The sequence below is a fragment of the Stegodyphus dumicola genome, chromosome X1, assembly GCF_044657685.1.
Source record: "Stegodyphus dumicola isolate Sdum_Otavi_A_Nest chromosome X1, ASM4465768v1".
NCBI classification, from domain to species: Eukaryota; Metazoa; Arthropoda; class Arachnida; order Araneae; family Eresidae; genus Stegodyphus; species Stegodyphus dumicola.
In genome coordinates this window covers 124,156,539-124,228,627 of record NC_140780.1, presented here as the reverse complement: position 1 = coordinate 124,228,627, position 72,089 = coordinate 124,156,539, and the positions used below count along the sequence as shown (strand labels likewise).

General features: G+C 34.6%; 1 protein-coding gene across 1 annotated transcript; it reads left to right on the top strand.

Annotated features, from left to right (window-relative positions):
* Positions 1-18,269: 18,269 nt before the first annotated feature.
* Positions 18,270-55,048, top strand: LOC118200211 (uncharacterized). The gene is made up of 2 exons (XM_035372148.2): positions 18,270-18,426; positions 48,848-55,048. Exons 1-2 carry the CDS (start codon positions 18,279-18,281, stop codon positions 50,455-50,457), a joined length of 1,758 nt encoding a protein of 585 aa, XP_035228039.2. The 5' UTR covers positions 18,270-18,278; the 3' UTR covers positions 50,458-55,048.
* The last annotated feature ends 17,041 nt before the right edge of the window (positions 55,049-72,089 follow it).

Here is a 72,089-nt window from a genome sequence, read left to right as displayed (position 1 = left end):
TTTTTTCAGAAATTATTATAACTGTTATCAATTTAACGAAAATCACCGCATGAAATAGCGATAGTAAAGTATTGTTTCCAGCATGAATAACTTTATGCAGATTTAAATACTTCAGTAAAATTCACCTAAAATACTTCAGTAAAATTTTATATGAAGGGAGGGTACGCTTGTGTAGAAATTTTTGCCTCCTTTGTAAATAAAATGTGAAATTTATAAGATTAATTCGCTTCTCATATGCGTAGATAAAAGATAAACCGAGAAAATTCTAGAGAACAATTCCAATTCTACTTCATTTTCGTCATAACATTCCGATTCTCAACAGAAATTATCTCTTCTTTCTGTTCCTTCATATGTTTTGGACATCAGCACTATATTCCTTCAAAACAAACTATCATTTATTAGCGAAGACACCTAATTCGCATTCTTCACAAATCATTTTCAGCCTTCATACTTTTATGTATTACCAAAAGCAAAAATGTCTGGATGAAAAAAAATTGAGTTTCTAACATGAGTGGCTTTGATGGCTTACAGTTAAAGTATGGTGCATACTGTTCATCATGCTCTCTTTTCCGTTTATTGTACAGTCGAGAACAGAAAGGTAATTTTTTTCCAGCCTTTCAAAAACTAGACGAAGTAAAGGAGCTTAACTTTTGAGTTTTTTGTTCCTCTTCGATTCTGGAATACAGTACTTGTCAAGATTGACAGGGTTCCGAAAAGGCTTCAAGACCCCACTATGAATTTCCACAATGCTGCTCGAGATATTCAGGCCTTACAAGACTATCTTCTAAAAAACAGAGATTAGATATGCATGAAATCTCTTGGAGACGCCAAGAAACTGTGTAATGCTTGTGATGTCCAAGCTGAAAGACGACAGAGAAAGAAGAAAATGCCTGGAGAAATTGCAGAAGATGTAGGACTCACAGCAGAAAATAAAATGCTGCGATTGATGAAAATTATGCTGGACAAAATACACATAGAAATGGCAGACAGATTCATCAGCTTAAAGAAAGTAGACTCTAATTTTGGCTTTCTTTTAGATATAAACGGACTAATGGCTACAGGCAACGAAAGTAGCTTGAAACAGTGCTGCATTTCCATGGAAAACGCTTACGATACAGACTTGGATGGCCTGGAGATGTATACTGAAATAATGGACTGCCGAATGCTACTCAAGACAAGAGCTGATGTTAAGCTTTCGACGCCAGAGGACCTGCTTCGCTTTATTGTACAGTACGGAGATGTATTTCCTAATCTGAGAGTTGGTCTTCAGATTTTACTGACTATTTGAACCTCCATCGCCAGCTGTGAAAGATCTTTCAGTAAATTAAAACTTATCTTGTCCTACCTGAGATTATCCATGGCACAGGAAAGATTGTCTGCCTTAGCTTTGCTCAGTGTGGAACAGCAGGTTGCCCAGAGTATAAATTCTGATGAACTAATCGATAAATTTGCAGCAGCTAAAGCTAGGAAAATTACACTTTGAAATTAGTGATTATTTTTGAAGCATTATGCATGAAACTGTCATTATACATTTTCAAGTTATAATATTATTATATCCAATATGATGTTTAAGTTTTCAGAATTTATATTTGAATAATATTTTAGAATAATCATATTTTCGAACTATCATTATTGTCTGAATTATTTTACTACGTTCTAAGTTAGTGACTGTAGAGAAACTTTTAAAATATACGCTTAAAAGTACTTTAAAAATTAAAATATTTAATAATTTAAACTGTTTAAAATTAAAAATATTTCATATTTTTTCAAATTATTATTATTTTAAACAATTAAAATGTTATTATTTTTAAAGTTTTCTTTTCGTTCCCCACTGCATTTTGGCAGATGGGGGGGGGAGCGCGAAATCTTCACTTGTCTCCGGGCGCAGATAACCCTAGCTACGCCTCTGGGTGAGTAGTGTGTATATGCGTGTATATACGCATATGAGTGGTGTGGGAGTGTGAAAGATATGAATTATATTTACGTAGCACAAAAACGCTAATTTCTGGAAAATATTTCTCAAAAAATGGGTGTAAAACTTAATGAATATGTTTAGTTTGATACTATCATAATAGTACATAAGTACAAAAAGAAAATTTGAGTTTAAATATGTACAACACAAAGCTATGAAACAAAGAGAACTGAATACAAAACTTTTGATATAATAAATAATGTAATCTCCCCTAATTCACATGCTTATTTTAACACAGTTTCTTGCGCTCAGTAAGGTTCATTTCAATAAAGAATTTAGGGAAAAAGTTCCATTACTTCACCAATACGGCTTTCAAGGCCCTGAGATCTCTTTAATTAAACAGACAATGTAGTCCCCCCAATTCATATGAGCATATCTTAACACAGTTCCACACTCTCACTAAGGTGCCTTTCAATAAAGAATTTAGGAAAGAAAGTTCCATTCCTTCACTAATACGGCCTTCAAGGCATTTAGATCTCTAGAAGGAAAATTTCGTCCCACAACAGCCTTTTAAGGGGGCGCTGCAACAGCTGTGACAGGGACTCTTTGGGATTTAAATGAGAACATATGACTAGCCAGATTATCTGCTTAGTGCCTTCGTCTTCAAGAAATTCGTCAATGAGGTTTTCTTGATGGGGACTATCGTTACTATCCACAGAAGATGCACGTGTATTTCTAAAATGCCTCATACAGGGTTGTACGATTTCTAGGTAAATACAAATCTTCTGGCTAAAAGGTGCACAGAAGTATGTCGAGTAGTCATTATTCCATTATTCTTTTCAATACTATAATATCTTCACCTTCTTAATTATCATATTCCCAATGTCAGTGGGAATGTTCTTGAACACCTTCAGATATAAAAGCGTTTAGAATAGGAAATTAAACTGAATCTTTTCTTGTCACTGAAAACGAATATAGGCTCGTTGCTGAACACTGTAGATGTAATGTTTTTTGACAGGTTTCTTTATGTTCCCGTTGTGCAGTCACGATTTGTATAACACTGGCTTTCTAGCATTACAATATTGTTTCGACACTCTAGAAATAATTTTAGACTTCAAATTGTTTTCTGAGGAGGAAGATTAGCTTCATCTAACATTACCGTTTTCTACCATTTTTGTAACTGTCAGCCTCCATAGCAACCATCTTGCTATTTCCGTAATTGTCTGACATGTTTCTAAACGGTCAACAGCTCTCCACTCCATTCTTCCAAATAATACTTTACTAGAAAGAAATTTGTGACTCGATAAACAATGGAAAGAAATTTTACATAACAGCAGGTTTCTGTAAAGCTTTTCTCACGCCTTTTGATGAAGTCATACCAGTATTTGTATTTCAGGAACTTATTCATAAACTTAAATTGTGTAACAAAATTAGGTTTCCCTCTTCTTTAATTCACACACACACAAAACAAAGAAACAGAATTATTGATTATTTCACGAAATACTATTGTTTTTATGCACTCGATGGTAATTTACACATTAGTGTTTAAAATCCTGGCCGCCGACTGAATTAGCTGTTCACTTTGTGAGCTTACGGTTTTGTTTGTTCAGCCAGTGATGAAATTGGCAGACATATTAATCCTCTGACCGACAAGGGATTTCATTAAGAAAGCCCGAAATTCCCAACACGTCATGAGAAACATGAGAGGAACATCACGAGAAAGAGGTATTTTCTTGATTTTAATGCCAAAATATCCCCGGTACGGTATACCTGAACTTACGTACTTTTAATATATTGCCTAATGGTTTGGACATAATTCAAGATCCAAGCATGTACATTTTCTGAAAGATGTCACAAAAATTATTCTAGGATGCATACATATGGCTTTGACAGTCAGACGAGGAAAATGGGCTCTTTGAGAAGTATAATTATGTACCTAATTATATTATACAATTCAAGCATATACAAGGAGACTTAAAGGTATTGTATCTAATGATGTGTATTACAGTGGCACAGTAATCTAGTGCGCAATGATTATATACAATATAATGAAATTTATGTACAGTAAGATTCAATATCATTCGTAGAACAGCATAAATAGATGTAAATCTGTATATAAGTATTCACAGAACATGTATATCTATATAAATTTATATGCATAGCAGTATCACAAATTTTTTTATTTTAAGACATGATTGCATTCCTCTTCCTATATATATTTGTAAGTTTTGTATTTAACTGTCTGTAAATTCTATAAATTCTTCTGGTTTGGTGATAAGAGGTTGATATTTTTTGCATATTTATAGGAAATTTTGGGTTTTACTGGCTTGGAATTTCATTTCTTCATAGCTTTGTGAATTTATACATATATATATATATATATATAATACATACATAACATTTAATAATTTCTTAATGCGTTTTAAGTCCTTTATGTTTTCATGAATATAGCATTTAATATATATAAATATACACCAACATTTCCTGTATATACGTATACGCATATAGGAAATTTTGGAAAATGAACTAAACTCATATCAGAAAATTGAACTTGAATCCTTTTTGTTAGTGGAATGTGCTGCACATTCCATTATAAGGATATATAGAAGGAATGCTTCGAATGTTTTACAACATCATGAAAAATGCTGTAAAGTTTAACCAAAAGAGTGGAAAATAATCACTGCATTTCTATTAAAACAACGAACCTATAGTCTCAATTATCATTTGGGCCCACCAGCGGCCGAGCGGTAAAGTCGCTGAACACTGGTAGTTCGGTCCGAGGTTCGAATCCCGCGAACGGGCTGGCTGCATGGGCGTTTTCGTGGTTTTCCCCATGTGTAACGTGTACACGAGCCAGTTTCCCTTAGAAAGTCCTCCACGAAGGCATCCCTCCTCTTAGGCAGATAGCCCTAGTGTGCTTTGCCATAATTAAATACACCAATACACCAATTATCATTTGAAAAATTTAAACTAATACAGGTTGATTAATTCCGACAAAAATTCAGATTCCCGCCTGCTTAATGAGAGAGAGGCTTTCATAGAAGGTTTTCTAAAGGCAACTCGTCTGAATTGCGCTAAAATGAGGTAGAAGACTGAAGCTTCTGAGAGATTTTGCTACAAAGTTATAGTCTAAATATCAGTTAAACAGAAACCTTTAAATGGATATTGCTTATACTCTAAATATCAATTATCAGAAATCTAAACGGATATTGCTGAAATTTGGAAGTTTGATGTTGTTTATGTGGAAATTTTATGAACTGCAGTAATCTGACACAGAAATAAAAAAATTAAATGAAATAAGAATAAAATAAATAATAAAGACAGTTAGAGTAAGTAATAAAAATATGAACTACTATTAAGGTATAAATTATAATTAAGTAAATAACAGGATGACGCATGAAACTTTGTCATACATGGGATTGATCAATGAACATTTGTTGCAAAATTTCACCTTGCAACACTGAATGTTTTCTTTTTTTTTCTGAAAGTTTTCGTTAACTAGATGTTTTGTGTAGTTCTAAAATTAAAAGTATCCATTTAGTTTAAAAGTGTTGCACATAAAACTTGTAGAGTACCTTATGTTAAGTAACCAGCTATTATGATTTTGATTTTTACTACAACTTCTTCTTTCCGTATTCCTAAACAGTACGCAAATTAGCTTTCTGCATATTTAAGCTGAGGATTTTGATTGTATAGTCGAGAGAGCTTTTGGCTATTGTGTCTCGCTTTTAGTATTCCTTACCACCTTTGCTTAAAATTAATATTCTGGCTTTAACATTCTCCATAGCTGATGTGTTAAATTGCGTGCCAGCAAAACATTATCTGAGCCAGCCTATTCTGCAGGGTTACACTTGATCAGGTAATGTTATTTTAGTCTAATCATAATAAAAGCAGATTTTCAAAACACAGTACGCAAATTAGCTTTCTGCATATTTAAGCTGAGGATTTTGATTGTATAGTCGAGAGAGCTTTTGGCTATTGTGTATCGCTTTTAGTATTCCTTACCACCTTTGCTTAAAATTAATATTCTGGCTTTAACATTCTCCATAGCTGATGTGTTAAATTGCGTGCCAGCAAAACATTATCTGAGCCAGCCTATTCTGCAGGGTTACACTTGATCAGGTAATGTTATTTTAGTCTAATCATAATAAAAGCAGATTTTCAAAACACAGGTTTTAGTATAATATCCGTATTTCGCGCGCTCAAAATTTATTCCTCAGAACCTTCGCTTACCAATGAACTTAATTATTTGAGAGCAGTTGCTATTGACCGAGGATTTTCTCCCGTGATCATTGATAAAGCCGTTAAAAAATTTTCAGATTCCTATCAAAGAAGACATTCCACTGTTAGAAATAAAATTAATGAACTTGTGCTTCCATTTTATCCTACTGTTAGTTATAAAGTTGCATGGATTCTCCAGAAATTCAATTTTCAAGTCAGTTTCTCCCCCATCAATAAAATTCACTGTTCGATTTTAAAAGATTGCGTTTCTGACTTTAATTCTTGGGGAATTTATAGTATATCGTGTCAGTATGGCTTGAGATATATTGGCCAAACAAAAAGAGCGTTAAAGTTTCGTATCAAGGAAAATGAATCTTATGTCAGAAAAGGCGAAATTAACAAGTCTTCAATAGCGTATCATAATTGGAAATTTAATCATAATTTTGATTTGGGATCTGCAAAAATTATCCAAAAAGCTTCTTCCGTTGGTGAATTGGTTTTTCTTGAGGCTTTTCATATCCACAAAGATTTAGCATGTTTAGTGAATGATTTTAAGTCCAATCTAGTCCTGCCTAATGCTTTTAAAATTCTATTAACATAATTCTTGGTTATTATTTTTGCCGATAGATGACGTTGCCTCCTCGCGCATGGTACTACCGGAGGATATAAAAAGCCGTTACAGAGGTTCTAGTAATTTCGTTCTCCTGGCTACCCTCGAAATAGATTGAGTGTTTTAATAAACGTACGCAAAATGGAAAGTGATGGTTGCTTTGCATAAGCTAAGCTGAATTCTAAGAAAAGTTTAAACTCCTGATTTGGTAATAAATGCGGCTCTTAACGCTTCCTCTTATTTTACTTATATCTGCGTATCTAAAGGTGCGGTCTAGTGTTGTCATGTATCTTGGGTATTTCACTTTTTAAATGATTTGCTCAGCTAGTGGCAAAGTGTAAACTGGATATTTTGTTAGTGTTTAGTTTCCTAGAGTCAATAGCAAAACTCGATGTTTTAAAATTAGTTGGAGAAAGATTATTTTTTTCGGCACAATGCTACATTTTGGCACAAAGGCTACATTTGAGGAGGGTTTGGCTTGTCAGGGGGGGATTTCTACTTTCTATTGCGTGATTTACTATGTGTGTCAACCCTGAGGCCTCACCATACAAATCTGAAATTTTTCTTACCCCTGCTCCAGCTTCCCTCTCTCGTCCGTCTTCAATTCTTTCAAGTCCAAAGCCGGCGGCTGGACTTCTTTCTCTACCAGCTTATTCATTTCCATTTTCAACAATAATGGGCTATCTGAGACTCACTCCATATTCAAAACGGCGACTGATACGGGGAATTGAAATCGGATGATGGAAAGGCGTTCCGATGGCAGTTGATACGTCCAAGATCCCGGATACTGGACGTTCTTAAAGGACTACTTAGCAGCCCGACAGGTAGCCACTTCGGAATAATAAAGACTTTACATGGAGTTCAAGAGCGCATCTACTGGAGTAATGCAACGGCTGGCTCGCAAAAGTAGTGGCAATCTTACAATACCTGTGCACGTCGGAAAGGACCGAAGAAACGCAGCATGGGGATGCTCCAACTTTATAATGTCGAGCCGAAGGAAGGATATGAATTCTTGTCCTTGAGCAATGAATTGTGCCTTTGTATTCTGATAAGTGCGTTTTCATGTTCTTCAACACTTTTATTAAATTTAACAGTTGCATTCTGGATATTTTCTGCGATGGTACAGATTTTAAGACCTTGGTATATTATATTAAACTAGTTTGAATTTGCTTTAGAGCATATCTTGCTCTGTAAGATGTTTATTTTGAATTATTTGGATCTTCTGAAAATTGGGTTTTGCTGCATGCTTTCAGATAAGCGCTACATATGAAAAATTAACTGTCACTGCGACAGGATTTCAATCATAGATCTTTTAGTTTCTATTTTTCCATATTAATCATTTAAATGACGATATCACGTACAGGTATTTCAAATTGGGAATATTATTATTTATTAGGAATACCCGTATGAAATGCATGTATGTAGTGTTACGTGGGCGATATTGCACAATGGAATATTATTCCCTATATAGGGAACGCAGTTCCCACAGAGCCAAGCTAAAACGTTATAATTAACCGCCTTTTTGAACGCATCGTCTTTGACATCCTGGGACTTCTGCCGTAAACTGCAGATGACAACAAATACATCGTCGCTTTCGTTGACTACTTCATCAAGTTGCCTGAAGCGTAGCCTTAATCTTTAACAAGAGTCTGTCACGGTAGCAGAGGTAAATGATACAGCATTGGATAAAAGGCATCTTTACATCCGCAGTCAGAAGCATGGTGGAAAGCTTTCATTGAACCATCCTTAACAACCTCTCGCTGATGGTTTCTAGAAACCAACAATACTGGGACAAAAAAAAAAAAAAAAAAAAAAAAAACCTCTGTTTTTACTAACCTAATCGCAGTGCTGTCCACGAAACTACCGGTTAGTCCCCATCACAGATGCTCTTTGGTCGTAACCTTCGTCTGCCTCGTGATCTCTTGTTTGGTCGCTTTCCAGATGAGCCTTCATCACCTGAGGAGTACATTCAAGATCTCCAGGCACTGTTCGAAGTGATGTACAATTTCACGAGAGAGAGTCGGCTTGACAGCGGAGAATATGAAGATCCACTACGACACGAAAGCTACAGACATCGACTCAACGAAGGTGAGAAGGCGTGGGTATAAACGGAAAGGACTTTTTCCAATACTGCGCTTACCTTGGTACGGTCCTTTCCCAGTCCTAAAGAGGCTGAACGACGTCGTATTTCGGATCCGTAAGTAATCAAGTTCTAAGCCTAAAGTCGTTCATTACTATAGGCTAGCCCTACTATAACCATGGTACGAGGCGTATTCGGAAACTAAGTACCGTTTTGAAAAAAAAAAAAAAGTAAAACAATTTTTTCGAATCCAATTTTATTTTTACGTGAAAATACATGTCTTAAACTATTTTTCAACATAGTTTCCGCCAATGATCAAACACTTGTCATAGCGGGTGACCAGTTTTTGTATACCATCGTCAAAGAAACTTCCCGCCAGTTTCGATAACCACGACTCCACAGCATTTTTCGTGTCATCGTCAGATACAAAGCGCTTGCCACCAAGCTCGCGCTTCATGTGCAGGAACAAGTGACAGTCGGACGGCGCCAAGTCCGGGCTGTACGGCGGGTGATCGAACTGCTCCCAATGAAACTGTCGAATTAACGATTGAGTGACATCAGCAGTATGGGGCCGAGCATTGTCATGGAACAACACAATGCCTTTGTTAGTCTCACAATATCGTGCCGCATTAATGGTTTCACCTCTGGGAAGAAATTCAGTAAGCAAAACGCCTTTCCTATCCCAGAAGACAGTGCACATGATTTTTGTCATGACATTGTCACTTTGAACTTTTGTTTTTTCGGAGAATGAGTGTGTCTCCACTCCATCGATTGTTGTTTCGATTCTGGTGCGAAATGACACACTCAAGTTCATCACCTGTCACAATTTGGTTTAAAAAGTTTTCTTCCTCATCACTGTACCGCGTGAGAAATGTCAGGGCAACTACTAAGTCGCTTTGTTTTGTGAACATCAGTGAGCATTTTTGGAACCCATCGGGAACACAGTTTGCGATAATTCAAGCGGTCAGACACAATTTCGAACAAAGCAGTACATGAAATTTGTGGAAATGCCTCTGAAAGAGTTGTCATGCGTCTGATCTCATGAATTGCTTCATCAACTTTACTTACCAAATCATCGGTGACAACAGAAGGCCGACCACTCCGAGCCTCGGCGTAGACATTTGTTCGACCTGCATTAAACATTCTTACCCACTTTCTCACCCTTCCATCACTTATCGCGTATTCACCGTAAACTTCTGTCACTTGACGATAAATTTCAGCCGGTTTAACATTCCTCGCGTACAAAAATTTAATCACGGCACGAATCTCACAGTCGGCGGGAGAACTAATTGTCCTAAACATTCTGATTGTGCACAGCAAACTGAAAACACAACATAGAGCAACCAAAATGGCGACAATTGAAAGTCAGTGAACAAGAAAGACTAGTGCGCATGCACGGGACGCCTACCACAGCGCTGCGACGGCGCTAGAATGAAACGGTACTTGGTTTCCGAATACGCTACGTACATAGTCCTCATAGTGTATATAATGTAAATAGTATACTAAGACCATGGTCCTATCTGTATATGAATTCGTAAAAATATGCATTTATTTATTGGTTTAGCATTTGATTTGCTTTATATAATTTATTACAATTATTGTTTAAGTATTGCATTGATTTGATTTAGTTCTAAGTATGGTTGTAGCAATGTTACGAATTTTGTGCATACATGGATGATTTTATTGTATTGTACGTGAAATTATTGTAATTTTTTGTATAATGTAACATGAAAATCTAGAGATGATGCTATGCCCGAAAAGTCAGAATACAAGGGCAAGTCTATTTAACAAGGGGGCATTCCCTATTCATCATCGAATTTATAGGGCATGCAAGGCTTGGCTAGAAAGGAAAGTACCCGAAGTGGGAACTCCAGATGGCCAAGCGTTTAGAGAATAATAATGTTGACACGGCTCTCGCACCATATAAGCCATTTACGTTAGCAAGTTTCCCAAGCAGCAGCAGGGCCGCCCAGTCGGTATAGTGATCAGGGAAGCTGACTGCGATGCCGAAGGGCTTGGGTTCGAATCCCGGAGAAGGCATAGTTGTAACTGTCCGTCCCTTCATAGGAAAGGCGATAGTGGCCCAACTATTAGGTGCCTCCATAATAAAGAGACCATCACTTCCGGCCTTGTATAGATTAATAGATTGGGTTACATTTGTAATTGTTCACAATCTGCCCCTGGGAAAAAAAAAGTTTGCCAAGCAGCGGTAGGCGTAGTGGTAAGAGCTCGGGCTAGTAATTCGATGATTGTGGGTTCGACTCCCAGTGTGGAGATTCTTTTCCTCAATTTTTATAGTTTTCTTTTTCTAATTAAGCAAAGAGGTGAATAATTTATTTTATTTATTTATACGCAAAAGGCATAGAAAAGGTAAAAATTGGGATTTCGGACTTTTCAACAAGGGATTGTAATTAAATCGCATACGAAAAGACTTTGTACATGAAAATTCAAACCCTTATTCGTTGATATTCGATATTACATATGTCGGGATGATATTTATCGTAAAAACAGGGGAAACAATAACTACTTCTGCATCTAAAACACGCCTTATAGACGACACATTTATACAATGCATCGTTGTTTCAACGTCTCCATAGAAAAACATACTTGATTGACATTGATAAAGCAGTCTCTCTCAGTCCAAAGTTTAGAAGCGAAACACGCGTAACGTAACATGTTACCGAATATTGGCATGGATAATTGATGATGAATAATCGAATGTATTTTTATGCAGATTTCTCGGGAAGTTATTTCTTTTTATTGCTCGATGAGATAAGAGCAGTTTTGTATTTTTTTAGTAAAGTTTTTAACCTGACGATAAAAATATACATCGCTGGGTTGCACCAGTGGAATACATTTAGGCGGAATTACTTTGATGCTACACGTTGGCAATCCTTCTTCATCTTGGAAGAGTTCGTCGTATAATTGCGTATTTGTTTGTCCTCCCCAAGAGTCAACAAGCAGAAGAAATTTGTTTTCTTGTACGTACAGCTTCATCACATCCGTTAAAAATTTTGTGTACAACGCTGTTGTAAGTTTTCCAGATTTTGAATAAGTGATGATGACATTCTTGTATTTTGCTGCGTATTCATCCACCGTTTTTTGAATCCTCGGTCCAAAAGAGCCAGTATTATTTTGTAAGCATACATAAACTTTTCACAATAGCTTTCTGGAAAGGCTCATAGCATATTGCGCTGTATATGAGTGGGTTACTTTGTCTATATCCTTTCTTTTTACAAAAACCACTTTACCTCTAAATGTTCCAGGGTTCGGTTATACGTCGACTAGTACTGGCAACCTGGAAAGCGAATATACGTATGTAAATTTATTATACGCGCCGCTAAACAAAGTATTTCATTTCAGGCAGACAAATAAGAATTCTTGACTTACCTGTTTGATCAGTATTGATAACAAAATACTTGTCGTATTGAGGAATGAGAGTTCGAATTTGAAGTGGGAAATTATCTGCCGCAGCAAGGATTTCTTCTTGTGTAGCTGTCTCTTTTTCCGACACGAATCTTGTAATTTTCCTCTGATGAATCTTATGCCTTTGTTTAATGTCCATGACCTATGATTCGGAGGCTTTGAATTCCAACTCTGAAAACTGACTGGCAGCAGCGAGTGCCCATCGTTGCAAGTTTCTTGTGGTGATTCGCTGGTTACAACATCGCGCTTCTACGAAGCGATCACATATCCACGAATCAATTGTATTGTATTTATTCTTTCCCATTTTTAATATGTTGTTCCCAAATTTTCAAATCTCGCATATGCTTCAAGCGAGATGCTCCTTTCGTTTACAAAACTTTTTAAACTTCACGTTGGATGTGCTTTCACAAGATTGACCACCATTCTTTTGTAGTCGAGTGGAACGTAATCTGGATCCTCTTTCATTTTTTTTTTTCATCGGGTTCATATTCATCACTTGACGACGATTTGGCACCTTCCAACATTTAATATTCTTCTTCGTCATCGATTTCTTCCGGCCAGATCAACTCTTCGTCACATATAAACTAATACTCGGATAAAACTTCCAATACTTTCTCGTGTATTTTATTTCCCATTCGAATGTGTTCTTCGGCTATCACTTCAGAACTTTCTGATGAGATAAGATTTTCTTCGGCCAAAAGATGTAAACTATAATCCATCACCGTCTCCAATCGTTGCTTCGACGCTTCGCTGTGGATGCTATCGTCTGGCTCCTGTTCTTTTTCTGTCGATGTTCCAGGCATATCAATAGTTTCACTTTTGTCCGACATTTCGATTTTTCCACAATATTTTCCTCACAATTTTATTTCACAAAAATTTCGATATCTTCCAGAATATTCTCACAGTATTCTCGCACAATTCAAGTTAATTTGCCAAGACCTAGAAAACGAATAAGCTCCCTAGCGTGTTCCCTAACGGTCAGGGACACCTTTTTTCTACCTGCGCCAAGAATCGATTGTTCATGTACAGTCGCCAGGAGCGACCTTCAGGTGAAAACGAATCTTATTGTGAAACGACTATTAACGTTTATGGCACGTCCCCAATGAGGGGGAAATAGCCAATAAAAAAGACAGAAGAAAAATTCCTGTTTGAGCATGTCGGGAAAGTTCGCAACTTGGCCATCTGGAGTTCCCACTTCAGGTTCTTTCATTTCTAGCAAAGCCCTGCATGTCCTATAAATTTGAGCGAAATTGGTGATGACGAGTAGAGAATGCCCCCTTGATTGAGTGACTGGGTATCTGGTTAATTTGGCGAGAAAATTACAAAAGCCGCCAAACTTAGCGACCATTTGGCGACATTTTGGTCCTGTTCGTGTATAACTGTAATGGGTATTGTAACTGAATAACTGTAATTGATGCTATATATAGCTGTAACCGTATCCGGTCTTCATATGCCTTCCAGTAATATCGAGAAGTGGAAGGTACTAAAAATCTCTTGGCGGCCGAAAGAAAACTATAATTAAGACGGGGAAGAGCATTAGTAGAATTGGTAGTTGTTTAATTAAGCGTGAGTTCGGAGTATTGTGATATCTCTTTATGGAGTACTGCGATATCTCCGTGTGAGCTTCGTTGTTTAGATGCGCTTGGCACTGCGCTGTGTTTAACGTTCTTCTTAGTGTGAAGTATAATAAGGATTGTACTCTAGGATACTGTGAAGAGCTGCGACGAGGATTTTTGTGGAAAATCCCAGAACTGTGAAGTGGTTCTTTTGGTCAAATAAATTTTATTTAACCATCATCGGTTCTGCGTGCATTGAACCCATTACGAACTAGTACGCTCTCGCAACAGTATGTTTAAAACAATGGCTAATGAAAATTAATAAGGAAATAGAATTAATGACTATAGTTTTAGCTGGACTGCGAGCAGAATTTCATTGAATTAAATTTTTAACACTTGTTACAGATTTTGTGTAAAAAGCATCCTATTTGTAGATATTTCTGAAGAGTATTATTATACAAAATACTATATTATTTTCATTTCTGTCAGGCAACTGTAAAACGTTCTCGTTAACATTTGCGAAGCTAATTATTGTATTTCATCTCACTTCTTGTGATAACCTCTTTTCTAGCTGAAATAGTAAAAAAATTGTCCGCTTTATCTTTTTCAGGTATAATTTTCATTTGTATCATAAAATGCACTATTTTCATTAAATTTTAGAACCAATAACAAATCAAGACAAGCAAAAATTTGCATGAAGAATTTCGTTGTAATTTGGATGTATTAAGAATTGCGCTTTAAATTGATGTAAATATTCAGTACGAGAAAAAGTTTCGATCGCGAAATTGGTTCAAACCAAATTGCCAAAAATGAGGTACACTGCTGCAGACAGTAAAGTACTTCAATATAGAGTGAATCACAACAATGCTGGAATGTCAGTGAAGTTTCGTACTGTTTACAATGACGTTCATCAACTTACTAAGGAAAAACGATCATTATTTCTAGATTTAAACTCTGTGCTTGTGTCTGATAGAAACAGCTTTTTTAGAATGCACCGCTGATGTTCAGTCTGATTTGTGTCTAAAAATCTAGTCAGCTGCTTAATTCATTTGCGTAATGGTATCTTCTTTCCCCATGTCGTGTTCAGAGTGGGATAGAAGTGTAATCTTTTAATATGAATGTATCTTCTACTAAGCCTGCATAAAATTATTTTGGAATATCCAAGAATCGAACTGTAAACATTTGAATTCAGAGTTTTTCATTTATTAGCAGTTAAGGATATGTGCTTCCACCTGACGTAGTGTTACTCTAAACACAGATGACACTTATCTCGTAAAGGTCTCATGAAGCATAATTTTCAACTTTTTGGGCTCGCGCTCCCCCCCTCCATTTTAAAAGATTTTTTCTCTGCTCGCTCTATCTCTTAGCAATGATATACAAGCACTAGATATCGTTTGAATGTGATCTTTAAGCACTGACTAAAAGCGTATGAAAAATTTCGGATATTATTGCCACGATAAATACAGTGAATATGCACTAAAAGAACATGCTACTTGTGGGTACTGAATATCCTAAACACACTATTTATGAACCATGAACATGTTTGTATTTTGTATGATAATACTCTTTAGACCGATAAACCGCAACTTCCTTCTCTTAGACCGGAAGCATGAATATACATACCGCTTGGAAGAGCCGAATGCTATGAATTGGGCATAGAACTACCTGGGCTTTTATGTTTATTAATCTATTATCTGATTATTTTGCCTGTACTATCATTTATACTTTCGTCGGCTCCTACCAGGAAGTAAATTATTTAATGTATACAAGAAGAGAGTTCTCGAAGTTATAAGAGAACTTTTAGCAGCTATCGTTAGCCGCTGCTAATTCTCGTGGATCTCCTAGATTTCCTTTAAGCACGCTTTAGCTTTTGTAAGCTGTGTGTGTGCTCACGCTAGACGAGGGTCTGGACTAAAACTTACAAACTAGGGAATATCAGAATAAGTTTGACTTTGACTCTTATTTTTTACTGTCTTAAAAGTAGTGGAGGTCATTTGCTATTGCACGAGCTGCTTAAATTTGCAACACAGAAGAAATAATGAAAAAGTTTGTTTAAACCTTCTTTTGACATTATGTTACTTTACTGAGGAAAGGGTGATAAAGATTCTAGCTGTCTTTGCGAAGCCAGAATTCTGCATTTAAATAATTAGGTCTCATACAACTTTTGTAACAATGCGTGATCGTTATATTTGTATAATCAAGTGAATATTTAAATATTTGTTCAAAACAATTTTAGGCAACGAATCTTCCCACACGTGTTCCTATCGCCCACTTGTTTCCGAGTTTAGTACAATTTTTCTGCCCATCAAATCAGTAATATCCTCCTCTTCTCAGCGCTCATTGTTCGCTGACACCATCCACAAGAAACCATACATAGATTAATATTTTTACTTTAGCGACAGTGGGTGATTCTGTTCAGATTCTCTCCGTATCGAATAATGCCTGTTAATGCTTTGCGTCCAGTATCTGGAAACATCGGTAAAGAGTACGAATTTCTATTGGTCTGAGCCTACTTCAGTCGCTGTATGTCACTGCATAAAGTGAACTCTACCTAAAACATTGGCTGCTTAAAACAGACATCAAGATATGAAGCGTTACACATGTAGTAAAAGCTTATCCAATGTTTGAGGTAGCTGACTCAAATCATCAAGGTCGAGTTCTAACAGATGATTTTCTTAGTCTTAAAATTAATCATATGTGTCAGTATGACACAGAAGCCTCAACATTGGGAATTCTTTCAAAGTGCGATAAGGATTTCCTGCTCAAAATTTGATTTCGTAACCGAAGAAATACAAAAAGTCTCCTATAGAGTATAAGGTATTTTCTCCTTTCCTATACTCGAAGTGTATTCAAGAGGTCCAGGGATCGAGTCCTGGCGAGAGCACTACGAATTTTTACATCTCTTGTTTCAAAAAGCGTAATGACTCTACAGTGGCGTCCTAACTAAAAGCTGGTGGACGATAATTCGTCACTATCATGATTTGGCGATTGGGTGCCCTAATCCCCAGCCGTTCTTTAAAAGGGGGAGTATATAGGATATTTTATCCCTCCTTTCCGCATGCCTTCGGAGTGTAATTGGAAGCATACTCGTCGCGTATTCGAGAGGTCCTGGGTTCGAGTCTCGGCGAGGCCACTGCACATTTTTCACATATACTACTTCAAAAATCCTAATGACTCTATAAGAGATATGGTAAGTGGAATGATTGTAGTGCGCTTCGAGGCAGTCGATGGCCCCCAATTGCAGTTCGCTGAACTTAGCAAATGATGTATCGAGATCTATCTAGCAAAATGACTGTTTCGAGTTTTATGCATTTGTATTTAGAATATGAGAAATTCATATTCTAAATACATAGCTCTGAATACATATTGTGTGCTACTGTCAGATTACATATATTATGCAATCCAGACTACTTTTCCTGCTATATACTGTGACGAAGTTTTATTTCTGTCTATATGATTAATTTGGTGAAGCTCGGCCCTGGTTTTAGGCAAGCCATTTCACATTTCCTGTTTGCGCCTTAATTAACGAAAAGAAGTATAGTTTCATTTCCAAAATTATTTTTCAAAGTGGTTCAAAAGTCTGGGAAAAATTTTTTTGGGTAATTATTTAAGGAAGAGGTATTAATAGCAGAAGATTCTGACATTTTCTTAATACTTTTTTGGTTTTCTTTTTCGTCGATCCTTGACACAAACTTACTTATTTCGGAACCCTGAAGCAGTAAAAACTGTGTTTAAAGAGGGAATTATATTTTTAACCTTTGAATCGGGATATAATTATTACAAACATGGAATTAAAAATTAGGTTATTATTTTAAATAAAGTAACTAAATATTTACGAATAATAATCAGATTTTAGTTTTCGATTTGAAGTTTAGTTACCTTAGAGCTCAATTGTCGGAGTACTTCTTATACGATTTAAATTCCAGGTGCAGTCGGGAATTTGATTTGTAATGAAGGGAAAGGCCTTATATTATTGCTTAACTTTCATTTATTCAAAATATTGTTTTTGAAACGCAATTCTGAATTCATAAACGAACGCTAATTGCAAGCACATTACACAAAAGTAATGTCATTTAATTCTTACTAACGGTGTGAAGAAAACTATTTGTTACGCATCAGAACGGTTTATTGATGCTTGATTCTCGGAGCTTTTACTAGACGAAACATTGCGTGTGGCTATTTTTGATGGGAAGAGAAGGAAGAAGGCTGTCAGGACAGTGGAGCACAATGAATGACTGTTTGATTGAAAACTTCCCTTTCCTTTATTATCTCGAAAAATATCGCCTAGAAATCAACATTGGCAAGAAGATGTGCGGTAGGTAAGAAGGGGGTTTGAAATCACGAGGGATTTAAAATAAAGAGCCCGAGATGCGCCTGACCTTACAGAGGCCGGCACAAGTAGGCCACGCAAACCTATTGGCGGGATTGAGTCTTCCTCCTAGGGATCCGGTTCAGTGGCCTCCGTCAATTCGGATGGTTGCTTCAGTCCCGCGTGGTTTCGCTTTCGAAGAGGGTTATGGAGACTGCTTGAATCATTTCATCGACAACATCATGGTACGGTGGATTGGGATTTTCGCACTACTCGTTGTAGTTTCAGGGGACTTCCTACATTTCCCAAGAGGTAAGTAAATCTTGCCTTATTATTATTTGTAAATAGCGAACATATATTATGAGAAAACAAAAATTAGTATCTTTATTCTTTATCAGTTTATCTTTATCGGAAGCACGATAAATATTTCCCTAATTTTAATTTTACGCATAAATAAATTAAATTAATGAGTAATTAAAGTTCTTAAGGACTACATGGTGACTATATTAGCCATTTCCTAAAAGATCCTTGTTGCAAATTCACGCCCGTATACCTATAACGATGCTTAAAGAGAGATAGAGAATTTGTAAATATGTTTTAGAAAAGTTTGGAAATACGAAAAAAAAAAAAAAAAAAAAAAAAAAAAAACCACAGTACAGTTGTGAATTTTATTCTCAGAGGATGTATTTAAAGATATCAAGTGTGACTTTTATAACTAAAATAATGCTGTGACTCATATGATGAATTTAAAAGAGAAAACGTAACGCCAACTAATATTTTCTACAATAAATTTTTGCACATGTAGTAATGAATCTTGTAATTAAAAAATTCATGCTTTTTATTTCTAGAAATGGTGATGAGAAAGCCTATTTGCAAATATTCAGACGTATTGGATATGGACAGCTTAGTTTTCCCCACAGTTTTACAATAATTTGTTGTTTATTTTTAATTCTACCAAACTTTATTTACACAGGCTTGAACGCTTTTTAAGCTAAAAATTTATTCCTAAAAATAACACACATGATGAAGCACACAAATTTAAGAGCTTCATTGAAAATTCAGGACATGTATTGTTTCAAAATTTCGTTATCGCTTGATTAGTGGGAAGGAAAATGATATCCTTCTAATGATACCCCCATTTGAAAGATTTTAGAAATGAAAATTGCCATTCATTAAAAATAAATATTGTTAGGAGAAATATAAATATTGTTAGGAGAATATTGATTTACACTCTAGTCTCGTCGTCAGTATTTGATATTCCATAATCGTGACATTTGTTTCCTTGCTCACTAAGACGTTTTCCTTTTGCGTAGATCAGTATAGAATTGAGAAAAAAAAAAAAAAAAAAAAAAAAAAAAAGGTGTGTGTGTTATACAACAGAAGTAACTTTGTGGATGTATAAGTTAAATTAATTACAAATGGCAGATTTTTGAGAGCATAAATCTCAGAAATGAATTCAAACGGAGAAAATATCTCGCATGGAGTTTCAAGGTTGGATGCACTGCTATTTGATTCGCTTGAGAGATATATACAATACTTTTTATGTCTCTTCCCGAACTGAAAGATAGGAAAATTCATTTAAGAGGTAAAGTTTTTATCAAAATTGCTGAAAATAAATATAGAAATGTCGAGCAAATATGAGTTTATTTTTAAGGGATTAGCTTACATTCGTCAGACTTGTTATGGCATTAAAATGCTGTCAAAAATAAAATTTTTCTGGGAAGCATAAAGAAACAGAAGGAAATGGAGACTGTTATAGTGTGAGATCATATGAACCAGCGATGCGTCTTCTCCCTAAGGTGAAAAGCATAAATACTTTGTAGAGTTTGTATATTAATTAACCAGTTACTATGATTTAAACATTTATTATAATTTCTTCTTTTCTGTAATCAGGATGCAAATTAGTTGGTTGAGTATTTAAATCAAGAGTTTGAATGTTTTAGATATAGAGCTTTTGGCAGCAATACCTGCAGTTTTCTTTTTATTGCCTAGCTCTGCCATTGACTATCCCGGCTTAGCTATGTCCCTAGCCGACGTTGAAACGCGCGATTAAAATATTTAGCCAGCTTAAGTAGGCCACTTTGGGTAGTAATCATCTACCATAATTTAATTTGAACTTTGTTATTTTAAATAACCATAAGTGGCGGGGTTTATTTTTACGTAGAAGTCGTGCTTTCTATCATTTAAAGAATTAATAAAATGTTTACTTAAATCTTCTTAATCATTTAAGTTATAATTCAGACGGAACGACAACTCGCTTGTCAGTCTGATAGGATCAGAAGGACTTTGATTTAGTTTCCACACAATTAGAACTCCATAATTTATTAAGTTAAATAAAAACACAAATTTGAGCTTCTAGAACATTTCTGAACTACTGCGATCTTGAAACTCTATAAAAGGAAATTTTTAGCTTTTAAGTTCGTATTCTTATTTACAATTTCAGGTCCGATCAAAAGCCATTTGTTTAGATCCTAATTCATAGAAACATACCTCAGCTATGAATAAAGAGCAGTAAAAAGAGGATAATTTTGTAATTAACTTTGTATTTAATTGTCAAGTTACTGGAGCAGTAAAAGAATAGCATTTTAATTCTTCCATCCATAATGTGTAAGTAATACTATGTGTACTAATTTACACGAGAAAAGGCTTTCGGATGGAGTGTATTACTTTCTCTGCTTTTGAAAAACCTGTCTCGCATCAAATTTATTAGTGGCTAATAAGTATTTTATTGTTTAATATTTATCAATACGTAACTGAAAAATTCTTCTAGAAGAAACAAAACGTTCAAACCAGTCATTGCTTATTACATAACTTAGCATCATTTTTAACATTTTATCTCAGATAAATTTCTTTTCTTTCAGACACTTTGAATTAAAAATGTATCAATAATATATACAGGATCAGGTTTTTAATACCAGTAATATATACAGGATCAGAATTAGGTGCTAGTTTAAATAAATTGTGTTATGTATAATTAATTAAATGTCTATCATCTATAAATAATATAGCTAACTATATAATTACGACAATATTTTACGTCTCAGTAAATTATTTTAAGCTATTTACTATGCAGAGCTCTCAAAAGAATTGAAATATGGGCTTCATATCATGATTTATAAGAGGAATACTTTATTTAATTATGATGCACATTGGAATGAATGAAAGCAATGCATTCACTCACTTTTCTTTGCTACTTCTGTGATTGATTTGAAGTCAAGATTCAGACAAACGTTTAAACCAAAATAATAAAAAATGTCCTTCTTTTCACTCAATCAAAACTTCCTGAACGTTTATGCTTGTCGGCAGTTAATAATTTCACAAATGAAAAAGCACGAAAAGTTTGGAAAAAAATTATTTTCTAAAACATCTCACCCATTTTAGAGCAAATGGAGAGAAAATCTGTCTCTTTAACATTTTGACTCAGTTTGGGTACTAAAACTGAGAAACAAGTTTGACCTTAATATTTCTTCAATGACATCTTTATAAAGATTAATAGTTAGGATCGAATATCAGAGGATAATTGTGTCACATTAACTAGCGATATTTTAATTATATCTGTGAGGTCTTTAGAAATAGGCAGTCTTATAATAGGTATCAGATGTTTAATGAAAAATGTCGTCTTCGTTGAAAGCATTTAGGTGGAGTTTCAGTAATTTAGACGCTGTAAATATTTCACTTGGGAAAAACATATAGAAAAACATATTCTTTTGTTAGTGACATTGCTAATTACAATAGGTTGCATACGCAGACGACATGGAACTGGTAGGAGGAGGGAAGGTCAAATGGGTAGAGTTCATCTTTCAAAAATATCTGGTACTTAGAAGGTTAACCAAATGGGCTGACCCCGTATGTGCATTCGAATCAGGAAGTTTTCATGTATTATTTTTCATTAAAGCGACAAATTAGCTCTATAAAATAGCTAAAAGCTCTACTTAAAAAGTGGAATCGTCCGGTAACCTTGCCACTTACCATCGGGGATTTCCTTTTCGCCAGTTTTGAAAACAAAGTAATTTTTCATAAGCTCATGTTAGTTCCTAAGCTCTGGAATAACTACAGTAGAGAAAAACCAATCATTTTTAAATTAATAAATTCACTTGCATGGCAATACAAATATTTCTTTTCGTAGGTCTATATGTTACAGGCAAAGAATTACCTTGATGATGCATAAACAGAACACAGAGTTGAATTTCAGTCGATTAGAGCACTACTTTAAAGGACCTAATTATATAAGGGTAATTAAGATATCAGTGGAATATATTCCTGTATTCAAGAGTAATTGACAGCAACTTTAAAGACATTTTTAAATGAAAGCTGAAGTTGTAACAGTTCAAAGTTCCACCATTTCTAATGTATCCGAAGTCTTCTTTGGAAGAAAAATCATGCTGTGAATATGCCGGAATTTCAAGTGAAGAAAGACAATTTCAGTGGATCGTGCTATAGAAATGCTCATCTGCAAAGTAAAAAAAATCACAGATTAGCTTCTCACCCGAAAGCTCAATTTTTGGAAGTCGTAGAGTTTACAGAGATTTACATCGATTCTCAAACAATAGAATTCTGTATCTTGAAAATATGCATTTCATCTAATTTTATATAGCTAGACACATGAGGTACATAATTAGAAAAGTGTAAAGATGAAGATGTATGCTTTTATATCGGCTTAGAAAAGAATATTAATATGTCCCTTTTGTGTCACTTCCTGAGAAACATTAATAAAATGTTTGTTTAAGGATTTAAAGAGAAGGAAGTTAGAGAAATATGGAGGCACAGCCTTTGGAAATCTTTCAAACAGAGGATAATTTTTGTTTGAGATTAAGTTTCTTATATTACTCCATCTAGCAATAGAGGAGATCTTTACAAAGGGGATTATGAAAGAGCGAGGAAATTAAAGAACGATCGATAGAATGTGTAGCCTAAAACTTAAACTATATACCGAAGTTATTTCTGAGACAGAAAGTCTTAAATGCTAACATTCAATTAAAAGTTTCCTCTTTAACTGAATATTAGTGTTTCAACTGCTATTCAACTGAAAGAAATTGGGTAGATGGATTAAGAGGTTATTTCTTAGAGAAGAGAAACAAAGCGGATGAAAAGTTTGCAACTGGTTTTTAAATTATTAAATGTGCTATGAGGTTAAGAAGATGACGGATGTAAACAGAAATAACTGCAAAGTAATGCAATGATGATATAGCAAAAAACCACTTGAAAAACATAAAAAGAAGGACTGAGAAATGATGAACTTATCAGGGCTTCCAAAGTTCACAGAAGTTGAAACGTGTCTTTTTAAAAATAAATACTTGCGTTATTTTTCCTTTTTAAAAATAGGTCTTATTTATTTAACACAATTAATCAATTCACATCTCTTTCTTACTAAAGAGTAATTTTCAAAGGAATAAAACCATGCTATTTCTAGAATTTTTTTGAAAATCATTAATATAAAATTATCGCTATTGAAATATTCATATTTTCTTGCATTTACTAATAAAAAAATAAATAATTGAATACGATTTGATATCTTTTGAATGTCACTAATTCACCTTATTTTATATTCCTTTATCAATGAAAATTTCACCTGAATTCGTTGTACATTCTTTATTCTATACAGAATTATATGAAGTCCCTATTCTTACAGCTAATATTTGTTTTATCAGAGTACCACAAAATTATCAGACTGGCTACACATGGAATTCTGATTTTTTTACCAACAACCCCAAAAAATAAATCTTTTTTCTTACTTTTTCTTTAAATGCTTAATAAGTGCCTTCAATCAAAACTTCAAACTCTATTTATCATATTATGTAATACTCATAAAGAATGAATAAGCGTTCTGCTCATTATTTACACCTTTAAAACTATCAATAGCGCCATTTCTGGTACTATTAAATAATTAATTATTATTATGGCTGCATTTTATTAGTCCTGCGTTCGATTCAGCAGAAGGTATGGGTGTTTGCAAATATATATAATACTTTTGTGGCAGGGAGCATTTAAAATACAGTTGAGCTAAAATTTCCCACGAAAATTTGGGGTAGGAAACCTTTGAATACGTCTCGCGTTGGATTATCCATCAAACTTGGGACAGACCAAAGCAGACTTGTATTGTGGCCTATAAGGCACTTCGCCAATAACTGGCGCAACCCTTCCCTTCTTGTCTACGATGCATTCATGGGCTTGTCTATGTTCACATAATGAAGTTAAATCGCCACAACCACAAAACATTTGATATCAATGAAAGAAAATTATTTAATGGTTAACTGGTTATACAAAACACGCGAAGACTATGTGCCCCCGAAAAAAAGGACTATTATGCGCGAAAACTATGTGTCTTTATTGAGTTCATTTTAAAGGAACGTGGCTCGTATTCAATTTATAACGTAGAAAACCACGATAACTACATGAAGCGATAACTACAGTCAGCTCTTCGAGAATTAAATCGTAGATGAACTACCAGTGAATAGTGCATGTCCAGTTTTATAAAATTGGCCATCGGTTGAACTATTCAAAGAAAGAGCTGAAATTAAAACCAAGTACCTTCTTAAGAGGCTAAAATAAAATGAAAAATTAGTTGTTCTAACAATTAGATGTTAGAGAGAAATAATAGCTGGTTGTTACAGAAAACCAATTAAAATGTTTAAAATGTCATGTAATATTTTCAATAATAGTAGTAATAATGATTGGACTACTAATATTACTACTACTAATAATAAATGCTTTTCTGAAAGAAAAAAGAAGGCAAAATGACCTGAAATATTAAATAATGTCGGTTATCATACTGGCTTAGAAGAAAGCATTTATGCTAAGTAATCTGATTTCTAAACTGATAAAGCTTGGGGAAGAAATTTTGATTTATGTAAAAGACTATTTAAATTGCGAGCAAATTCCGAGAATGCAGTGCAATGAAATTTGGCCTTTGTTTCTCCTCTGCTTGTTAAAGGACGTGCATTGTTCTTTTCGACGGACACGGTCAGTGTGATGTAAGTAGACACGGTCAATATCGAGAGGGAGGTCAGGGGCAACATCAGGCTCGAGCATATGACCAGCATTGAGTTAAAGGGCACGACCAGTTTCACTTCTTTATTACGCTGCATTTGCAGTGACTGAATGTCTTAGATAATTTTTAGTGCAAGTTATTTCATTACAGAATACGTAGATGAAATTATGGAGTCTAGAATGAAAGACAGTAAGATTACAATCAATATACATTTCGGAACGCGAGGAAAGAATTGCTTTTCTGTTTACTTTGGTTTCTTAAATTTATATGTAAGCTTAAATAATCATACTGTTTGTAACATAAAATGCATTAAAAACAACCTGGTACTAATATAATAGAAGCTACTTAATTTAAGCATATTCTGGTGTCTCTTTTGATATCTGTAGAAATACGTTAAAATTACGCTAGAAATCGTATTTTCTGAATATATTCCTTTTTAATTTAGCTTTATACTAAAGTGTAAGTGAAACTAAGTATTTTGAAGCTGTATACTTGCCACTTATTTAACGACTGATATATTTCAACTTTCAGTTTCTTACGAAAAGAAAGCTTGAGTTTTAAATGAATAGTTGTCCTTTTCTTCAGATTTTTGCTTATTAAGATGAATTTTTTTCTGATGCTTTCTTTTAACCTTAATGGAATACAGCAATTGGGGAAAAGAAGCAGCAGAATAAAAGAGATGCTACCTCGAAGGCAGAACTCACCTCATTATCTACAAAGATTGAGTGGAATCTAACGGCAACGATTGGCGCGGTAAATAAAAAGTGTGACGCAACATGAACTCTGACCCTCAACTAATGTTTCAGCTCACGAATGACCACTTTCTGAAAGGAACGTTTGCTCTAAATCTGAACTCTACAAAGTGGTCAATATCGGTTTCTCAGTGATCGGTATGATTTCTATCAAAGGGTCGATAAACCCTTAAAGGGACGAGTAGAGGTTGGTTAAGGTTTTGAAACTGCATGCAGATAAGCGCTGAAGAAGTAATATTTACTTTTGCCCTATGCATCCAACAAAAGTCATTGCAATTGCTCAATTTTATCAATCATTCGTCAAAAAAATAATGTAAAAATTTAAGTATCACAAAGTTGGGTTCCCTTTAAAGCACATTGAGAAACCCAATTAATAGCGACGATTCATTTCCTGTTGACGAAATAAGCTGCTATCAACATAACGCCTATGTACTACAAAAACATAGTGAAAGAAAGTAAGGAACATCAGTGAATTTATCTTGCTGATCAACCATCATTATCTTACTACGTTAAACAACTAAACATATAACAATTTCATTTTAATTTTCAATTCTGTTTAATACTGATTTACGCTTAGTGTACTTTATATATATTTTTGCACATTATTTGTGTTTGCGTGGGGATCAATGAAGAATTATAACGTCTCTAAAGGGATCGTTAAGCAAGAAAATTTGCATAGTACTTTTTTAAATACTCTGTTGCTTACTGCTTTCAGAGAAAATTGTTTTATTATTTAAATTTTTTACTAGATCATTTTTAAATAACTGAATTTCACAAATGTCAGATTTTAAATATCATTTATTTGAATACTTAATGAATTCATTAAGCATTTTAAGCTAAAACTGCTTAATTGTCATTAATACGCATTACGTTTCAAAACATTTGAGCCGATTTCAAACGACTTTATTCCTGAAATTTATAAACTGAGAGAGACAGTAATATACGAAATGTAAGAAGAAATGTTCAGGTTTTACTAGAAGTATTTTAGGGGACATCTTTCAATTACACGAATTAAAAAAAGACCATATGCATATTTTTGCTGTATTTGCTCCAGCGCATCCTTTGTTATCGTCTTCGTAATAAAAGACAATAAGTGAACCACATCATGATAAAACAGAATCAATATTATGATGAAATTCTAAACCATTTTAATTTTTCGCTTGATGTGTGCCATATTAATATACGGCTCATAGAGTTAGAATTACTTTCATCTGAAGTAAAGGAATCATTTTGAAGCATCTTGTAATTTTTACTGAAAACAAATAGAGGTAACTGAAAGAAAGTGTGTATGAGGGAAAAACTAACATCATAAATTTGCTTTATAAACATCAGATAGCCTGTATTATGTTATGTAATTTTTTCTGGACTGTTTTTCAGTGAACAAAAGTAGTTCAAGAGCAAAAGGAAACGATTTTTTAAAATTTCAAACATACTCTAATTTTAACTAAATATATGTATGACTTTAAGTCATACGTTATCGAAATATAGTCTCTTAAATGGAAAAATTATGAAAATACGTAAGCGGTCATTCATGTCGTTTAACATTTCACAGTACTTCGCCTAACAAAGAGGCAAATGCGGAAATATAGTTTTAAAGCGCAGAACAAACGAAACGAGAAGCAATCAACCAAAACCGAAGGAACACCCAAAATATGAGAGATTTAAAGGACGGCATCTGTCTGGGAGCTGTCATTGTCCTATTTTTCCTTCGATAAACTTCCTTGTGCATCTGAAGCTTATGCTGACCCATACTTTTCATCTGTGGCATGATCTTTGTGTTTGAAAACAAATCAACTTCTATAACAGAAGTGGCTTTTTTGTGGGAGAACTACATTTATTTCTTAAAAGTTTTCCGAACATGATTTGAGGCGATATTAATTGCTGCTAGAATCCCGTTTATCCATATTAATAGTTGAAATATATCAGATAATGTTTTTCGAGGTAATGGGAAACTTTAAAATTCTCAGTAATGGAAAACATGGAAACTATTATCGGGAATTTTGTATAGATATAAATACTTACAATTTTGTGTTCGTAATCATACACAGTACATTTATACATTGCAATATATTTATGAATTTGAATTATTTAAAACGGTGAGAAATCTTTAAAGCCTTTCTTCTGAACACTAGTACGCAATACTAAACACTTATTACGCTATTATTGAAAACCTATGGAAATCAATTTACATGCAAGTCATTTTCTGGGGAGAGATTTCATAATTTTCTTTTTTTGCTTACTATTAATGAAAACGAATTTAATAAAGTCGTTGCCTGTTGAAGCGATTATTCTCTTCTCAAATAATGTCATAAAGCTCTAGAAGCGTCTTTTCGTAATTGCATTGCATATAATTTTTGTAAAGTCCTAAATTAAATACATTGTAAATTATATCATAAAGTAAAACAATAATTATAAAAATATAAAAACATAAAATGAAGAAAAATTAAGAAATATGTGTGTTTGCTAGGTTTGTTATGCTGAAAAACATTTGAAAGTTGAGTTAAAGACGTTATACTGAAGGAAATGATAATGGCTAACCCCAGCAATTCTCCAGACCTCGCGAGTGCATGGTGTATAACGTTATTTGATACGAAATTGGAAAGACTACGTTGTGTTTGTTCCTAACTTTAAAATGAACAGGAGATGCTTAAAAAGAAATGGAGATAAATGTTTTCTTTTTAACATTTTTTTTGCTGGGTACTATAAAGTTTAATTTTAATTTTTTTAATACTGTAAAGTTAGCCTTTAGTTAAATTTTAAGTTTGGAGCTCTGTATATAACCCTGAAAATTCCATTTTTCAGTGTTTTAGTTTTATGCAAGCGATTTACTGATAATTAAAAAGTACTTTTTAGTCCTTATATTATATATAGGAAGATGATCACTTTTTCAACAAATGGACCTTTTTGTATACGTTTTCCCTCCTTCCGAAAACTTTATATCGGAAATAGTCCACTAGTGGCCGAATGGATAACAGCTGTGAACACTGGTGGTACTTTTTAAGTTTAATTTAGAGCGAACGGACCAGCTGCACGGGCTTCTGTGGATTTTCCTATATATGAAATGAATATAATAAATTTCCCTTAGAAAGCATTCCTAGACTTAGGCAGATAGCTGTGGAGCGATTTGTCAATAATCTTAATCAATAAGCTTAGACAATAAAATTTGAAACAAGATTAGACTTAGACTTAATTTCAAACGAAGAGGCGGGGAATTAAGCTGGAGAAGCAATTGATGCATGGTAAATTTCACAACGTTTACTTCATTTTGAAAATCTTTAATTATGATGCACTTCAAGTTTCTAATAATGAAAAGGAATCTGAAAGTTTTTTACGTAAAGACCTTACCATTCATACATTTCCAAGACCTCTTTCTATCCGTATGTATACCAACCAGGTATACATACGAAGAAGTCTTCCTTTTCTCCCATGAAAAGAATTTCTTCGATGTGTGGTTAAACCTAATATACTTTGTCGTGATAAATAAGAAGCGACAAAATTGCTGGTATTTAGATTGATAATTTTGCTCGTTATTATCCATACAAATCTAGACAATATATATATATATTCTAGATAAAAATGTGGATATTTATTGAACGTTCCATATGAGTAAAGATGGCAAATAATTTTGGTTACATAATTTCTAGGTCAAAATGCCGAAAGACTAATAAATTTGAAAAATTATCAAACGAGAATGGTAAAAACCTTCACTGCAATCATATGCTAATTCTACAGGTGTAGCTGCATTTATTTTTGTAATTCTATCACTCAGGCTTATGCTTGATTAATTATGTGTCCTTTTTCGTAGAAGCTTATGCTTGATCAATTCTAGGAGTTTACTCTTTTGCGTTATGATTAATTACAAAACTGCTCGAAGTATGCATCTTCTCCTCTTTCTGCAGCTGGGGTTTTGAAAAACTTTCTTAAACAACATTTTGACAGCGGCAATGAATCGCATCTAAATAGGAACAAAACAGAAAGCATTCTTTGCTTAAAGATACTGAAGAATTTGTTTTCAAATTTGGTCTATATCTCAGTTTTACAGACGAAGCCTTCCACAAATTTATTTTAAACATCTTCTTAGCTATGAAAAATTCATTACTTAGATTTGAAAGTATGGAGTATTTGTTTAATAATTTTAAAAGTTACGAGATTATAGTGAAATGCAGATTGTATGGGAACACGCCTGTCTGCAAAAAAGCATTTCCATATTTCTTAGTTTACATAAAAGCAAGAAATTTCTATCGCTTTCAACGTCTTTTTAATGGTCTTCGTGCACACTTTCTCGGTATTCGATCAGAAAAAGTAGAGTGGAAATATTTTATCTGATGTTTACATTATTAATGTACAAAACTATCTATTTCTAAATTTTATTATGTAACTCTGCATTATAAAAACTTGCATATTTTGCTACTAGACGTTAGTTTCAATTTTATCTTAGATTTTAATGCTTATTTTCCTTGACCAAATAATACGGAAGATTATAACCCTTGTTCCGAGCCCACCAGCGCCCGAGCGGTAAAGTCGCTGAATACTGGTAGTTCTGTCCGAGGTTCGAAACCCGCGAACGGGCTGGCTGCATGGGCGTTTTCGTGGTTTTCTCCATGTGTAACGTGTATTCGAGCCAGTTTCCCTTAGAAAGTCCTCCACGAAGGCATCCCTCACCTTAGGTAGATAGCCCTCGTGTGCTTTGCCATAATTAAATACACACACCATTCAAAACGTCTTTTGCGATGCGCATCTTTAAGGCCCATAGCCTTTCAATGATGGGCGTTTTCGTGGTTTTCCCCATGTGTAACGTGTATACGAGCCAGTTTCCCTTCGAAATTCCTCCACGAAGGCATCCCTCCTCTTAGGCAGATAGCTCTCGTGTGCTTTGCCATAATTAAATACACCAAATACACTTTTCAATGATAAATAATAATAAATTACCAAATCTTACTTTAATGTTATAATCTTGAGCTAGCCGTTTTAAGCAGATATTAGCTTGCGCTTCATTTTTCTGAATCATAAATGATTTTAATTCTAAATAGATGTAACTTTGAGCTAGTAGAAGGAGGCTTGATAATATAGCCAATATCGAAAATTCCTGCTTTTAAAAGTGTATAGTCAGTAAAAATCTTTCCATTAAATTTATTTAATTGCACACTGGCTTAATGTTCTTTATACATAAAGCCTGAATAAAAATATTACATTTTAAACTTTTTGAGCAATTACAAATAGCTGTATTTATAGAAATATCTAAAATATGACTTTTTAATGTATCATTACATACCTATAAAGTCAAAAATATTCTGATAGGCTCAGGGTTACATTTAGGTCACTTGGTATGTTAAATGGGTCACACCTTGACCGTCTAGGACACGAATTGCATAATAAACTGTAGTATTGATTTTCATAAATTAATTAACTTTACATTTTGATAAATGTTCCGTTAATTGCTTTATGAAGACAGACATTAGGCTATTTTGAAAAACACTTCGCTAAACAGAAAAACTGCTTCTAAAATTATTGTATTTCTAATCAAGAGTTTTGCATTATAAAACACAATCTCACATTATAATTGAAGCTTTAAAATATACTCTAATCAGTAAAATTTCTTAATGAACAACCACAGTGAATATTTACTGTGCTTTTTATATGCCTGGTTTGATTTGTAGTGTAAAAGAAATCAATCCCCAGCAACTACTTCTAAATATTTACAATGGCTTTCTCCTTTTAAAAGTTCAAGATCAGACTAATAGAAGCCCCATTTAATAAAAACGTTGTCAAAAGAATTCAGGACGTGCTATTGAATTAAAAGACATTGCGGGGTATCGTTGCAATTTTCGTCATACGTGTATCGTTGCGACGCCCTTTACGGTTTTTTATTGAGCTGACCAATTTGCGCAGGAAAAAAATGATGGGTGTTGCCATTCAAAACTTTCGAAAGGGTTTCGCTGTAACCCTGACCGTAAGAGCTCTATTTATAAGGTATTTCTCCCGCCTTTTTGCATGCTTTCGTGATATAGTGGTCAGCACACTCAGTGCGCATTCGAGAGGTCCGCGGTTCGAGTCCCGGTGAGAGCATTGCTTATTTTTCACGTCTTCAGCTTCCAAAATAGCCTAATGTCTCTATAGTGGCGCCCGAACTAAAAAAAAGGTGGAGGATGATGATTCTCCACCACCAGAATTTTGCGTTCAGGTCCCCTAAGACCTAGTCGCCGTTTAAATGGGGGAATATATAAGGCATTTCTCCCGCCCTCTTAGCATGCCTTTGAGGTGTAGTAGTCAACACACTCGGCGCGTATTCCAGAGGTCCGTGGTTCGAGTTCCGGCGAGGGTACTGCTCATTTTTCACGTCTTCTGCTTCCAAAATATCCTAATGTCTCCAAATATTGTTTTAAATCATTATAATCTCGAGCACATACTTTCAAATAAAAATATCTGAAATTTCATTTGGTTTAGCTGAGTGGATAGGCCACTAGGTGTCCAAGTATCGAGGGAGTTTTCTTGTAACCTCCCTGTATATTACACTACTAAACTCAATAATGCAAAATGTATTGTACACTATAGTATATTTTAATCTCTGTCTTATGGTGGATGTGAGGGATTTTAACAGTTTGGCCTAATTCTCAGACGGTAAGTGAGAAATAAAGAAACGTAGTTTCTGCGCAGGCTAATGGAGAATTTTAAAGTATATTAGAAAATCCTTTTTAGGGATAATCAGAAGCAGAGTGGAGGTAAGTTTTAAAGGAGAAATGTGGGTATGAAAACAAAGAAAAATTAGTCAAATCTATTGTGACCATTGACAACCTGGATAATTTGCCATTATATCTATAGCCATCAAATAATAGAGTGACAGAAGTTTAAAAAATTGCTGGAAGTCACGAAAATCTAAAAAACGATTTGAACGCTAGGAAAACATATCTAAGATCCATTTCGTATCCCAGATTTGGTTATAGAAGTCCAACTTTCTGAAAAGAAATTGCAGGTGCACAAGTTCACGATTACTGTTGAAAGACGATAGCAGTGGTGATATTTAAGCTGCTGTATTCCAGTAAGTCACTGTTCTATAATCTGTTCATTTGGCGTACGTTCAGAAAGGTTGATTTTTGTGTGACTGTGTGTTTCTCATGTTGTCAACTACCTCAAATTAGCGGATACGAGGATGACCTAAATGTTCGAAATTTTAAGTCAATTATTTTAAATTTAAATTAAATTATTTAATTAAAACTTAATTATGTAATTAAAGTATTAAATTATTATTATTTAATTACATTTTTCAATTTAAATTACATTTTACCCAAAGTGCGTCTCTTTTAAATTTATTACTTAACGTTAAATGATTGCAAAATGATGTCATTTTTAGGATGCATTGTGGATTTCGCAGAACTAATAGTAATTTAAGAAGTATTTTTCAAAATATTTAACTCTCGGTTACTGGATGTACAATTGAACTATACAGTATATAATATTTTAAAGCTCACTAGTACTAATCTGAAATGTTGCAGCTTGTGACTGCAATCGACATATTTATATAATTGGTTTTAAACTGTATACTCTGGAAGCAGAGTTGAAATGCGGTTTTGCAGCTTACATGCCTGTTCAGCAGATTTGCATGAGCAGGGCTTGATTAACCATTACAGCTGTTTTTGTTAAGCGAAATTTTTCATACTATTATATTTATGAGCTACACAAAAACAAAGGTACTGGTACGGGTGTTAAGGAAGTAGCAAGAATTACTATAACAACAAGCGATCAGTAGAAAAATTATTTTTTAACGATTTGTTTGTTGGTTTGAAAGTTTGGTTTCGTTTATTTAATTACGTCCAAGCACTCCAGGGCTATCTGCCTGAAGGAAGGGATGACTTCGTGGAGGACGTTCTAACGGAAACTTATACCATGCTATACATGGGGAAAATCACAAAATCACCCATGCAACCAGACCATTCGCTGCTATTCGAACCCCTGTCGAACTACCAGTTATCAGTGATAACAGACGGCCCAGCAGCACCACTCGGTCGTCGGTGGCTCGTATACACTTTACACATCGTGGAAAGCAAGAAAACTCCCATGCAGCCAGCATATTCTCCAGGATTCGAACCTCGGACTGAACTACCATTGTTCAGCGACTAAACCACTCGCTCGCTGGTGGGACTAACCATTTGAATGAAACTGGGAATAAAGATTATAACTTAAGTGTGTCGTTAATTTACTTTTATCTTTCTTTCTTTCTTTTCCTTCTCCTCGCCTATGCAGGATAAATGGGTAACTAAGAAACTTGCATATCTAATAACCCTGTAGAGTTTATTGGATTTAGCGTGAAAATACAGAAAGAATAATAATAAGAGAAAGGGGAAAAGTCTCGATCAATCATTTGATGGGTAACAGGGGCGTTTTATGGGTGTCATACAATTGTAAAAATTGGCTGAAATTCTGCTTAATAGATACATGCCATAGCCACAATCCATGAATTTTGATTTTATCTTCAAAATTACATAATTATAAATTAAACCGAGAGCTAATGCTTTATGTCATCCAGCAAATTAACAGAATCTTTTTCATTTAAATGTAAATGCATATGTAAAGCTGTTTTGTTAATATCTTACTTTGCAGTATTTACTAACACTAAAATTTAATCTTTTGCGCAACAGATACTTTAGGGTTTTTTTTTTTTTTTTTTTTTTTTTTTTTTTTTTTTTTTTTTTTAATGTTATAGAGGAGCACTGTTCCTGTCTCTTATTTTTCAGTTAAAATGTTTTCCAAACAAAATTCCATTTCAATATTTTTATTTGTTAGATTTTATGTTGTTATATACAATGATGTGAGATTGAAAATCAGTACTACAAATTTTAAATGCTAAAAACCAATGAAGAGATTTTAGGTTAAAACTAGTCATATTATAAGGTATTTCTCCCACTTCCCTAGCGTGCCTTCGTGGTGTAACGGTAGCACACTGGGCCGGTATTCCAAAGGTCCGTAGTTCGATTGCCGGCGAAATCGGTTGCTATTTTTCATCTCTTCTGCTTCCTATTAACCTAATGACTCTACAAGTGGCACCCGAACTAAAAGGGTTGTGGATGATGATTCTCCGCACCCAGGATTCGGCGACTAGGTCTCCTAAAACCCTAGTCGCCCTTTAAAAAGGGGAGTATATAAGGTATTTCTCCCACTTCCCTAGCGTGCCTTCGTGGTGTAACGGTAGCACGCTGGGTCGGTATTCCAGAGGTCCGTGGTTCGATTTCCGGCGATGGCGGTTGCATATTTCTCATCTTTTCTGCTTCCAATTAACCTAATGTCTCTACAATATTAGCAGTTTTTTTATATACTTTGAAACACTTCTTCAAAATGTCGTAAAAGTGGAATATTTGTTTAATTTTTAATGATATATTTTCAGTATCTTATCTTGATTTATTCAACAAATAACAGCCGGAAATATTATTTTAGGACATCTGTTGCGATCAATAATGCACGGCATCTAAGATTGCTTATTATGCATTATGTTATGTTATATTATGCTAAATGTATCGCAGTCCCTAAAAATTTGTATTCATTCTAACATTACTTACCAACAGTTTGCGGAACTTGAATCTCGAACCGTGTTAAACATCACGTCTTCCCAGATCCCTGCTGAGATTAAAAAGAGTTTTGGCGGAAGGACGAATATTCCTGCCCTCAAATCATACTAAGCCGCTTATTTATATATAGTAATAGTAGCATATTACAAAATCTGCATAACAGTTGGAGGTGATCACACTTCGATCTGTTTTGGGAAATTGCCCTGTTCTTCGATAAGCATTTAGATTTCCATGCATTCAAGAAGAGGCGATATGATGGTAATGTGAAAAGACTCTTTTTCTCATTTTATACTTATCAGATATGAAATATGCAGCTCTTTTTAAAATTTTACCAAAATATTTTATGCATATCTAAAAAAAATGTCGCTTTTGTTTTTGTCATTTAAATTTGCATAGATGTTAAAAGATGCTTGATTATCTTGATGCTTGCTTGCAATGGTTATTAGCAGAAAAAAAAAAAAAAAAAAAAAAAAAAAACCTGTATAACAAGCAGATAGAATGTTTGACGCACTTAACAGAAAATATTGCATTTGCTTATAAGAAAAATGCATCTTGTTGCAGAATTACACACCATTGAGAGCAAACTACAAAACTTTGCTCTTTAATCGCCACTGTTGTTAGTTTCAGCTACTTCCTGTAAGCCCTTAATGTTGCTTAAGATTTGCAGTTGTAATTTAAGATAAAGTTGGTTTTCTCTATTTGAAATCACTTTTAGTCATTTAGAATTTAGTTATATACCTATGTACGTTTTTGGAAGAGAAGTTTGAGAACAAGACCATAATTTATTCTTAGCTGTCATATTAAGTTTAACGTCGTCGTCTTAAATATTATATTGACCTCAACTTAATGATCATTATTGTTGATCGTTAAAATTTTCAAGCACACTTTATAAAATAATTTAAAATTTTAATTATTTGAGAAACTTTGCTTAATTTTTTTTTCAAAGTCAGTTTTTATCTTCTTAGACATTTATGTTTTAAAGGATTAGTCTTTAAAGAAACTATCCGAGTGCACAAAATGAGCTCGTTAACGTATACCTTGCGTCGTAAAAGCTTTTTTTTTTTTTTTTTTTTTTTTTTTTTTTTTTTTTTTTTTAAATTTTATTTGCATGGTAGGATTTGCTCCACTTCCTAATTAATCAGGACAAAACACGATGTCTAATTTTGGTATCAGTTTGCACATCTCAGACACGGTTAATGAGTGCTATCTGATGCAAGCAATTCGTGATGAGTTGACTGAAAATGCAAGAATTGCGAAGATTTCATGCGTGAAAGATTTTGAGTATTTACTGCTTGTGTTAATGGGACTTCCTACTACTCGTGTTGTTCCACAGATTCAGCTTCTACTTATACGGATATGCTTTACGGGTTCTATTTGCGAGCAAACGAAGGTAACTCATCCAAAGAAACATTGTCCTACTGTTATCCTCTGTATCCCAAGCAGTAGCATGCATTTCAATGCAATGATTATTTTACAGAATGTGAGATAATGAACTCTTTCTTGTTTACAGTACGTTTCGTTTCCTTACACAATTGAAAAGAAAAACAATGGCGAAATTTGTTTCCACACCGACATCAGTAACGAGCCAAAATGCTTACATCTTGATACACTGATACCTGCAATTTTTCCTCTCGTTTGTTCGATGTAAAATATTTATCTAAAAGACTATAAACGTAAGAAGTATAACATTATGAATTTTTCCAATTTACTTCGCATTTATAATAGTTATTTTTTATATCAAAGACTACATTATTTTATTCACCTGTAATTGCTTTCATTAGCAGTTTCCGGTCGACTGCATTAACAGACTTCTGCTTTTAAATGTTTTACTGAAACTTTCACAACAATTATTACTTAGCCAAATGTCGCACTTCAAATGAAATTATACTGTATTATTCCAATTTTCCATCTATGATGAGATTTTATTCGCCTGAAATTAATTGTTTTGACCTTTCACTAAAACTTTTAAATAATTATTGCTCGACCAACTGTCGCTTTTTCAATGAAATTTTATTATTGAATAAAACATAATTTAAATGTGTCATTAAATGAACTCCTTTTCGCTTCACTTATTCCTTCGCAAAACTTTCATTACTCCATCAGCTTATCAAATGTTTGTTTAATTAAATAATAAAAGGGGTGTTTTTTTTTCTTATTACGTGCTCCGCCCTTAGGCACTACACGGAAAGGGAGGGATGCCCCGTGGAGGTCTTTCTAAGGGAAACTGGCTTGTATCCACGTTACACATGGGGAAAAACACGAAAACGCCCATGCAGCTAGCCCGTTCGCTAGGATTCGAACCCCGGACCAAACTACGAGTGTTCAGTGGCTTTTACTGCTCGGCCGCTGGTGGAACAGGTTTGGGGAGGTTGGATACCATTTTAATCCTTATGTAGCTTATTTGTTTCCCTGTAGAGCGCAGCCTGCCCAACTGACCGCAGTTGGCTGTATGGCTTAATTAGGCTATCCTAAATCGTTATGCAGTTGAAAAAAGGGGAAATGTGCATAGTAAGAGCTAAACATTTGCACTTAAAGATTTAGATAATATATTTTTTCAAATATTCGGTGAATAAAATAAGGATTTAAATTCTTAAATTAAAAGTTGAAGCAACTGAAATGTGATTACAATTTAAATATGTACAGAATACGCATATTATACCTATCATAACGTGTTCCAATTATGTGGAATATTTCCAACATAATGCATATACTTTTCAAAAGTAGAACTACTGAAAGGTATATATGATATGTATTACATTTCTGATCAAATTCTCACAGGAGAACTGGAACTATTACCTGTTTTCGATACTGCATTATTAAGGGGAAAATAATCTCATTTTTAATAGTTTTAATGACCCAAACTTCCTAACAGTTCCTTATTCTTTTTACCTGCTCTTGAGATGTACTTAGAGAAAATAAGTTCCCAATTTTATTATCTAATTATTGTTGCAACCTTTTAGAATATTAAAGAAGTATTTTAATTTTCACTCAGAACAAAATGGCGAGTTACCAAATCACTAAGATATTTAATTTATTTAAATTATAAAAAATTATCCTTTATCAGTGCAACGAAGTAAGTTGTTTAAAAGTAACAAGTACTTCTTAGCAATATTTTGATATGTTTATTTGCTAACAACCTGTTTTTTAATAATATTACCGGAATGATAAGTTTAATTAATAGAAGATATTTTAGAGCCTATGATTTGCCTATGAGTTTAGAGCCACCGCAGAACTCATCTCTAAATTTTCCTCGTGGATACGGCTGTCTGGATCCCAAAACATATCTTGCTGAAAATAATAAATTTCTGCGTGCACAGATTGTGCATGCATAAAACTGTTAATTATGTTAAGCAATAATGTTTATAATACAATTGCTACAAATTTGTTTCTTGAATAAAAGTGTAAGTCTTAGTTTTATTTGGTATTAATCATAGATATATTTTAATTTAAAAAGAAAAGCAAGATCTGCACGAGGACTTCTCTCGATTGCAGCTCTAACAGCTTCAATGTTCTCTGAGGTACGTACCGTTGGAATGCCACATGGAGGTTTCTTTTTCAAGGTATATCCTGTTTCTTCAAAATTATGCACCCACGTAGTAATCGCATGCGCAGATGGGACATGACGTCCAAGCTTGTAATGCTGTCGAAACCTCTGCGCGGCAGTCGCCCTATCACCATTTTTATAAAACGCTCTCACAGCTACTGCACATTCCGCACCAATCCAATGATCCATAATTACTAAATGGCAATGCTCTCATAACAATTGTGCAAAGTTTCAAACAACTGCCGGCTCTACAGTGCTGCCAACTATAACATTCAAAATTTCCCGTTTCCCTGCGCCACCTTGTATAAAAAAAATTACAATGAAAAAATCAATATCCCTTAATACAAATGTAAATTATCATAATAAATAAATGAACCAATTTCCCTTTGCCTTCTGTAGACGAGTACCCCAGGGAAACATTAAATTTAAAAACTGCACAGAATTATTGCCCTCATTTTTTCGAGTGGCAACAGTGCTGATATCAGCAACAATGGCAACAGGGATATATTAGCAACAAAGGCTGCGTGCCATTGTTGCTGACATAATGAGAGAGAATTATCGATTTGTTGCGATTTCATCAAGAAAGATAAAATAAAATTTAAAAAAAAAAAAAAAAAAAAAAAAAAAAAAAAAAAAAAAAACCTCATTCGAATTTTGGAAGAATCGCTTCGAGGTGCACTGGCTCTTGTCTAGATGCACCTATGTACCAAATTTCGTAACCCTGGGTCTATTAGCTTACGCGTAGTACGAACGAAAGGCACACACACACAGACAGACAGACAAACTCTTCCTTTTATTATATGTTGAGGTTATCGTATAATTTTTTTAACTCATATGTCAGACACTCGAAATGTTCAGCTGGTTTCTTAAGATTCAAGCGAAAAATTCGAGTTACTCAAATTCAGCTTGTAGCAAAAATTGTAGACACGGTGTAAAATTTAAAAGGCAATCAAAATATTGCAGCAATTTTAAGAGGAGGGAACTAGATTAAAACGGGAAAAAGAATAAAATAATGTTTTCCAAATACACATTTTGAAAAAATTTTAGAAAGCGTTTTATAATAAAAATATTAATGAGAAACATTTAAGTCATTAGAACACAAAAAAAAATGCAGAAGTTCTGGATGAATGATATTTTTCCTTGTTACATTAAAAAATTCAAATTTTAAGCGTTCTGATAAAAATGAAATATCGTTTTCCTAAAATCTGTCATTAATTAAGTTTAATAATACTATTTAATCTCATCACTATCACTAGACTCAATAAGAATATTTAGTCAAGAGATGAAGTGTGAAATGCAATTGAGAAACTATTTCAAGAAACAAAACAATCAACAACATAATTTCTGGGAAGAAATTCGGAAAAATCGCTGAAGTGGAAAAAAATACTTTCCTTTTTAAACTCTCTAACCCAGGGTGTTCCTTCTATCTCGTCTATCTACCTGTCTGTATATCTTGACTTTCCTTTCTTTCCACTGATTGATTTTAAGATGTATGGAACCCACAGGCTGGAAAAAGTTCACACTTAGCTTTTTTCCCCCCTTGCACGTCATGGCTCAAACGCGATCGAGGAAACAAAGACTTTCATCGGTAAATGATCTTTACCTGTTGTTTGAAAATAAATAATGAGATGTTTACGATCGTTACAGGATGTTTGTCATTAGGTATTTTCAAGTCTAAATACTAATCCAATGTATCCAAGGTCAAACATCCCTAAAGAGCAGCTCTGTATGTTTTCATTCTGTGGTTTGATGTATATTAACATCTTATGAATATATAATAAACATAACATTTGTTTCTGGAATACAGAGTAATTTGTTCGAAATAAACAAATAATTTTCTGTTCGAAAACGGGAAATAAGATAAGAGAGGCCGAATAAAGTAGTGAATGTTTTATATATACATTTATTATAAATATGCTTATGGGTTTAAATATAAAGTTTGAGTTTATATGTAAAAGCTTATGCCGAATGTAACAGCTATTAATTAAATTTTTTTAATTACCCAAATAAACCTCTCGTCATTTGTATATATACTTTGTTCATTTAATCATCATCGTGAAGCTCATATTCTAAAGCGTTTGCATCTTTACTACCGTGGTAGGTTTTTAAATTCATATGACTGAATTTAATATTCCTTATCACTCTTTCCATACACGTTTTATTTTCCCCCAAGTGCTTAGACTCTTTGTTACACAGAAACTGTATTATTCGCTGCCAGTATTTTTCGTATTACGCGTATTTTCTCAAATTACATATATTTTATTATTATTATATTGCGTATATTATGTATATTACCTATATACAAATTATGTATATTACGTATATTAATTATAATATTAATATTATTAATTATAACGTGCAATTTTTTACAGAGAAATTTTATTGCTTTTTCTCTGGTCCTTAGATATGTCGAGTAAAGTAAGGAAAATATACTATTGAAATTTACGTACTCAAAAATTATCTATTGGTAACCACCAGAAATACCTAAAAGTTTTTTTTATTTATAATTAAAATAAATGGTTTTGACAAAGTAACAGAATATTAAATTTCTGTATTAGTGAAAAAAATGTTTTGTTTAAAATTTTACCATTTATATTTCTCCTTGTTCTCGACATGTCGTGATTTCGTATATTTCAAGATTACGGACTAAAAAACAGAATTTAAATATATGCACGTTCAGAATATGCATTGTCCACGATAAAGCATCCAGTAATTATAAGCAACGGACGTGTAATGCACGTTCAGGATAAAGCATCCAGTAACAAAAGGCAATGGAATTTTCAAATGTTTGATGGAATCGTTAGAAGCTGAGAAAATGAACTCAATAGTCATATGAAACAATAAGTGATCAAGTACTTAATTTTATAGAAGAGTGCATAAAGACCTCTGAAATATTTTTAAAAATTATTTTATAAAATACACACATATGCTTACACACACACATACATCTATGCATATTAAATAAATAAATATGCATAGATTTATTTACTTAATATGCATAGATTTATTTACTTAATATGCATAGATTTATTTACTTAATATGCATAAATTTATTTACTTAATATGCATAATCTCATCGTGTACATTGTTTAAATGCACACGATGTGATTTTGATTTACACATACATACGTATGTTCCGTGCACCACGATACGTGTGTTCCGTGCATTATGTATTTTATTTTGAGCTTTTTCTGTCTCGTTTGACTCATTTTACTTAAACAATTGGTGGACTTAAATATATTAAAGTGGTTTCTGAAATTCATTTTGAAATCATAAGATTTTACTATACCTAGAAGCTTGTGACAAAGTCCTCTAGACGAAGCGTTCTCAAATTTTTCTGCTCCATGCATCCGTTTTACCACTGTTAGAAGATCATTCCCACCTCGTTTCCGAAATTCGAAAAGTAAATGTATACATTTACCTAGATTTAAACGATTTTTTGATAAGTTTTATAAATTAAAAACCAAAAAGTGTAGAAAATGTTGATAAATAATATAACGTGAATAAAAGTAGCTTTTCATATTTTTAAATTAGAACTAAATACTTAAAATCTAAATAAAAGGCTGACCGCATCTCCCTGAAATTACAAAATTCTTCTTATGGGGGGAATTCCCCCCTGGTTGAGAACCCTTGTTCTAGAGTAATATCATGTTATCTCCAAGTCTGAAGCAAATCGCAGAGTCTAAAAGAAGGTTGAAATAAACTTTTTATTTAAATCTTAAATAAACAGAAAGCACTCCTTGTGCGACAGATGAAATTCCGCTATATGCGGTTACTTAAATTAGCACAACAGTATGGTTAAATTTCTAACAGAGACTACATATAAAATGGGCTACATAAGCTGGCTCGGATATTTAACATTGCATATTTTAAAACGTCAGTTGGCAAGACGCTAAAGCCGGAATACAACTTAAGATGAGCTGGCGATAGAAAGTAATAGCAACTTATTTGGCACGATGGCCCTCTGGCACTTGATTGCAACAGGCAAGATCAAACCACCCGCACCAGCTTCCTCGGTGGGTATCTTATATCTTTGACATTTTTTGAGAGTAACAAGTGTTTTGAAGTCTGCACTAAGTGTTCTGAGCAAGCCTTCTCTAATTATATTGTTGCTTCCTTGGGGCTCTCTAGACATTATCTTACTGACAATCCATTGCTGGTTCTGAATTTCTTCAAGGTGCACAATGTCATGAAGCTGATTCAGCCCTGTTAGTCTTTGGGGATAAACAACAACAGCAAGTAACAGCAAGACGCGGTTGCCAAAAGATTTGATCTAAACATTCAAAACCCTCAGCTTAAATGGCTTAAATGGACAATACATCTAATTTGCATTCTGGTGATGACTATGGAAAGAAGAATTTTAGTAAAGCTTAAATCATAATAATCGGTTAATTAACATAAAATACTTTACAAAACAAGTATATATTGTTTTTCTCACGCTTCTTAAATTTTGATTTTTCTTCACTTAGAATCCTTCATTTTCAGTGTAAGGCAGATTTAATTTTAGCCCCATACTAGTTTTAGAATCTAGTAGCATAGTATAATTCCAAGCGAATGTATTAATTTATTTGTATGTTTTTAACAGTAAATCCTTAAAAACTCTTGCGTCTAAATATAGTTATTAGCTTTCCAATAAATAAGTCTGGAAATTAATCTCTTCACTTCAATGAAGTTCAAGGAAATGGTTTGTTTTTAATTAACTAATTTTACAATGCTACGAATACTGTAACAAATGTTCTTATAACCCCTAGACAATGTTAGAGATTTCAAGGAAAAACTGAATATTACGTATATTTTGTGTTAGATGCTCTGGCTACTTCAGAGTTTCGTTGGTGCAATTTATTGAGAACGAAAGCAAATTTCTTCATCAACTAGCATCCAGTCATCAATTAGCATCTTCAGTGTTACTGCAATTAATTAATAATGATGGATAAAAAGAGCTCTATACTACTTTTTGCAGTGTGGCAATTAATCAATAATGATGGATAAAAATAGCTCTGTTCTACTTTTTGTAGTGTATTTACGCAAATTAAAAGAAATGATTTAATTATCCTGAAAGAAGGATAAGTCTGTAAATCTCTGGTTTTATATTTACATAGAAAGCAAAGAGAGTACAGAGCAATGCAACAATATTTCTTAGAAATACCATTCTCAGAATGCCTTTCGTCTAAAAACTGAGATTAGCATACATATATTTAGAAGATATGCATATAGATTTAGGCATACATACGTACATACACACACACATACATACGTACATAAATACATACATACATACACACACATACACGTATAAATTACATAGAAAGTGTCTTGAATTAAATTAGTGACCAAATGAATTAAATTAATACTAATTTAGTCTTTTGAGAAATGCATTGTCACGAATTTTGTATATATGTAAATAATTTCAGTGAAATTATATGTGAAACTGTAATATCTTTTGTAGGATATAACATGAAATACTTGAAAAAAACGAAGTTTTGCCGGAAAATGGGTATCTCGTTAAACTGATGAGATATCGCCAAGCTAGCGATGGTTTTGGCGACTAATGTTTTTCACCAAATTTGGAGATAAATCGCAAAAAGTCGTCAAACAAGAAGAGATGAAAGAAGGCCAGAAGAAGATAAAAGCGGGCCAAGAAGAGATGAAAGCAGGTCAAGAGGAAATGAAAAGAGAAATTACTGCATAATAGAAAACAATTTCGAGGCTATAGAAGGCAGAATAGAAACGGTTGAAAGTAAAGTTTGAAGAAACTGAAGAAGAGTTTCTTCTGAAACAAATGGAAAAACGAGTTTCCACTGTAGAAAAACAAATCGAAGACAGAGTTTCTTTTGCTGTCGTCAAGTAAGTTGACAGCGTAAATAAATCTATACTGATAGCAGGAAGCAATTCTGACAGCTTTAAATTTGTACCAGTGTCTTTTCGACCCTCTATAAAGCTATCCACGTATGACGGAAAGACAACTTAGCAAGTGTATAAGACTCAGTTCTTTATAGTGGCATTAGAATGCTCATTAGAAACGAGGGAAATCCTGTCCCTGCGATAGTTCATCGATGAAATCCGGGATTCTGAGATACAGAAAGCCTGCGAATGGCGGATGCCAAGGATTTAATAAGCACTTTAATGTGCGCCATGAAATTCGAAGCAGCCCGTCAAGCAACCCGTAGACACCACAAGCCAATCAGATTTGCTCATGTCCAGGAACCAGATCAGATATAGACTCTCATTTAGACGATTTGACGAGGCAAGTCAATGATTTCATGACCATAAAGTGCAGGAACCGCGGTGGTGAAGGCTACGTACGAAGAAACTATAGAACAACCCAAGGCATGGACGTTAATATCGGTCTCCAGCAAGGAGGCCTGAGATCTCTGAAATGAGTGTCGGAATTAATGGATTCTTAATCATGGGGCATATGACTGGAGTTCCTTGCAGTATGACTATAGATACAGGAGCTAATGTTACCATCATCCGAAAAGATTTCGCTCAACGGTTGAAAGGTAAACTAATCTGGACGCTGCCCTGCGTTACCCCCAGATTGTGTCCGATGATGAGATCGAAACTGATGGAGTGTTAAACATTAACTTTATGTTTGGAAGTGCCGCCTACCATCACACGGCATATGTGGCAGATATACTCGGGTAACACTGTTTAAGGAAATACAATTTTTCTTTGGCCTTTAAAAAAACGAAGCTGCATTCTACCTCTGAGGACATAACTCTGTATGGACTTAAAAATGAAGGAGTTAGATCCATCCACCAAATTATAGCTCAAGAGAATACTACAGTACCAACAAGAACATAATTTTTATTTCCTGGATCCCTAGCTGAAAACAGAAATTTGCAGCATAATGGGATATCACAAAAACTGCTACAGCCCTAAAAGAGTACTAGTAGACTCGACACTCGTCGAAATATCGAAAATTGTCATCCTAGTAGCAGGTTTCAATTGAAATCTTGCCAACAGAAGCCCACAGAAATATTCCAGGAGCTCGCCACGAATGTTGAAAGGCTGTCGCATCTCGCTTTTTCGAACTGCTTATTATAAATCCTGTTCCTTCAATAGTTCATCGCGCAAGTCCGAGATCCCGAGACAGAGAAAGCCCTGCGAATGGCGGATGTTACTTAATTATTAAGCGTTATTTTTTTTTTCTGTGTGTGTACGTTGTTGGGAGAAGAGACCGTATTAAAAAGAGTTTTAAGAGAAAAGACTTAACATACCTATCTTTAATTTAGAAAATCAAACAACAGAAATTAGTGTTATATTTTCAAATTTTCTCAGGACTAGTTTCGATGGTTCTACCGAACCATCATCATTTTACCGAGCCTGGGATGATAGTTCGGTAAAACCATCGGAACTAGTCCTGTGAAAATTTGAAAACATAACGCTGATTTTTGTTGTTTGACTTCTAAATTAATATTTGTTCGGCGTGTTATTGTATTTTAATACCTATCTTTCATTGAATCTGAGTGCTCTTTAATAATACGTTTAGAATAAAACCATTATCATGAGAATAAATTTCAAGAAACCTCTAATATTTATTGTTTAGAGTCTTTTTCTCTCTAAAGCTAGAGCACATTATAATGTCACAGATTCTTAAAAACGAGTTGAACATTCCATATAAAACTATACTGAGATATCAGAATAATTTGATTCCGATTTGAAAAAGGAAACAAAATAATGGATTTAAATAAAGCTTGGAATTGCAAACCCTCTGTTTCTCAACTCCAGGTCGTAATTACAGGTACATGCTATTTTTTACGACTAGCTATTTATGCACCGAATACAGTAGGTAAGCTTAATAAAAAATAGTAGATTTTCAATAATGAATCATTACATTTATAAAGGCAGTGCAACTTTATGCACGATTCTAATGTTTTTTGATACTTTACTACTTATTTCTGTCGCAGAACAATAAATAATGCGGCTGCTGTTTAAGACGCAGAAAATATTTTATCAAAGTATTGTAATATTTTAAAATTTTTTCGTTGACTTACGTCTTTAGAAATCGCCATTACAGCACAACGCTTAGATTCGAAATTAAATCCTCGATAGCTAATCATTTCATGGAATATTCGCAGTTAATTTTCTGATAATTTTGTTTAAAATTCACATTTATTAAATAAATAAACAATGGAAATTTAATGAAAGTTTTTAAAAAGAATTTAGACTTTTCGAATTATTATTTCCTGATCCTCTGAAATTAGAATATAAGGTAAAATAAGGATTACTCAGTGGGTTAGAAATTTATGATGTGCAGATCATATATAAAATACCTCGATAAAATTTCATGTCTGTCACACTATCGTTTGATTAGCTAATCAATCTTAACAAATTAGTCTAAGTGGTTTTCACTATAAAATTCTCTTTTTTCCTAAGAGAAAGTGAGATGTGCTTGCGTTACGCATGATAAAAACCTATCAAACTGCACATACAGCCAGTTCAGCCATCGGGATTTGAACCAGGATAAAATTATTGTTGTTTCATGGTTTCAGCTTTCATGGTTTCAGCTTTTGTATTTTCATTCAGAAAATGTCACCAGATGTAAACGCAGAACATTCTTTTTTAAGTATTTCCCAAATAGGAATTTCTTTTCCTTTCTCCCCCCCCTTTTTTGAAAATGTCGGTGTTTTTACTAGAAAAAGCAAATAAACAAATAAAAGAGCAAATAAAAGTGTACTAATTTGTCCCTTAAGGGTCAAGTAAAAATGTGCGCTGAACAGATATGTTGATGTGACTTCACCGTAAAATATTTCTCACCTTTTACGTTTATGGCCCATGAATAGAGACAATCACTCAAAAGTCCAAAACTTTTAACCTCTCACAAAAGTCTTTTTTACCGGTAGCGGAGCTTACGTGGACAATTTATTTAACTTATGCGTATTTTCAAAATATCTATTTGAATAATGTCTTCCTATTACGATATCGATAAAATACAATTCAAGCATATCTCTTTTAAAATAAAGTTCGAAGGAAAGACAGTGAGCCACATTGCTCAACCAGAACGGGCCGGGCTAAGCAGCCTGGAAAGTGGGTCGGCGGCGACAACATTTCTCGCACCATTTTTAAGGAAGCTGACCCTTACTTTCAAAACTCTCTTATATATTATATTTTCCTTTTTTGCAAAATGAAGAAAAGAGAAAGGAAGCAACGAAAGAAATTTCATTGAAGATTATTTCACTTCCTTATTTCATTTCCTTCTTTAATCACATGAAAGAAATTTTGCTTTTGATTTTAAATATTTTTTGAGAAAACATCAGAAGGTTAAATGAACCGAAAGAAGTTTCAAAATAAGGAAGGCTATTAATTTAGTGTATAAATAATACAGATTTCTATCTTTTGTTGGAATGGGAAACATTTAAAAGCAAATAAAGAGAAAATTCGATTTCTTCTTTCGTTTTTTTATTTTATTTTCAAAGTAATGACGCAAAATAATTATTTGTAAAAACACTATGCTTATTTTTAACAGAGATTAAAAAAAAAACACATATTCTGGAGAACCGTGATGAGTATTAAACAGCTAGGAAGCTAAATTGCATTAAAAATTACGAAACTGTACAAGTTTGCTCAAGGAGAATGAGTATAAAATACTTGCCATTATTGAGATACGTTTCATAAGAAAGTAAAAATTTAAAGAAGAGATGCGTAATTATTTCTAATTCAAGGAAAGCAATTTCTGCTAGTTAATTTAGACAATTATCCTGAATTTCTGCGTCGGCTTTTAGCTAAATGAGCTGAAGTATATTTCACTTTCATATTAAATAGAAAATAAATTTTAGAATAGTGTATTTAAATGCCCAATTCATTGTGAAACAATGTCTTTAAATTGAAAATGATTATCAAGAAAATTGTATTTCTTCCATTTCCTTAACTCTTTTTTTTATCTTAACAGGGAAAAGGCAGGTGACTTATCAGGCAGATGAAAATCAAGAAATAGACGAAATAACAGATGATCATTCTGTACGACCTGTTACTAAAAAGCCTCTGCCTTTGCAGTTGGTGTATCCAGGAGACTTGAGCAGTTTTTATAGTACTGAATCGCCCCAACGATCACCATCTGAACTTTCAAACCAGACGTCAACAAAGAGTAACAAGAATCCCATCGCTCGAGAGCAAAGTAATCGCAGCAAGCGAAGTTCTACGCTTTCTGGAAACACACAACAGTCACAGAAGGCAATAAAAAGTTTGAAACCTCTTCTGCAAAAAAGTAGACTTCCGCTTCAACTCGAAAGTCGTCTGCATGCTTCTTACCACAAACCTTCGGTTTCCATAATGAACGATATACCAGTTGAAATGTCTTTCGATGGAGCTGGTTTTCTGAGATACGAAGAGGATTCTGAAGAAGATAAACCTCTAAAACCCAGAAATCCAACCGTAAGATCGCAAAAAGTATTAAAGGATAATAATCATGCTCTGGATGATTTTCGTGCAGCTTTTAATATAAGCAGAGAACGAATGTTAAGCCAGGTGAAATTTGATGATGACATAACATATCAAAAGGAATCACCTATCATGACTGAAAATCAGGAAAAAGTCATGGAACAAGGCAGTCAAGGAACAGAAACAATTCCACCACCTGCTATCGATTTCATGACGGCATACCAGCATGGAGTATTTGGAAATGGTCAACTAAATTATGCAACTGCAAATACGCAACTTACACAAACCGACCCGTTCTCCTTCAGTTATCCAACTTTTATCCATACTCAACAAAATATGAACCAAATGGCTTCACCAGTGGCACAACCTGAATCATTTATGCAAAATCACAGAGTACAACCAACAAATTTCGTTTCAACCAATCCTCTGACCATGCATTCAGCTCTTCCCCAACAATCGTTTGCGGTCAACCCTGGGTACACACAAAATACAAATCTGCAGTATCACAAAGTTCAGAGACGCAAGCGTTCTGCTTCCAACTCAGATGCTACAGTTGAAAGAGAAATATCTCATTCTGCTTCTGAACCGATTCGCGATCACTATAGTTACTCTCAGCCGCAGGATCAACAAGATTCCAGCTCCGGTTTCATTCCCATTACGGGTAGTTTTAATGGTGGTACGATTCAGTTGAGCTTCCCGTTTTACGGCCAAGCTCCCATGCTTCCACCAAGTTACTCATCCCGGCCTCCAATTCATACCATTTCCTCATATTCTCTACCTATTACTGAAGGTAGGCATTATAGAGGCACAATGGAACGTTTCTATCATCCATCAGAAGCTCGAAGATATTCTTATGGTATTTTAGGTAGTGGAAATTTCGAAGTTATTAGAGGAGGTGTGTTTCCTAACGAGCGCCACCATGGACTTCATGGAGGCTACCAAGATAGTAGAATTCCTTATGGAGGAAACGAATTTGGAAACTATGGAACAACAGAGATAATTATAGATGGACCAATTCAGGGTTTCCAAGGTTTTGATAACTTTCCTGCGCAATTAATAAACGCTTTATCAAAACATTCAGAACTTACGGTTCGTCCAGATCGCCGTGATGCAAAAGAGTGAATTTGTGTTTGCAAGAGATGCTACATGGTAGCATGTTAATAACATTAAGAACATGCTTATGTTCTACTTAACTTTATGTTTCTAGTATTTGAACAAACTTATTTGTTTTCAATGTTAGATGAAAGAAGAATTTTATCAGTGAAATATAGAAGACTCGAGACAATGTTTTCACATTGTTTTAAATATAAATTAAATGTTGAATGCACAGGAGTATTAATTCCTGAACATGAAGGAAAAAAAGATTCAAAGTTTTTTTGCTTGTGGTAGCTATTATTTAAATGAAATTTTGAATATGTATGAACAATTTAGCGGAACTTCACGCATTTCTACTTGCAAGAAAGAGACCGTAATGTATTTTTGCTAGCAAATAGCTTCACTTAATTATAGTATACAAAATGGTGCAAGCATGACCCTTTTTTTACAAAGCTCAAGAAGCAGTAATGTTTATTTATTGAAAAACTTGGGTCAAACTTAGAACGGAAATTAATTTTAACTTTTTAAGTTATCACGAAGTATTGAAATTTAGGGAAAGTTCCATTTACCAATTCACGGGAAAAGTTAGCTTAGAATTGGAAGAGTAACGTTGAATATATTTTTATAGTAATTATTATTTAAATGATACAAGTTGTGACATGTACAGTTTTCATAGTTTAATCTACAGGGAAAAAAAGAGATAATGTTTTATGAGCAAATATTTTACGTAGTTTGTATTTCAAAAGTTAAAGAAAAAAATATTCTACAAAGTGTATTATATTTTAATTACATATTAGTTACAATTCTAAATTTAATTTTAAGTTTGAAGGTTTAATGCATAGAACTGCGTCTAAAGTAAAATTTGGATTATTGCGAGAGCAATTAAGTAAAATATCTGCAATTAAGTAAAATATCTCTGCTAATAGCAGAGACATGAAATTCTGTCCTTTATTAACATCAGAATAGTCTTACTTTTGCCATGTAAAGAGTACTTTAGCTTTTACTATAATATTAATTTAAATATTATACGAATATGAACCAAAAATGCTTTCGTAATTTAAAACATAGGTATTAATTTAGCATCTAAAGCATTAGAAACTCAGATCGATATAAATTATTCTAATAGCTTCTTTTGAAATAAATAGTGCTGTTAATAGCATCCAAAAGGCATCTCAATTTTAATTTTAGTATTAAAACTTAAGAAAAGTTGATTTATGCTAATATCACAAAATCTTTCATTCCACATACATGACAGTGTAAGGGATGACACGTATTATTTGTGCCACAATGATTCAGACTAGAGAGAAAATATTCTGTTTTATTTTTAGAAAACAAATACTTTCTCCGAGCCTTATCTGATATTATTGGAAAGATCTGCATGAATGTTATATTGAAGAAGAAACGTTGTGTAGTAAGAATGAACTCTTGAAACTTCTACAAGATTTAATTTGCAATTATGTTTTTGGTGTGATGAAAGAGGGGGAAAACCCTGTTGATATGAAATTACCCTGGGCAAATGTAACAGTAGTCAACTACGCAACAATTTCCCTGGTTATTAATGCTTCATTTTCATTACCTAAATTACAAAATCATTTATGCTATTAATAATACAAAAAATGTATTTTCCTCTAATTCCCTTGCATGACAAAATTTTGTTTAGAGCTTACAAATATAGTTATATATGCATCTGAATTAATCTGACTGACATTATTATGGTATTTGAACCATAGAATTCGTCGGATAGTTCTTTGATTTGTCATTCAAATAAGAATTTCAGAAATATTTTTGGTAGGACATTTCTCAAATTTAAATTATGAATGTCGTATCTCTTAAGATAAAATGTATACGAATATGTAATCCAATTTGCCTCGTATTTTAAAAATTCTCGATCATTCATTCTTACAATGAAGTAAGGTAATTAACATTATGAATAAGTCAAAGAATATCCATGCCATATTTTGTAATAAATATCAAGTTATGTGTGATACATATATGAGCGAATAGGTCACGAAATTTTGAGCGTATGGATTTGTCCTTTCCAACTTGTTATTTAATCTACTATAACAAAGCACGTGAGGCCTATCTATCAAACGGAGAAATGCCTGGAGAACTTTCTAAAGTGTAGTAGTAGTAGTTCTTAGTAGTTGTCTACTACAAGGTTAGGCTCTTCGCAGAGTTGACGTTACTTGTTTACAGAAATCGAAAAAAATCCACTAAGGGAGTAGTTGCTTTTGAGCAAATTAGATGTCTGTACCGGCACACATAAGCAATCTTGTTGCATAGTAACCTTGAAACAGACGACTCATTCACCGAGAAATGAATCTAGTTCAAACTATCAGTATTCAGCGATATTCCAATTACTTTTAGGAGAAGCGTCTTTTATCAAGAACGAATATAATACTGAAAGGATAGATGTTTACATTAACGAACAGAACGAAGCCCTTAAAAAGGATCAAATCAATGGAACGGGACTACCTGGAAGTGCCGAAGCAAAATAGAAAGCTAAAAACTCACGAATGAGAAGTAGAACCTATTTGAAACGCAATTCTGGAAGATATGAATCTCCAGAAGCAAAATAAAAAAATATAACAAAGCAAAAATCCTTTTTTAAGTGTAAATTCAAGGATGTTAATACTGGAAAAGCCAGACATAAACAAAAACATTTACTTCAAAGCATACCTTTGTAGAATGTAACGACGAAAACTTCTTTGTGATGAAAGATGAATCAGTAAACTTCTAGTCCAGAGAATGACTAAAGCTTAAGAATGTTTAGGAACAAAGAACTAAAGTTTCTCAGTGCTCCTTTCTAAATCTTGCGCAATGAATATCTGGTTTTTCGAACCGTTCAATGAATATTTTAATCGATTCATTTTTTGCAGTTCTGCAGCCAGTGAAATTCAGGGCGATTAGTCATACATTTTCAGAACCATTTAGTTTTGTACACGATTTGAAATATCTTCGGTACCATTAAACTTAAGGTTGCAGTTAAGGAGATTGGTAGTACTATTTATTGGTGTTTGCGACATACACTTCCACAATCTCTTTTTTCCCACGTTATTTACAGTTTCATTGGTACCATTAAACCTAAGGCTACAAGTGATGAAACCGGTAGTACTACGCATTGATATTTAAATTCCAGCAACCAATATAATGTTCAAATAGAAAGTTTCTTGAAAACAGGTAAGAAGAGAACCAAACCGTTCAACTGCTTTTCTCTGAACAACTTCTTTGCTCTCTAAACTGTGACATCGCCAGATAAGAGCTTAATCAGAGTTTTTTTGCACTGTATAAAATATTATCGAAACGTATTCACTATTTTCAGGTCTGGAAGTGTTCTAAAATTAACTGAAAATATTTACATGCTACTTCTTGATGTTATTGATGATTATATGCTACTTCTTGATGTTCATTTTTACTTAACTAACTTGCATACTATTGAGACTGTCAGGTGACTTATCATTTTTGTAAGAAACGCAGCTAGCAGAATGCTGACGCCGATCTAAAGTGATTCTCAGAACTGGGCAACAGTATAACAGTCAGCGTCGCTACCAAAGCTCTGTCTCTAACATTTCAGAGCTCTGCTGTTATATATATATATACCTTCTTAATTTGCATCCTGGTAAAGAATGACTAAACGCAAAAGTGATTGTACAGCTAAATTAATAAGATGGTGAATTAATTAACATAAACGTTACAATGTAAGTGCTCACTTCTTGAATTAGCAGGTTATTTACGTTACATTCTTCAAGGATTTCTGTCCAAGTGGAGTTTATCTTAATTTTTGGTTTTTCGGCTTTTACGTTGTTTTAGTATTTCTGTCACTTAAGTGCGCGACTTAAGTGTGTTTCTCTGTTTGATTTCGATTTTCCTTCCACCTGTTTCATTTCTCCAAGGATTTAGTCTTCAAGAGGGTTTTACTATTTTCACATTTTTTCAGTCTTTGCAGGCCTTCTCACTTTATAAGTTTTATACAGTGGAGGGTTTTAGAGTTTTTCTGCTGCCTTTGCATTTAATATTCATCCTTTTAGTGTTGTTCGTGTATTTAATAAAGGACAGCTTCATGCGTAAAAAAGCTCAAGGCATTTCATCTCCCACCGATGTCACACGTATCTCGATATTTTTTTAATCCACTGCATTGTTTCCCCTATAAATCTTAACAATAGTATCCTTCTGGGTGTATACTACTCATTTCGTTCATTACGATGACAGTTTCTGTAAAATGAAAAATAAACCAAAAGTATTTGTTGTAAATGTTTTGTTGTGTATGCAATATGCGTAACATATGATGAAGCCTTTCTAGAAACATTCCCTAAACCCATAGTAAAGATTTCAAACAGAATCTTTGTGATACAAAGTAAAATATTTTGCTGCGCAACAAATGTAAAGCAACGTTAAAATAACACATAACCTCGCAGAAAAGAAAATTCGCTAAGATTTATTTAAGATTTGCCGAAAGTAACGGTACAGAAAATTTATAAATACTATGAATGTAATACAAAATATTTACGTTTTTCTAAAATCATCTAAAATGAATATTTGAATACCATTTGTTCAAAGTTGAATATATTTAGCCATTTGTAAGAAACAATTTTCATAATAAAATTATTCTCATCCTTGATCGTGTGGATTTTTTAATTAAAAAAATCTTACTTGTATGTTTCCTAATTTTAAAGGGAACTCTTACGTGCATTTGCTTTTAAAAGCATTGCATAATAAAAGTTCACGGTTATAAATAATAATAGAAGTTTACAGATAATAATATTTTTATTGATAATAATAATGCAAGATTATTATTACACTGTTCGCCACTGAAAATGTAGCACCATGAAGTATATCTTGAAATTTGCATCATTCTTTGACTTTTTACAGAACTTGCAAATGATTAGCATAGCAGCATATATGCAGATAGTGTGCTCCAGTAAAGCCACATAAAAATACTATAAAATTTAAGAACAGTAGATTGCTTTAAGTACTGGAATTATGCGTTTTCCGTCTGTTTTCCTGCTTCGTAAGCTTTAATATGTTACTTCGAAAAAAAAACCGCAGCCAATAATTCCAGTAAATGTCTATGATTGACAGAAGAAGAACTGTTGGTTGTAAAGACTGTGGTTTATCTGAGAACTAGTTCTGGAGCTGGAGGATATCAACTTATATTGATGCAAATATGGAATCGATGAGTACAGTCAACGAGAATGATTGAATTAAACTCTGACACCAGAAAACGAGGAAAATGGAATCTGTGAGGCGTTTACTGTTGCGATTACAACTGCGTTTAAACTACACAGGTGTACGCGGCTGAAATGAGGCTGTGAAAGCAAGACATGAACAAACGGATGACCTACCATTGCCTTTTCAGACGAATCTCAAGTCTGCCTACAACACCACAATGATCACGTCGGTGTCTGGAGGCACCTCAGTGATAGGTGTCACAAATCTTGCATTGTGCAAAATGCAAGATTTGAAATGCATAACCGTCTGGAGTACGGTTTTGGGTTATTTAGAGTTTACATCCGTACATACCTAATACGCATTGCCGACACATTCGACAGCCACCACTAGATCTCTGAAGTTTTGGAGCCTGTCATCTTTCCCTTACCTTCAAGGCCAAATTTCAACAGGAAAATGAGCGAATTCGTGTAGCACGGAAACGTTCACCGTATTTTATTGCCAACAAGATAGCATGCTGCCTGGTTCTCTTGATATATCGAATATCGAACACGTCTGGATGATGATAGGCAAATGGAGCAGAATACTGTAGAATCATTTAGAATTTTTATATAGTCATTTAGAAGTCATGAATGTGTTAAATCAACGATGTTCTCCCTGGAATTCAAAATCTGGATCTTCCAATTGCCAGTCGGGTGGCCTTCCAATTTATACCATGGAAGCATGAGGTAATGAAGGAGAAAATACTTTACAGTGCTACACTCTGGCAATACAAGAAGAACTTGGCAACCTGTGGAAACGTCATGGACTGATGTACCCTAAGCACTTCTTTCAAAGGCGAGACTTGAGGCAGCAGTTAATGCTAGTCATGGTGGCTATGCAAAAAAACTTAATTTTCCTGTTTCGAAAATCAAATTTAATTTTAATCAGTTCACCTCTGAAATTTATCTTACTGTCCAGTAAATGTGACTTTGATATTTCTTGTTCTATTTGGTGCTGCATTACGGACAGGCAAAATTATGTTAACCCCATTTGTTTTGCCTAGGAGTTGAATATTTGCTTTTGAAGCTTTCGTCGGCAACAGCCAAACCCATCTCTTCACTAAGATACCTGAAATATTAGCCACGTTGCACCACGCGAAACGACCTGTATTACACCAAAGCAGAAGATGAACAACTGTAAATTTCCATGCTTTTTACGAGATTTGTATCCTGGCTCAACGATGTAGTAGTCGTTTCTCATAATGCATTATAACAGTTAGCAGTTCTCAAGTCTTTTCTGAAGAAAAATTAAAGGTAAATAAATTAACCTTCATTTTAAGGGGTTGAAATGATTTCAGCGATTATGTCATAAAATAGCTGTAAATTTGTTTAATTCTTGTACAGTCCTAAACAAATATAAGAAGTACGCATATTATGTTTCAGTAAGGTACAAAAGTAATTAGAACTGGGTAATACAGTTTACTAAAATTCCATGAGTTTTAACTGTAATTCAGAACTATTAAATATTTTAATCTCTGGTTACGGGTGTAAGGATTATGTTAATTTTATTAACAGTTAAATTTTAAGTTAAAGTTCCTTTCCTGTCAAATTCTTAACTTCAACTTACTACTTCCGGCCAGAACGTAGTTTTGGAATCATTCTGAATACTTAATGAGGAGGAGCGGTATTTAAACCGCGAAGTCTACTTACAGAGTTAGAGAGAATCAGAGTATCTGATTTGCTCGCATCTGCCTTTTAGCTACTCTCTCTCTCTCAAAGCTGTTATTACGCTTGGCCGTACTCAGGCCCTTGATAAACTTCGTAGTCAAATAAAGTTCAGGGGCCAACTCAATCAGAATCTTGATAGCTATATTTCTTTAGTTAATCTTAGTTTTAGTTTAATTCTTAGTCTCTTAAGTTCAAGCCCAAGTGTCGGCTTTTATTGTACATTCCAAGACGGAATTTTATTAAATCTTATTGGAATAATAAAAGGTTAGTTACCCTTCCATATTGTTGTTTCTTGTTCCACGAACTTAAGCGATTACTCGCTAACTAGTTCTTAAGATTTGTCACTTTCACAGTAACTGAGAAATACACTAGTGAGAAACTTACACGGGGAGACGATCGTTCAATAAATTTTAAGCCCAACAGATTTGAGTTAAATAAATGTCTGAAATCCCTTTGCCAACTTTCCACATTGTTCCCCTTTATTTCAATGCATTTAGCAAAGCGATCCACTAATCCTTCGGCTGACGCGCGATTAAGCGATTCTTTCTTCCCAAATACGCGCGATATCTGTCAGTCGTAAATTTGTAACGCGACTACGTTCGTCTGTGTCCACTGCGGTGTTGGAATGCGAGCTGAGTTCGTTAATGACGATCAAAAGCTTAAGAGATGCATTCCAGTGGGGAAAGCATTATCTCATCCTTCAAACCACGTTAGCAACTTTCTCCGAATGACATCCTACAAAACACCATTGTCATTTAAAGCGTGAATCATGTAAATACTGCTTCAGTTTTTGAAAGAAATAGAAGTACCTTCAGTTATCTGTTTGATTGCAGGAAAATACCCAGGGATTTCTGGCTGGGGAAAAGACATTTTCGGGGAAGACATTTAAAAAGAAACCTGGCTCGTATTCCCGCAGCGCATGGAGAAACTAGAAATCGCCTGGCGCTAGATCGGTGAATAGAGTGGAAAGAAGAGAAACTCCCATTGCCGAAAAACAGTATGGAAAATCTGAGCCTAATGTGCGCAGTACTCGCGTGTAGATGACTTTTCTGCAGAGTTTGACAATGTGTTTTTCCATTATGGATTATATAATTAATGAGCATTGACCCTTCTTCATCAAACAAGTGTGTCTAATATTTTCCTGGAGTATTTCTCTTTCGAAATAAGGAAATCATGTGATCTGATGTATTTCTACACTGTGTCCTGTTGCTTCAATTCTGAGTCATAGTGGATGAAGGGAGGTTTCATCACTAGACTATTTCGTCACACTTTCGTCATGCTGATACAAATAAAATTTTTTATCCGTGTTTGTCCCGGAGAACAGTTTTCAAGATCATTCCTCACGTTGTTTCTTCATTTCTGACGTCAGCAGACTGGATACTTATATGGCGCAGACCTTTGACATCCTCAGCTTTTAATGCAGGTTTTTTTTCACTAGAACAACAACGATGTCCGATTCTGTAGCAGTCTAATAAATTGCAGCTACTATGTTTTTCATGATATTTTCCTCTACTGTAGCGCACATTTTTTCACTGGTCAAATCCACAGTGCAGTTTGGTCTGAGATCACCTTCGAGAAGTTCTCCACACTATTTAAACAAGATAGACGATATTTTATGTCTACTAATATACAATCTGAATGATTTCTCACGCTCTCCATATCCTCTACACCCTGCTAATTCACCTAATATCAAAACAGGCTCTAAAGAGTCTACAACTGTCATGATGTACCCAATAGTATTCACAGGTTGCTCAAAAATGGATGAAAATTTCGGATCAACCTGTATTTTCCATAATGCCTAAAATCTAAAAGTGCACCAGAAAGGACGCCTATGTTCCGAAAATACAGTTTTTCAAACGAAACTTTAGCTATTAAAAAGGCAATTAAAATTGAAAAGGATTTTTTAATTACATGCAATAGTCAATTCCACCCTTTTTCAATAGCATAAGAAACACTTCATCTCCTAAAAGCGAAAAGCCAAATTATAATTTTTCTTGGTTGGGTAAAAGCACCTGCAGGGAATGTCGCAAACGAAGACGCCCTTGCTAATGACGTAGCTACTTTACTCTATTTCGAAATAATGAAGTAAAATGGGCAGTGCTATAGATAAAAAGAAGCCCAAATAAATCAAATTTTTCTGAACAAATGGAACTCTGTTCCAGAAGAACTATTTAATGTAATAAACGGGAAAAATATCTCTATAACCCCCATTTAAATCAATTCGTACTAGGACATGCCTGCTTCCCACCTATTACTATAGCAGAGCGGCGAAAGAGGCACACCAGAGCACTCTTCTCATGCTCACTAACACAAATAACTCCCAATTTCAAAGATATATCATAAATGGTCCAAAATTTCATCCCCAAATCAACAAAAGTTTCATAAACCTTGCGGAACAACACCAAGATATTTGCGAGAAATAATCTTTACAAAACAGTCCTTGTCATAGTGTCCATACCCAAATAAATGATAACTGCATGAAAATGCTTTGGAAAGATAGCACGATGCCTCTGTAGGATGACTCACTGAATCATCATATGGCCTGTATTCCCATATGGTAATGTCCTGGTTACCCCTATGCTTATTCTTTTCTTGTCCTGTATCTCTATAGACTGCAAGCATGCGTTCCTGAATATTTGTCAGGGTTATTCCTTCTTTTGCCGATAGCCCATTCACCAAACGATGCTTGCTATTTTAAATATTAACAGACATCGCTGAGAACAGATAGAAACCTATCAAAAATCGAATAGTAATATCTCTTGCATTCTTTCTTTTGTGTACTTACATAGTACACTGACTACCAATAAGTATTTGGACACCTATGCAAATGACGATATCAGCGGTCCTAAAGTACGTCCCGGACTTCGCCGGTATATATCGTGTAGGAAACAGCCTCGGCTTTAGTAGCATGCAAGATGCCTCGCAGTTCGGAGCTCTCTGATTTCGAGAAAGATATAATTATCCGGTATCACAAATGTGGCCGATCCTTAAGGGAATATCTAGCAATCTGAAGTACCCAAAATCGACAGTGGCCTATGTGATTAAGAAGTGGAAGGTGAGCGATGATTGTCGGAATGTTCCCCGAGTCGGCATACCAACGAAACTGGGAAATAGAGACCGACGAGTGCTGTCCAGAGAAATTCGGAAGAACCGCACCCAACCGACGGCCCTCATCCGCGAGGAGTTTCAACAGGCATCCGGGAGTATTGTTTCAATGAATACCATCCGTAAGGCAGCACATCTGCTTAGTTTTCATGGTCGTGCTGCTGCCCATAAGCCTTTGATCACAAAGTCCAACCGCGCTGCTCGGTTAATGTGGCGCAAAGTACATCGAAATTGGACCGTAGATCAGTGGAAACGAGTTCTTTGGAGTGACGAATCAAGGTTCAGCCTTTACCGTTCGGATGGCAGGGTCTGGGTCTGGCGTCTACCTGGAGAACATCTCCTGCCAGAATGCATTGTGCCAACAGTCAAGTTCGGCGGAGGTGGAATTATGGTCTGGGGGTGTTTCTCCTAGTAAGAGCTGGGATCCTTGGTCGCCATTCATGGTAAGCTCAACTCCGATGCCTACTGCACTATTTTGGATGACAATGTGCTTCCTACGTTGTGGCAGTTTTGCGGGTTGGACCCCTGTTACTTTCAGGACGACAATGCCAGTTGTCATGTTTCGACGTTAACCAAGGCTTGGTATGGTGCCAATGGAGTTCATCGAATGGACTGGCCTGCCCAGAGTTCAAACCGGAACTCTATCGAGAACCTCTGGGACGAGTTGCATTGCCAAATTCAGGGGTGCACTACCCGTGCAAAATCGGTGAAGGAACTTCTATGTCTTCTCCAAGCCGAGTGGAAGAAAATACCACTAGCTGTCATACAACGACTTGTGGAAAGTATGCCCTGGAGGGTCCACGCTATAATTACCTCTCGTGGAGGCTCTACCAACTATTGATTTTGAATAAATTTAGTTTTTCTTTTCTATCACAGGTGTCCAAATACTTATTGGTAGTCAGTGTATAATGCAGTTTGCAAATATTTCAATTCGTTTCGTCATCACTCAAGTATTACATCACGTAGTCTTAAAATTTATTGAACGCATTTCTTACTTCAAAATTTATAAATATATCAATTTTAAAATTCAAATTTACGGAATTATCAATCTGTCTTATAGACCAAAATATTTCATTGTCGTGTATTGCCAACTATATTTAATTAATCTAAGCATTGTTTCTAATATGCTCAGACGATATAACGGTTAATGACGTAAACCACTGAGTTGGCTTTCGTCCCAGGTATATAAAATAACCATGCGGAATTGGAACGCCAACTCAGCAGGAGTTTCCACTATCAGCCAATCACAACCCAGGACTCTGTTCGGCAGCTCCGACGGCATTTATTAAATCATTAGTAAAATTACAAAATCACAATGTTATGCACATAAAAACTGCAAAGCTAATTCTTCCAAACAAATCGAAATTCTTCTAAACACATTTCATTACAAAATGTTACATATTGGCCCCTCAACAAACTAAAATGTTATGTACCAGGTTATAAGCTAAGCATTTGTCTTAAGACTGATAATGTATAATAATTCTAGCTGTAAAGATAATGTGCAATAGGTCTAAAATTTTGCATTGTGCTCTCAGTCGACAGCTAATAGAAAATGTGTAACAAAACTGTCAATAGTACAGCGTATCTTGTTACAAAATATTAAGGAAAATCCTATTATACAGTGTTATATTACAGACCATTAAAGTCGCATGCCGTATAGGTGTCGTCTTAAAAGGTAAACAGGACGTACTTAGAGTCTCTGGACGTAGACGTTACCTTTGCATTTCAATATTAGTTAATCAACAAATTAATAATGGGAAACAAGCCACGAAATGTGTCCAGATTAGTCAGAAAGAGGGTAAGTACGGATGATGACTATTGTACAAACATAATGTGCTTGCATACAATATTATACATATAAAATAAAATACAAGCAATAAAATGCAATAAAAACATACATTAAATATAAAAACTATCGCGCATTCCAATATTATTAGCAATACAATGCTTATGTACAAATACTAAAACAATTTTTAGTACCTACGTCTTTACAATGATAATATACATAAATAATCTTAATACATATAATGAAAGTATTGTCCTTCCTATTGTTGCAGATCATTAAAAAACTCACAGAATATGCTGATAAGCAGTTAAATTCAAGGGAGTGCCGCATTTCAATTACTACACGAATTCCAACATTATAAAGATACACTATACCAAGAAATATGAGATTGGGATTAAATCATTATTTTGGCAGTAAATCCTACAGATATAATTAGTAATAAAATTCCCTCATGCATACAGTAATTTATTATATTTTACACTACTACTATAATTTTCATAATTAAAAAAATAATAACTTACAGTAAAATATAATATTTAATACTACTACTATAGTAAATATACATAATAACAAAATATTATTACCTAGATGCATTATCTAGCATTAATACAAAAATTACAGGCAATAAGTAGTTAAACCGGTTTTCGGTTTTTCGGATTCAGGTACTTAATATAAATCTATAAGTCTCATAAAATGCATCGTTAAAATTAGAGTTATTCATACAATGTATAACACGGTAACACTTGCTCTTTAGAGTGTCTTCATATACCCTGTCATGATTACACTTACTCTTTATAAATTCTTGGTTTCACTATACTCTGTCATGGTTACATTTGGTCTTTATAAGGGGTCTTACTATACCCTGCCATGGTTACAATTGTTGTTTATAACCTCTTACTACATCCTGTTATGGTTACACTTGATCTTTATAGTGATAAACTTAAAGCAGTATTACTCTCAATATGCAGACTGCCGTACCAAAGGAGCCGAGTGCGAATATCGGAGATAGCATGGATGTTTGTAAACATAGTGTATATGCAGCATGCCGGCACTCAAACTATACAGAGAGCCGAAAGTCCTCTCGAGCGCTTTGGTTGTAGGGGAAGAGGACTGGAAGACCACCGAGGTACTCTCCTTCAATACTGGGCTGGAACAGAGCAGAGTCGTCTTGTCACCTATGTAATGCTCAAGGCACAGTTTTGCACTTCTTTCCACGATAAAATTTGTGGGCTCTTTCTGAATGCTTAATGTCTTCGGGATGTAACTGTATGAAATTCATGGAAATTAGATATAGGGCATTAAAGAGATTATGCGATAGAAATTTTGAGTAGCATATTTATTTATTTATTTATTATTTTTTTTTTGTGAAAATCAAAAACATAACTAATGAAACGTTAGAAACTGATGATAATCGCATATGATAAAAGTGACATGAAAATGTCGAGCACGTTTGAATAGTATAGAAGATTCAAAGATGGGTGAAAACACTTGCGACGAATGTCCATAAAAGCAGATCTAAAAAAATGATATTACCAATAATATAGGATAAGAATCAATACGATACTACATACGATTAATGTAAGACTGGTAGCTAAAAATGTCATATTAATTGGGAAAGCATTTGAATTATCTTAAGTCATGAATTAAGCCTGAGAAACAGATCTGTGAAGTTTGTTTTCCATACGCAATTATATATAGCCCTCCTTATGCCTCCTATGCTCCTTATACTAACCTGCAGATAGTTAAAATTTTCGGGCTACAAATCGATTACCTAATTCCTGCAGTTTCAATTGATTTAATTCCTATGATTTCACGTTGTTTCCAGGTTAAAAGATGAAAAAGACTTCTTTTTCTTTTCTCTCTCTCTCTCTTTTTTTACGTGTATAACATCAAAAAGAACGTGACACAAGTACTCATCAATATTTCATAAAATGAGTTCCAACCTGTTTTCAGAAAGGGGGACACCGTCTAAATTAGTGCATAGATGCACAAAGGGGGGTACACTGTAGGTGGCCATGTCTACTAGCCTGCAGTTAGTTAAAATGTTATGAAATGAAATGAAAGGAAACACAGCAACTGTTGCGTTTTGAGAAAGTTGTTGCGCTAATGCTTGATATTTCTATGTTTCGGAAACTCAAGTCAGGTGATCACTGTTTATCAACACAAAGTAATGCAGTTTGTTTTTAAGCACATAAAATGGCAGTTCAATTGGAGTGGAAAAGGTCTTTCCCAATTGAATTTACCCAAATTTATTCACGCGTACAGTTTTTTAAAATGTACTACGGGATGTAAGCTATCACAGCTTGTGTATATAAGCAATTTACTAATAAAGTAGTAAAGACATTAGGTAATTTTTTAAAGCCGGAAAGATGAAAAATGTGCAGTGCCGTCGCCGGGACTCGAACCACGGACTTCTCGAATACGCGCCGGCTGTGCTGACCACTACACTACGAAAGCCTGCTGAAAAGGCGGGAGAAATACCTTATAAAGTAGTTATGTAAAGTAATGCAAAATTATATCGTTAGTGACAGTTTCAGTATCCTATCAAAATGCACATGAACAAGATATGCAAGCAGTTCAGTTAACGGAAGCAGTCTTTTATTATTATAGCTAAGTTTTAAGAAATACACCACAGTTGAAAACTAACTACAGTGTTATCTGTTTATTTGAAGAGTTCGGCATTTAAATATAGGTAGACCGGTGAAACCTCTCGAGCGAAGTATTTTGTTTTCAGCCTTTAGCAAAAGTAAGAAACTTGCTGATAAACTGGAAGTATTAAAGGTATTCATTTCTATAAAAAGGAATTTTAAATCTGTTTAACAGAAACGAAACCTTCTGCTGTGTGTTTTCCAGTAATGGAACAGCATATCATAACAGCAAACGTGTTATGGCAATAAAACTGTGAACAAATTAAATTTGTGAATTGGCACTTCGTATTTGAAATAATATTTTAGAGTAATTGCATCATTCTCACTTCTGCCAAGTTTCCCAGTCAGTGCTCAATAAGACACAATTCCTTCTTTTATCAACAGAGCTTGTGAGAATTTATTTATTAATTTTGACTAACAGTTAATTTTGAGTTTAATTTCCTTTCAGTCTCATTTTCACCCACACTTTCCTGCCAGAATGTTAATCAGGTATCGCGCGTATATTCAAATTAAGGGTGAAAGAAAAGCCATTTTAAGCGAAGGTTTCGGAAGACGATTTCAGAGCGTGTTAGGCCTGCTTGATCACACATCGGATGTGCTGTTTTCATACTTCGAAGCACGGATCTTCCGCTGCTAGCTAGATGTGCTAGTACTTACACCACAAGAACGCACACTGGAAATGTGATAATTCTTTATAGTTTCGCGACTTCATTTTTCCTAATTATAGCACTTAAGGACACAAGAATAGAGCTTTTAATTAATGAAAAATTAACACTCAACTGTTGTTTGAAAAAAGTGAAATGATCAGCAGTTAGAGGAACCAAAGAAGTGCTGTTAGATTAAGAAATAAAGGCTAACGGTTATATCGGCTTAACAAACGATGTCAAAAGACGATGTTAATACACTCATGTTCATAAATTAAGGATAATGCAAAATCAGGCAAAAGAAGAGTTAGAAGCAAAACAAATTTGACTTATTTATTAAACAAAAGGTAAAGAGCAAAAAAAGATGCTATATGTTTGAAATTAAAAAAATTAGCGATTTTGTCTCCGTGGAGCAAATTACAAAAAAAAAAAAACCTATTTACAAAAAACCAATATTACGTGGTTGGTATGATTGTTAATACATTGTATGTCTCCCAGACGATGCAATACAGTCCGTCCAACGCGTAGGCATCCTGAGTATCAAATTATCGATCTGATCTTGGGGGATATTACACCACTCAAAAGCAATGCTCTCCGAAGTTCCGGTAGACATGTAGGAGGAGGTTGACGGGCTGCAACTCGTCGGCCAAGCATGTCCCACACGTGCTCTACTGGATTCAAGTCCGGTGAGAATGCTGGCCAGTCCATACGGGTGATATCCTCCGATTGAAGGCATTCGCTTACGATGTTTGCACGGTGAGGACGGGCGTTGTCATCCATAAACACAAGTTGTGCACCCGTGGCGAAACAAATGTACATGTTGTTCCAGAATGCCAATAGATTTGGCTTTTCATGGTTCCAATTTGAACATGCAGGTCAGTTCTGGAACCCAGAATAATTCCACCCCAAACGAGCACTCCTGCACCACCCTAACGGTGTCGTTCAGTGATGTTTTCTTGGTAGTAACGGGTACCTGGAACTCTCCATACGAAAGTCCGGCGAGAATCAGACTGCAAGCTAAACCTGGACTCGTCGGAAAACATCACACAAGCCCACTGTTGCGGTGTCCATAATGCATGCTCTCTACTCCAGGCCAACCGCAGGCCTGGAGTAGTGAGTTGCAGTAACTGGAACGCATCTGGTCTGAGGCTGTGCTCCGCCTGTTTCTTTTGGCATTAACTGCCAAATACGGTCCTTATTCCGCGTTGTAACTCTGGGGCGACCTGTGCTATAACGTCTATTCACATTGCCATCATCTTGGAATCGTTGCCAAAGCCTGGAGATGACACTCTAGGCAATTCCAAGTTCGTCTGATACTTCCAGTTGGATACGCCCACATTCTTAGACGGCCGATAATTCTACCACATAAAAAATCATCTAAATACGTCCTTCGTGTCATAACTATTCGGTTATTGCACTGAAATGCTTATAAAGCGCCTGCGAACAATTTTACTTCTTTGCCTGTATTTCTTATATATCACTCTCTTACAGTCTCGTCATGGTGACGTACCATCGGTGTCATCTGGTTACTTCCTGAAATTTGCATATGATTCTTGAAGATGTGTGTAGGGATTTTACAGGTGATATATTTATTTTAGAGTTCCATTTCCGCGTGACTTCGAATTATCCTTAATTTATGGACATGAGTGTATATATCGGATTAATAAGTGATGTATATTAGTACGAAAATGCCGTCAAAGTTTACGTACAGGCTTTATTTCCTTAAATATTGATCATGTACTTCCAATTACCAAATTTCTAAAATAAGACAGAATTTTATGCGAACAGTTTCAGCATTGTAGGTAGAAGGGTTCCAAAAATATAAAGTTTTTATATAGACCTCGTAGTGAAAATTCAGCTATTACAATATTGTTTAAAAACTGTTGCTTCTTTATTCAACGTGTAAGCTCCAGTTACCAAAATGAAAAGCTTTTAACTTGTAATTGCCCCTTAAATTTTAGCAAAATTAGAGAAAATTTTAAAGAAATTTAATTACGAGACACATACAAAGAAGATATGTAAAGTTATTTCAGTATATTTGCTTTCCAATATCTTCACGTATTTCGCACCCAAGAGTTTAATAAATTTTCAATGAATATGTTACTAATCGAAGTTAGAAAGTACATAAAAATGTATCTTTTATATTTGCAGAATCTTCCTGTCGTAGTTGACATAATGGCAAGGGTATCATATTCAAGCTCTATCTATTTTAAACATTTTATTTACTATTTACACGAATTATATGTAAAGGAATTTTTACAAAGATTACTCCTACATAGTTTAAAGAAACAACTAGATGTTTAACCGTTTTTAAATCAGGTGTTTACTCAATACCCTACAAAATTAGATCAGCTGCACTGACTAAAATTCAAAATCAAGCGCTAAGACCTTACAGAATTTAGCCCACACCACTCTAAACTTCAACTAAGAAAATTTTTCTCTCCGGATGGCTCTTTGCTGGCAATAAGGAGAAAGCTGTTAGGTTGACTGCGGAGAAGTACCTGACACCCCTCCTTCGCATGGTAAGATTGTGCTACGCCAAAGCGAAGCAAAATCTGATAATTGAACCAGAAAGTCAGCTCACAAATTTAAATGATACTACTTCATAAAAATAATATTTAATAATACAGCTTACTTAGCTCTTAGATTTTTCTAATATTGAAATAAATAAATTGTGTGCTTTAAATAATATATGAACTCTCCTGCAATAATATTTGTCTAGAATCTTATTAATTCTTTTAGCTAATCAAAATCAATATACACTAGATGTATATATATATACAATACATACTTTGTTGAAATTAGTGCAATAAACATACTTTCCACAGAAGATGAGTAGACGCCTTGTTACAATACCGAGTCTCTGTTAATAAAACAAATATATGAAACTATATTAAAAGAACGCAATAAAATGATAATTAAAAAAACATTAACAGTTTTTTTTCCAACAGATGGAAAATAGCTTTTGCACATTTCCGGAACGAAAGACAAATAATAAATGAAAAGTTTTAAGTTGCTGTTTGTTTGTAAGCTCATTCACCAGCTATCCTTGAAAGATTACCAGCATTGTTTAATTGTGCGTCAGAATAATGAGTTATGTGAATATTGTAACACTAAAGTGCCATTGTTCATCTCTGTAATTTGGCAGAAAGCAGTTCCAGCCTTTTCAAATGCAACAGTGCTTTATGATCAGTAATCAGTTCAGTATATGATCCATATGCCCAACACTCGAACTTCTTCAATGGCCACACAACGGTATAAGCCTCACGTTCAATTGTCCTTCAGGTCTGTTGAGCCTCTGAAAATTTTTGGCTAGAAAAGCTGATAGGATGCAAATTGCCTTTGCTGTCTGTGATAAACAAGCAGCAACGCCATAGGAGCTAACGTCACAATAAATGGATTCGACGGATTCGGTGTGGGAAATTTTTGTGCATCGCACAGTCGACGCCGTAAATCTTGAAATGCTCAAGATCCTCAAAATCTGTCCATGAAATTATTTCCAGCATCTTCTTTTGGGTAAGCTTTGTCAAGAGGACAACAGCTTCTGCATAGTTCTTTATGTAATGACGATAATACTTAAACAGTCTTAATGCATTTTTTAGAGTAATCTTAATTTCAGACTTTAATATATTTTCGATGGCTAGTAACTTCTCAGGATCAGTCTGATGTCATCCAGCTCGTATTATGATGTCCTAAATATTTTACTTCTGAACGTGCATAAATGAGATCACTTAACGTAGTTAGTACAATATCTAAGTCCTTAAAATGTGAGTTTCAGTCTAATTGAAAGACTAGTTAAAAGATAGCTATATCATCGATACAAGCTTTACAAAAATCCTTACGTTCTTTTAATGCATCATTAATGATGTCCTGGAAAGTAGCATCTGTATTTTTCAATCCAAAAGGTATGACCTTCCAGCGGTATGAGGAATGATGTGTCTTGAATAATGTTAAATCACGACTCTCTCTTCTTCCAAAGAAGATCTACCAATAACCCTTCATAACATCCAAGCAATTGATAATATTCGTTCGTCCAATTTTATTTATTAGATCAGTCATATTTTTAGTCGGAAAATCTACAGGATTGGTTGCTGTATTCAACAACATGAAGTTGTTGCATAAAATCATACTTCCATCTTTCTCGGCAACACGTACAGCTGGGTAAGTTGTTTCATCACTTGGCTCGATAAGACCTAAGTTCTCTAATCCTTAGATCTATTTATTTACTTCAGATTTTAAAAAGTCAAGGATCCTATAAATACATAGTGTTTTGCTTTCAGCTCCAGGTAACAAACGATTTTTATGTTCACGAGTACTGGCTCTTTAGATTTTACCGGAGAACAACATGACGTGCTTGAGTGTGAGTTCTTTTATTCACTGTCCTCTAAATGACTAATATCTATCTGGATGCTACTTTTACACTCGTGCTCAAGAGCTAAAAGAAAAAGGTACGAATGTAAAAAGGGGAATTAAAACATACAATTTATATATGAGGTAAAGTTTGAAGCGCCGAATACAAACAAGCAACAGAATCAGCATAAAACGCAATCCCGCAGTCACACCACAACGCCTTAAAAAGGGGCATGCCAGACTTATGCGTCAGTTAGAAAGTAGCGATAGTTCCGTATAATCTGAGATATCCAAAGCGAAAGGCATGAGCTGAAGACACCATTTGCAAGACAAAATGCGATGGAAGGTTGCTGAGATGTTACAAACTGGTGTAAGACAATCTGACGTTGCGAGAGAGCTGAATCTGCACTGTAGTATAATCAACATACTGTGAAATTTTTACCAAAAGGGTCAAACTCTCTGTAGAAGACTTGGATCTGGAAACCGGAGGATTACCACAACGCCCAGAAGATCGCTTCCTGTTATTATATGCAAGACGCTATAGATCACTAACAGCACAAGAGCTGGGGTCGTATCTCTCTTCTTCTGCAGGACGGTTCATATCCAGCCAAATATTGTGGCGTCGAATGCATGAAGGTGGACTATACGCCCGACAATATGTGGTTTGTGTTCCTTTGTCTCCATCGCATACCAGAGGGGATTGAATAGGGCCCCTGAATATCGCAGTTGGACACTAGAGCAGTGGGGTCATGTACTCTCTACGGATGAGTCTGGAACGATTCCCGAAGCGCAATGATATAGCGAGAGCCAGGGACATGCTATCGGGCCAAACCTTTACAGAGGAGATGGCTTACTTGTATCGGCTGGGATAGCAACGAACGGCCGCACCTACCTCTAAGTTATTCTTGGTGGTTCCGTCTTAGCCCTCCGATATCGAGACGAAATTCTACACTCTCTTGTGCGTCCTTTTATCGCTTCAATGGGTAGCAACGCAATATTTATGTACAACAACGTCCGCCCGCGTAGAGCTCGAGAGGTGCGGAGTTATCTGGAGAAGGGAACCATTCCACATCTTCCATGGTCTGCTAGATCACTGGACCTGAATCCCATACAGCATGTCTGGGGCATGTTCAGACGACGGATAGTAGGTCGCAGTATGCCGCCAGTCACACTCCATGAGCTCCAGCATGCATTACTACAGGAATCATTGATACTATTGCCAGCTTGCCTCGCCGTTACCAAGCATGCGTTTCAGCTAGAGGGTACAATACTCTTTACTCGTATGACCGTGGTGTTTCAATTACATAGTTTTTCCCATCTGTTTTGTCTTTCGCGATGTGATGGTTGTAATACATGTGTTTTTGCATATATTTGCCTTAGTTTTTGTTATGATGCTTAGTAATACTACATCAACCTCTTGGATCAATTTCACGCTTTGTTAGTATTTATTTTAGTCTTTGTTTTACATCTGTTGCATATTTTTTAATAGGAGTGTAGTTTCTGCGCAGTCTAATTTATTTCGTGTCGGATAAATTTCTCAAAACTCGGAATCATCCTAAAAATTATTCGCATTGTTTGCTCCTTAACGAAATTTTCTTTACCTTGCTCTACGTGGGCATATCGCACACTACTATCTGTAAGAATGAGAGTTCACTCTTTCAATGGTTTCACCTGGTCCTATCCATCTAGCATATGCAGAGGGAGTTTGCACAATTTTAGAACGATTTCGATAACGAATTAAAAAATGCAAATGTTTATGAATAAATATTTATAGCAACAGCTTATTTGAAAAGAAAAATATCGTCTGCTACTTTTAAATTTATTCTTCTTTCAAAATGTTACGTGTAAACAAGTTATGGATTGAAGCATATGTTTTTGGACTTTTGGAAAGAGAAATATCTCAGTTCCATAATTCAGAAATAATGTAAAGTACATGGTACTAAAGTTTCTAAAAGAAAAAAAGCAACTTTTTATAATTGGAAAGGGAAAAATCGTTCATCGTTACTCCTACACGAAACGAAGACTCCAAATGAATACTAAAAGAAGTAAGTACTGTTTCTAATGTTTCTAAAGTTAAACCGTTGGTAAATAATAAACCAAGATCAACAACTTAAAAAAACTAAAACATGTTGTTTGCCAGCTTTTTCCGAGGAATGTGACTCAAAATAGAACAATTTGTAGACACCTATATGAAAATTAGTTATCAGGATTTAAATGGAAATAGTTTGTGAACCTTGATGAAGCATGGGTT

Excerpts from the sequence above, each read along its gene's own strand:
- LOC118200211 (XM_035372148.2), top strand. The coding sequence starts at position 18,279 with ATGGTTGCTTCAGTCCCGCGTGGTTTCGCTTTCGAAGAGGGTTATGGA. Across the intron at positions 18,427-48,847 it reads CTTCCTACATTTCCCAAGAG|GGAAAAGGCAGGTGACTTAT; the intron begins GTAAGTAAATCT and ends TTATCTTAACAG.